This window comes from Talpa europaea (genome assembly GCF_964194135.1).
Source record: "Talpa europaea genome assembly, chromosome: 7".
NCBI classification, from domain to species: domain Eukaryota; kingdom Metazoa; phylum Chordata; class Mammalia; order Eulipotyphla; family Talpidae; genus Talpa; species Talpa europaea.
Genome location: NC_140074.1, coordinates 1,664,933 through 1,716,702, shown reverse-complemented (window position 1 = coordinate 1,716,702; position 51,770 = coordinate 1,664,933). Strand labels below are relative to the sequence as shown.

Below are 51,770 nucleotides of genomic sequence, written 5' to 3'. Positions count from 1 at the left end.
ACATGCACCCTGGGAAGGAGAAACACCTGCTGACTCTGCCCAGAGGCTGAAGACCCACTAAGTGCACGCTGGTGGGAGAGAGGAGCCCACTGTGTGGGGATGGAGGCAGAGGCCTGTCTGCCTGGCTGGCCTGGGGACACTGTCTCCCGCAGGGGGCCAGCCTGGGCTAGGGCAGGAGCACTCTGGGGGGCGAGGGGCAGCCCCTGGACCGGCAGGGAACCCCCACGGGTGAACTGCACAGGGTGAGCAGGACTGCCAAGGAAGAGCAAGTGGGGGTGGGGGGCAAAACTCCAAAGCCAGAATTCCCTGCACTGAGGGAGGGGACAGGCGTCCAGGAGAGGTAGGCAGGGCCTGGGATGGGGAAGGGTGGGTGGGGATAGCGACTGGAAAGGAGGGGGCCCGGGGCGTGCTCACCACAGAGCCCAGACGGCGGCGCCCACTAAGAGGCAGGAGCCCAGGCCCAGGGCCAGTCTGCGGGGACGCATGGCTGGGGCGGGGTCCCAGGGGTGGCGGCGGCCAGCGAGGGCGGCGGCGGGCCCCGGACGCTGCGGAGGAAAGCGCCTTCTCAGAGCGGTGGCCCTGCCCTGGGCGCCCGGGTCCCCGCGACCCGCCGAGCTGCGGCTGTGCCGGGGGCGCCGCTGGACCGGGCGGCCCGGCTCCTCTCTGGGGCGGGCAGCGGCCCGGGGGACGCCCGGCAGCCAGACGCGCGCAACAGGCAGAGCCGCGCCCGCGGCCCCCACAGTGCCCTCCCGAGCCCCGCCCCGGCGCCCCAAGGCGCGGGAAGGCCTCGGCCCTCTGGCCCGCCCCGCCCGCCACCGTCCCAGCCGGGCTGGGGATGGGCCGCGGAGGGCGGCACAGCCGCGGCGCCCCCGGGCGGGGTGTCCGGCGCGGGGCCGGCCGAGGGCAGAGGCAGCCGGGGCTGGGCGCGGCCGCTCCCCCGGGGCCTGGGCCGGCCGGTCCCGCGCCTCCCCGCCCGGGCCGCGCGCGCAGCGGCCTCAAGCCCCGCTTCGGCCGTCGGCTCCGCGGGAGCGGGGCTCGGGGCTGGGGGGGCTCGGGGGGCCCGGGGGGCCCGGGGCCCGGGGTCGCCGACGCGGAGCCGGGCCGCACCGGGGCCGCGCCGAGCCCCGCAGCCGGACTTGCGGGGGGACGCGGGGCGGGGGCGCGACGGACCCCAGAAGTGCAGACTCAACTCACCCCTGCGGCCTGGCCCAAGGTAGGTCGGACGGGAGCGCACCCCGCGGGGACACCGGGCCGCCCGCCGGGCCCGCTGGGCCAGGGGCCGAGGCGTCCTCCGGGCCTCCTGCGGGCCTGCGAGACCGCGGGTGTCCGGCAAGGGGCCCGCGCGCCCCGCCCACCCGCCCGCCCCGCCCCGCCCCGCCCCGCCCCGCCCGCCCGCCCCGCCCCGCCCGCCCGCCCCGCCCCGCCCGCCCGCCCCGCCCCGCCCGCCCGCCCCGCCCCGCCCGCCCGCCCCGCCCCGCCCGCCCGCCCGCCCCGCCCGCCCGCCCCGCCCCGCCCGCCCGCCCCGCCCCGCCCGCCCGCCCCGCCCCTCCCCGCCCACACGCGGCCCCGCCCACACGCGGCCCCGCCCACACGCGGCCCCGCCCACACGCGGCCCCGCCCACACGCGGCCCCGCCCACACGCGGCCCCGCCCACACGCCCCGGCGCCCGCCCGCTGCGCCCCGGGTCGGGGTCGGGGGTCCCCCCCCCCCCCCCCCCGCTGCGCCAGCGCCTGGAGGCGGCCTCGCGCTCGGCGGCCCTGCCCCGGGCGAGACGCGGGGTCCGGGGATTCAGGACGGCGGTGTGGGCCTGGGACGCGATTTGGGGGGCACCGTGAGCGTTTCTGGAAGGCGGCGGCGTAACCGCAGGGGAGCCCCCAGGACGCGCACCCGCAGCCTGCGCCGCCTCCCGCTGACCAGGCCCACAGCACAGGGGGCCGCGAAGTGGACCCCCACTTCTCAGCAGCTGGGCGGGGATGCTGTCCCTCTGCGAGGCTGCGACCCTGACCCTGAGGCGGGGTGGCCTGGGGCCCGGGTCCGCCCCGGCGGGGCGCGCGGGGAGGGGCAGGCGGAGCCCGCCCGCCTTCCGCTGAGGCCTCGTTTGCTTACACAGAACAGGCCCTGGACCACCGGGCCTGAGTGCCGACCCCCCGCCTGGGCGGTGACCCGCGGGCGCAGCAGGCCTGCCCTGCCCGCTGCCCCCCGCAGCAGCGGGTCCCGGTAGATCCGCGGGTGCTGCCCCCACTCCGCCTCCGGTGGATCCTCTCACCCCCATACCTCTGACCTGCACCCCGTGCTCTCTCTCTCCCCCGCTTTCAGCAGCACCTAGATAACATGAATGAAATGAGGAAAGATGTCGGCGGGCTCTGCGGAGGTGACCAAGGAGTCAGTGGCCAGAGGACATGTCTATGGAAATGACGTTGGAGCTGAGCAGACGGGGCACCACACCTGGGCGGGCCAAGGCCGGGGTGGGGCACACCTGTCACTCCCCCAGGCTCATGCCCCCGGCCGCTCTGCACACTCGCGCCCCGGGTCGGCCAGAGGACGGTGCGGTGGGGACGTGGTGGTCCTGGCAGACCCGCGGGGCGGCACTGACCTGGCAGGAGGCTGTGTCCTCTCAGCAGCCACTTGGTCTCCGTGCTGTGCTCGGGCAAAGGATCAAAATGATCTTATATTTTACAGCGAGCAAGCAAAGCAGTGCCAAGCTGATGTTAAGCTGTTTATTTAAAACATTCAGATTTGGGGCCTCCCCGGTGGCGCAGTGGTTGAGCACTGGGTTGCGAAGATGCCTGCGGCCTCTGCAGCCACGGTTCAATACCCAGCTGCTCCCCGGCCACTGGAGGAGGGTCCCGCATGGCGCGCAGACCTCTCCTGCCGCCCACTGCTCCCCTCAGCAGTGTGCTTCGGTCCTTCTGCCTGCTCTGCTCCCCACTCTGGCTCTGGTGAATTCTCTCGCCCTCCCGCGCTTCTGACTGTACCCAGTGCATGTATATAAACAAAACAAATAAATAAATAAAACAATAAAGTCAATCATTCAATCTACATTTATTTAAAAAAAAAAAAAACATTCAGATTTGCCTGGAAGCCACTAGCGCCCTCGGCTGGGAGTCGTGTTGAAGGGCATGTGGCCCGTGGGGGCGGGAGGGACCCGCCGCGGCTGTCCCGTCCCCTCCCGCCTGTGTCTTCACCTGCAAACTGCGCGCAGGTCCAGGCCGGGCGCTAAGTGGCTTCTGAGAGTTCTTGGCTCCGAGAGCCGATGGTCTTCGGCCACCGGCAACCTAAGCCGTGAGTTTCCCCTGAAGGCCCAGTGAGCCGGGCTTGTTCTGTTTTCAGCCTCACTGAGGTGGGATTAGCGAATGAAAATGCTCACATTCAACGGCTCCATCTGGACGGGTTTGGACATACCAGTTCACTGGATAGCAGCACCGCGGCCAAGGTGCCACACGCCCGCGCCCCCAGCCTCTCCTGTGCGCTCTCGGTGGGGGGCGGGGTGTGTGTGCACCCCAGGCCCAGCAGTTCATGGTGATTCGGACAAACGGACAAGGACTCTGGGAGGCCAGGCAGACCTGCCGGCCCTCAGAGCAGAAGCGCAGCGGGGCACAGGCGGGGCACAGGCAGGTGCGGGGCGGGTGGGAGGGGAGTCTGCTTAAGGAGCTCCGGATCCCCATAGCCCCTGCCATCTCCCGCTTCCCTGCCTTCTCTCCCGGGTGTCACAAGAGCCCCGCGCTCACGCTCCCGAGTTTGTTTTGTGCTAACAAAATGTCGCTGCGCTACCAAAATGTGCTGGTGAAACCTGGGCGGAAAATAAAGCCGCAGGCGGCAGCCACGGGGCGTGGCGGGAGGCGAAAGAGCCGGAGTTACTGCGTGTTCCTTGCAGTGGGGTGTGTGTGTGTGTGTGTGTGTGTGTGTGTGTGTGTGTGTGTGTGTGGTGAGGACGCCCGCAGGACGCCCACCCTCCGGCCCTGTCTTTAGTGCTGGCGCCGGATGGCCAGTGCCGCGCAGCTGATCCCTAGAACCTACGTAGCCAAAGTTAAATTGGCCTCAGACCCTGGAGCATAAAGAATCCCGATCTAAACTTTTCTCAGAGACTCGCAGACACAGCAGAGCCCCGAGGCTTCTCGGCTCACCTGGCGCAGCGCCCAAGGCCCCTGGAGCCCCGGCGGTGGCCCCGCACAGAGCGGAGCCCAGTCTGAGAAAGGCCTCGGCCCTCTTCACCCGGGCTCAGCTGCCCGTAACTGGCCGTGACCTTCAGCCACGTCCATGTTCCTTCGCCCCTCACCGGCTCTTCAGCCCATGCAACTCCTTTGTTCTCAACTCTGGTCCCCCAAACCTATATCACCTCATTCCCTTCCCTAATGGGGCAAAAGCAGAGTCACACCCGAGCTGGGCCCCAGGGTACTGCCGTCCACCCTCATGAGTCTGGGAGAGCCTGGTCCAGTGCCTGGACCCTCTGCTGTGCCCCCACTCCTGCCACTGCCCCCCAGTCAGGAACCAGGGGCCCAGATGACCCCACCTGGAGCCCATCCTGTGACCCCACGCCCCTCCCCCAGCGCCCGACCACCGTCCCGGGCTTGGTGGCATCAGACCCACAGGCCCCAACCTGACCCTCGTAGCCTTGGATGGGGACACTCACCAAGGACAGCCGGGACATTGCTGGGCTCCCCAGCCTCCCACTCCCCAGCCTCTGCCGCCCCCCAGTCCCAGCAGACCCCGAGGTGTCCACCCCGTCCCAGCAGACCCCGAGGTGTCCACCCCGGCCCACAGACAACAGAGTCGGGGCTGCGGAAGCTCTTTATGCGGAACAGGGAGGAGGTAGCTGGGGCAGGGGTGCCGGGGAGGCGGGCGAGAGGCCAGCGGGGGACAGGGCTCCTCCGGTCCTGTCCTGCACCTCAGATCCTGGGCTGCTGCCCTAGAAAGGAGGGGGAGGGGGTGAGGATGGGGCTGGGGAGGTGCAGGGCTCTTGGGGCTGCAGTGGGGGGCAGACGCTGATGTGGTCCCCGAGTCAGCAGGAGGGGAGAAGGCAGGCGTCCCAGTGCCACGCGGGGACAGGCTCCGGGAGCAGGGTCAGCCCAGGGGACAGCCCCGGGAGGCTCCGCCGATCCCCACTGAGCCAGGCTGCCGTCCGCCTCCGTCACCTACCTCACTCGCTCGCGGGCTGCAGTTTTCTGTAGGCGCCAAAGAAACCCAGAATGAGGGGAGGCCCGGGGAGGCCAACCCCGCAGTGCCCGCAGCTCAGGGGCCCCCAGAGCACCCAGAGGGGCCTGGGCCCGCCCCTACATCACCCCAGCCCTGATCCTCCCCCCAGGATGGGTGTGGCAGGGCGTCATGGGGACACGGGGGCCTGGGGGGTCCACCATGGGGGACACCAGGCCCGCACAGCCGCCTCTCACCCATCTGGGCAGGCATGAAGATGCCCTCCGCGGCCAGCCCCCGGCGCTGCACGGACTCCCTGAACGCTGCTAGGGCGTCCACGTTCTCGTCGGAATTTCGACCTGCGGGCCAGATGACTGGTGACCCATCTTGGGGCAGACCCCGGAGGGGACAGCATCTCCCAGCCCGGGGGCTGGCCAGAAGGGTCAGGGTCTAGTGGGAATGAGGACTTGGGGGGTTTGGAGACGGGACTCCCCCAGCTGGCAAGCCCAGGAAAAGGGGACAGTCTCGGGAACACCCCGAAACACTGAGGTCCCCTGGGGGGCCCGGGCTGCCGAGGCCCCAGCGGTCACCCCTGAGCTGGCAGGACCTCGTAGCCCCCAGGAACTGTTGCTCCTATGGCCAGAGGACTCTGGCACTGACCCCCAGGGCCAAACCACCCTCCCCCACACTGGAGGTCCCCCTGGGAGCATTGGGGTCACTGAGGGATCAGGGGCTGCCCTGCCCCAGGCAGCAACTGTGTCCACACCCGGAGACCCCCACAGGGGGTCCCAACCCCAGAACCAGTGAGGCTGCAGCCGCCTAGCAGCGCGGAGTCAGCAGACCAGGGCTGGGGGCCGGGTGGCCAGGGCGGCACCCCTTACCCAGGAGCTTCCCCATGCGGAACGGCCCCCGGCGGCTCCGGCCCTCCGCGTAGAGCAGGAAGTGGTCCTGGACGGGCAGCCTCTGCAGGGACACGCTCACCTTGCCCTCGTCTGCAGGCACAGGGAACGGGGGGCATTGGGGCCTTGAACCCCGGAGAAAATGCTCAGCCCACGTTCAGAGCAGCCTGGAACCTCTCAGCGGGCCCCCAGCCGGCCTGTGTCCACGACTCTTCCCCTCACCCAGGACCTCCTGGGGGTTCCTGGCCGAGCTGCAGGGTCACCAAGGTCGGGGGACATCTGCCAGAGGCGGGCACCGCCCTCGGGGCCCCCGGCACCCCCTGCCCTGCGCCTGGCTGCCCTCAGGGGAGCCCCTGGAGCCCCAAGGGAGCCCACCGCAGGCACACCCGAGCCAGCTGGAGTCTGATGTCAGGACGAGACCTGGGGTGGGGGCAGGTGCTCCTGGGCAGGGGAGGCGGGGGGTGGGGGGGGCTTGGCACCCCAACTCACAGGCGCTATATCTGCCGGGCTCCTGGGTTTGCCGCAGCATCACCCGTTGCCGGTGGCACTGGTCCTCCTTCCTGAAGTGGGGGACACACTGAGCCCCTGAGCCCACCTGGCCCAGAGCCACAAGCTCCACCATCACCCCCAGCCTAGGACCCTTCCCCTCAAGGCCGGGGACTTGCTTTTTCCCCACACCCCAAACTAGAACAGCTCCCCACCCACTCCATGCCCGGGGGGCGGGTCACCCACATGAAGGTGAATGAGGCCTCGAGGTCCCCGCCGTCCAGGGCCGTCACTGTCACCGGGGACACGGTCCACGACCTCTGCTCCCAGGGCGGGGCCTCGTCCGCCACGACGGCCTTCACGTGCCACGTACCGATCGCCTGAGCAGGGGGTGCGTGAGCCCACCCAGTGCGGCGCAGACCCTCCTACGCCAGCCACCCGCGCCAGCCCCCCGGCACGGGCCCCCGCACCCCCACCCCGTGCGCCATTAGAACGAGCCCTGCTGCTCTCGGGGCGCCTGGCCCAATGCAGGGGGAGCTGCAGCCCCACGACCCCATCACAGCAGGCCCGGCCCAGCCCCCTGAGACCCCCAGAGGGCCCTGCAGTGGGCCTGGGTGAGCCGAGGGGTCTGAGGACCGAAGGGAACCCCGCTGGCTCAGCCCCCTCCCTGGGGAGCGCAGCGTCCCTCGGCGCTAGGACACCTCCTCGGGCAGCCTGGGCCCTGCCCGCCCCTCCCGGCCTCACATCCTGCGGCTCGAATGCCAAGGGCAGCGGGTCCTGGGCCTGCAGGACGGCGGCCAGGCCGAGGGTGACAGCCAGGAGGAGAGCCTGCATCCCGGGGCTGCGCTCACTGCAGACGGGGCGGCGCGGGGCTGGAGGGGGATGTGCCTGGACTCCGGGTGGTGGTCCTTTATCCCCTCCTGGCCCCACCCTCACCCCCCCCCCCCCCGCGCCCCACCCGGCAGGGGGCCAGCTCCGCCTCCGCAAGGAGGGGTGTCAGGGCTGCTGGGACCAGCGAGAGGTGTGGCCATCATGTGCTGCCGGAGACGGTGGGTGGACGTGGCTCCCCACGCCTGCACCTCTGGGCCCCGGGCCAGCGTCTGCAGGGGCGCTGTCGGGGGTGGTGGGGACGTGCATGCTCCGTGCACCAGACGCCAGAGCTGGGTGCCAGGCACCCACCTCAGCACGTGCCCCTCCCGCGGGGGCTGCCCCGTCTGCTGGGGCCCTGGCGACTGTGTGTGGCCTCCTCCGGGCCTCCCTGCTTCGCCCCCTCCCCGGCCGCCTGTTCCCATCAGCACTTTTGCTCTGTCCACCGTCCGCTGCCCTGGGGCTCGGGTCCCCCCGGGGGGGACTGGTTCCTGGGCCTCCGCGCACCAGGCGGTCGGGAGGGGCTCCCGAACCTCCTCCCCAGGCCCCCTGCGGAGCCGGCCCCCGGGTGGTCTCTGGGGGGAGCCTGGACGGGTTGCCCCCTCTTCCCCTGATGACGCTGTGGGCAGGAACCAGCTGGGGCGGCCCCCAAGCTGCTGGCAGGGCCCTGCCCGGAAGGTGCCCGCCTGGGGGTGGGGGAGAAGGCGGGGCCCGTGCTCTTTAGGGCCGGAGATGAGGCACCTCCCTGGGGCGCACGGCAGTGGGGTCCTTTTCCTGTCCCCGCCTTCCTTGGCGGCCCGCCGACCCTGTGCTCCGCTCACCCTGCGTCACTGGCCCCAGGGGAGCGCACGGTGGGAGGGTCCCGGGAGCGCGGGCTGCCCTGCTGCCCCCACAACCCGATTCTCAGCACCCTGGGCCCTCGAGGGAGCCCCCCATCCAGCTGCTCCCCCAGCCGCCTCTGCAGCGCCCCCAGGTGGCGCCGGGTGTGTCTCCTGGAGGCAGACCCTGCTGGGGAGGGGGAGGGGGAGCAGCCCTGTCCTTTGCCCAGGGCCGGGGCATTCCTCCTCTGGCCGCGTCCACCCCCTGCCCGCCTCCCCCCAGACCCCCGCCCTGGGCCTGCCCCTGGCTCTAGGTCTCCACCTGTGCGGAGGGCGCTGGTCACCTCGCCCTTGAACCTCGCAGTGGTCACAGCAACCAGGCGTGGCCACGCCTGATGGGGAGAGTCCGGGCTTCCTGGGCATCTGGGTGGAGGCTTTGCTTCCACCAAGCACCACATCAGAGGGCTCGTGGCTGGGATGGGGGAGCCGCGAGGGGCAGGAGGGAGGGAGGGAGCACGGGTCAGCCGCAGGACCACCCGTCCAGGGGCGAGAGCTGCTGCGCCCGCCACCGACTCTAAGCGCTCAGCCCTGTGGCCAGCTGCTGCTCGAGCCTCAGCTCCAGAACTTTCCAGCACAGATCCATCTGGAGCTTGGGGCGTCTGGGCAGTGCAAGGCGGGGGTCTGTGGCCTTGGTGCTAAAGTTGAGCTCCTCCACCTGCCTGAGGCAAGTGGACAGTCCTGCAACAACAGGCCCCAGCCCTGCACCCGCGTCCTCTCCTCCTGGGCCTCCCTGGCACGTGGTGAAGCCAGAGTGCAGCTCAGAGGGGAGAGGGCGTCCTGTCGCCAGGCCTGACCTGCATGGCCCTGCCCGTCCACCTCTCCCTGACCCCAGACCGGCCCTGGCCCTGGGCCCAGCAAACCTGTCCACCCACAAGCCAGAATCCAGGCGAGCCGCCCCCTCCGAGGTGTGCTTCTTCCTTTGCTGCTGCAGCAGGGGCCACCCCGTGTCGGCTCCCTTTACACCCTGCAGCCAGTGGTTCATTGTCTGGCTGTCCCTGCTGGGTCACTGAGGTCTGTGTCCTGAGTGATCGCTGACTCACACACGGCATGTTATTTTGAAGGTGTCGAGTGCTAAGGGGGCGCGCCGAAGCGGCGGGCGAGCAGGGGGTGGGGACAGGCTTGTTTGTGTTTCGAGACAGCCCCATGGCAGTGACACTGGAACCCAGAATTAAGGCCGGGGAGGGAACGGCCGGTGGCTCCATGGGGGTGCTCCCAGTGCCAGGGCAGGGGGCCAGGGAGGGTGACTCCCCTTGGACCAACCTCCTGCTACCAGCTTCATGTCCATAGTCCGAGCTGGTCACAGGGATCACGGAAGGCCCCAGCAGCCTCCTGCCAGTTCACTGGGCAGCCAAGCGCTGAGCCCTCGCCCAGGGCCAGAGGGCTGAGGGGCCCCAGGGTGGAGCTGAGCCGGCCCAGGGATCGCTGCCCCCAGGAGCTCCCTTTCTGGAAGGAGATGGACAAAAGCAGAAAAGGAGAGCCGGGGAGGCCAGCAGCGGAGGCTAGAGGGAAGCAAAGCCCGTGCTGCTGGGGGAGGGCTGGGGTCTCGCTGAGAGGGAGGCCCCGTGGGCTCCCCTGGGGGAATATGCAGCAACCAGAGGGGCCAGAAAGGCCAGAGGGCCAGGCCTGCACAGCCGAGAGCAGGGTGCCTGGGAGAAGGCAGCCCAGGGCAGACCGGGAGGCCGAGGGAGGCAGCAGCGTGCCTGGCTCTGTGCCCCTTCTGTGCCCAGCACGCCCAGGGGTGAGGCCCCACAGCTTGGGCATGGGGCTCTGGAGCCTCAGGGAGGGGCCAGGCTCTGGAAGACGGGTGGCAGGCCGGGCCCCACCAGGGGGTGCTGGAGTGCAGCCTGATCTAGAACCAGGGCCTGCTGAGAGTGGCATAGGATTAGGGCCACCTGGGCCCCTTCCTGGTCTGAGGTCAGGGGCTGGGGGTCACGGGGGTGGGGACACGCCGACCTTGTCCTCAGCCATCCTGGAGATGAACCCCAAAGAGACCCAAGAGGCAGCGGGAGGAGAAGGGGAGTGTGAGGTGGGGAGGGGCTCAGAGTCAGGGGGAGGGGCCGTCCCGCAGGCGGCCTCCCCACACCCCTGCCTCGGACACTCCTCCCCAGCCGAGACCACAGCAAACATCTGGAGCCGAGGGCAGGATGGATCTGGCGGGAGAGCCAGGCTCATTACCTGTGACTTTCCAGCGGCCCCTGGGTGGTGACTAGGAGTTTGGTGTTTCTGGAGGCCGAGGGAGACTTGGGGATGCCCAGGGTCCTAGGCTGCTCCTGGTGGGAGCCTTGGGGTGAACTTTGGTGGTGCCCACAGAGGGAAGGTTGGAGACAGGACACCCAGTCCTGCCCTACCAGCCTGAGGCCTCATCTCCCTCTCTCCCGGCATTGAGGGTGGCTAGGAGGGACCCCCTACCCCCCTGGGTCCAAGCCTGTGTTCTAGGCAGATCCTGCCCCGGTGGGCTCTGGAGGGCGTGCAGCTTGCTTGGGAAGGGCGAGAGCTGTGCTGGGCTAGGGGGCTCTTTGTGACGGACCAGACTGTCTCACAGAAGAATCCAGGGCCTCCTGGGGGCGCAGGGGTTAAGTCTCAGCACAGTGAAGCTGTCCACGGCCAGGCCAGCCGCTGCAGCACGAGTTCCATCCCAGCCAGGAGCTACCCCCAGGGCGCAGCAGACCTCTCCTGTCTCCCCGCTGCTCCCCTCAGCAGTGTATTTCAGTCAGTCTGCCTGCTCTGCTCCCCACTCTGTCTCTGGTGGATCCTCTCACTCCCACATCTCTGGCCTGTACCCCAGTTCTCTTACATGGAAAAAAAAAACCCAAGTTTTTTTAAATAATAAAAATAAAAATAAAAGAGACAGCACCAGAGGCTTCCTCACCACTTCCCTGCAGGCCTCAGCCCCAAGAGGGCGCCTCTGCCCCTTTTCACCATGTTTTATTCCTGAGCTCTGGTTTTAATATTATTTCCCTGTAAAACAACAAAATTGTATCGTCACGTTTAGTTTTTTCCCTTTGCATTTCCCCCGAGATATGTTGAAATATGTCCACCCCTAATCCTTTCTCGGCCGCGGGACACTAACAAGCCCGTCTGCTGCTCCATGTGGGTCGCTCCCTGGCAGAGGATGGAACTGGCGCTGCAGTGGCTGTGGACAGCTTCACAGGTTGCGTCTTAACCCCTTGCGCCACCAGGGAGGCCCATAGCACCGTTTTTAGTTCATCTCCAAACAGATTTGCAGAGTACTGAGTCCCGGCCTTACAGTCAATCCGGAAAAAACTCATCAGTTCATCAGTTCGTAACACATGAGCGTTTGTCTCCTCATCAGGTGGCGTCAACCCCATAGAGGTGCGCCCGCCCCCACCCCTCGCCCCCAGGGCAGCAACACCGAGGTGCCTGTCCCCAGGTCTGCGTTGCTCCCATATGTCCCAATGCAGGTGGAGGAGAAGGGGTGGCCGTGGAGGGATGGAGATGGTGGAGAGGCAGGGAAGGGGCGCAGGGAGGGGTGTCCAGCTCAGCTGCAGCCCGTCCCTCTGCAGTAACCAGCAGACCCCACGACAAGGCACCCGGGACGTGGAACAAAGTCCCGGCTCCGCTGAGTCCAGCCAGAGGGGGAGCCACAGGGACGCAGACCCTGTTCACAGCTGGACCACGAGGTCCGTTCTCTGGAGACAGGCCCCCACCCTCTGTTCTCCACCCCACAGCGCACAGCAAGGCCCCATGAGGGCTCTGCAAACTCTTTCAACGCCCCGGCAGAGGTGGGGGTCCCAGAGCAGGCGGCAGGGACCAGGGACCCTTGGGGCCAGCCCTTGGGGAGCCATTGGGTCCCCACAGGTGCGGTATGTGGTGTCACATGCATGCACCCAATAGCCAGAGCCCCTGCTGCCTGCATCGGGCCACCAGCTTTTATGGTGGGGGGGGCAGACCCAGGTGCCCCCAGCCCAGCCCCCACACCCCTTACCCCGGGAGGAACCCCAGCAGATTCCACAATGAGGGGGTGTTATTGCCAGAAGATAGACAAAGGAGGGTCCCTAACAGACCTAGGCCCAGGAGCACTTGATACTGAGACACAAATACCATGGAGAGAACTTTCCAGTAAGATTTCAAATACCTTTTCAATTGGTGGTGCTCGGATGAGTATCAGAGAGAGAAAAATTCAATTGGACCCTCCTATAAAAACCACATTCAAGGGCCTCCCTGGTGGCACAGCGGGTTGAGCGCAGCGCTGTGAAGCTGTCCGCAGCCTCTGCAGCTCTGGTTTGATCCCCGGCAGGGAGCTGACCCACATGGCGCAGCAGACCTCTCCTGTATTCCCCGCTGCTCCCCTCAGCAGTGTGTTTTGGTTAATCTGCCTGTTCTGTTCCCCACTGTCTCTGGGGAGTCCTCTCATCCCCCGCATCTCTAGCCTGCACGCCAGCTCTTGTGTGCATAAATAAATAAATCTTTAAAACAAACAAACAAACAAAAAAAAAAACCACATTCAAGTCAATTCCTAGAGATGAAAGCCTAAGAGTGGGGCAAAAACCTAAAGCTTCAGGAAGGTAATACAGGAGACTGTTTCTGTGATTTCTCACATGCAATTACATTAAGAAGGTTGAGAAGACATTCTCCCAAGTGGAAGAGACACTTTAGCCTGCATCCGACTAAAGTGCCAGCGTCCAAGTCCTGGAGGCCCCGCCAGAGTCCCCCGCGGCCCTAGAGCGTGGAGGGTTTGGGGGTGTCCGAGCACAAGGTAGACACCGTTGCAGAGAAAGGCGAAGCGAGAGGAGCCTCCGCCCTCGGCTCACACTCTGAGGGGAGGTGGATGGGCAGACGCAGCCCACGGAGCCCAGATACCTTCGTGGACATTCAAAGGGAACTCGGTACAACGGCAGGAAGAAGAGGACGTCAAAGGACTTTCAGGGGACGGTCTAGCATGGAAGACAGGACGGGGGAGCGGAGCTAGGCCCATCCACCCTGGCTCCAGAAGGGCACGGGGGCTGTGCTCACCCGCTTCTCCCAGTCTTTGCTCAGCCCCTTGTCAAAATGGAGGAGCCACCCCTGTGGGCTGTGGCCTTTCATGGGGCAGGGGTCTCTCGGAGGCTGGACTCATTAGCTCCGAATCTCTTTGTGGTTCTTGGGCACGGCCAGGTAGCGCAATTTCCTGAGGAAAGGCCGCGTCCCCAGCAGCTGCTGGTCCCACAGGTACTCGGGGGATAGCACCTTGGCGGGCTTGTGGTAGAGCAGGTACCTGTTCAGGTAGCTCTCATCGTGCCACACGGCCTCAATGCCATTGGCTTTGTCCGCCATCGTGGCCTGGTGGCAGGCCGTGGTGAGCCGCTGCACCTCAGCCACTGACCCCCCAAAAAATCCCCCAGCATAGTAAAAGTCACCCTCATCTTTTGGGATGTAGGCCCGCGACTGCGGCCGGCGCTCGTAGGTGAAGGACCCGCGGGCCGCTCCGTAGAACCCGGGGTGCAGGGTGCCGAAGAGAGGGGCCAGGATCTCCGTGCCAACGCGTGCGCCGAAGCGCATGTCCACGTCCATGCACACCAGGTAGTCCACCTCATGCCCGAAGCGCTGCTCGCACGCGTGGCTGATCATCTCCATGCGCCGCATGGACACGTCCTGCCAGCGCTTTGAGGCGGGGACCTCCAGCACCTCCAGGCGCCGGCCGGGAGCGAGTGGCACGCTGGGCACGTCGGCCGGCCGGTCGGTGAACACGTAGTAGGTGACGCGGTGCCCCGCCATGAAGTGCTGCTCTGCTGTCTCCAGGAACAGCTTCAGGAAGACCACGTACCTGCCGGGACAGGGCCCGGGGAGCCATCAACAGCAGTGAGCAGCACGAGGGATAAGCTCAGGCCGGGCCTGTAAGGCTGTGCCTGGGGGCTTCCTGCTAAGTGATAAAGCCTGAATTCCACTCCGGGGAGGTGCCACAGTAGGCCCAGAGATGGAGATAGAAGGTGGGGCGGTGGGGCTGAGGGAGGGCACTGAGTCTCAGTTTTGCCAGAAGAAGAGCCTGGAGATGGAGGAGGGGGGCTGCACACGACACCCCGCTTAACGCTGCTGAGCTGTGCACAGTCAGAAATAGTCCAGATGGTCACTTTTGTTAGGTGTGTTTTACCATAATCAGAAAATAAAAACCAGGGCCTCCCTGGTGGCGCAAGGAGTGAAGCCTCAGCACTGTAAAGCTGTCCACAGCTTCTGCAGCACCAGTTCGCTCCCCAGCCAGGGAGCTACTCACAGGGCGCAGCAGACCTCTCCTGACTCCCCGCTGCTCCCCTCAGCAGTGGATTTCAGCAGAGCTGCCTGTTCTGCTCCCCACTCTGTCTCTGGTGAGTCCTCTCATCTTCCATATCTCTGGTTTACACCCCAGTTCTTGTGTGCATAAATAAATAAATCTTTGTGGGGAAAAAAAAAAGAAAAGAAATAAAAAATCATAGCCATTGGCTAAAGCTGAGGGCCCGAGACCAGACAGTAAAAGGAGGGAGAGACCTCATGATGTGTATCTTCCTGCCTCAACCCTAAGATGATCTCTTTCATCCATCCGGTTGGCAAAAATTCAACTAATGGATAATGTGGATGATAGCAAGGGAAGGATGTCTCCCAGATCAGAGCCTACCAATGGACTGTTGTCTTCAAAATAAAAGCGGGGCTGGGGACTCAAGATTCTGTAGTGGTCTCCCAGGCCCTGCAAGGTCTGCTGTGACCTCACCTCCTCTCGCTCGCTCCACCCCCTGTTCTGGGCAGGTCAGCCCCTGAATGTTCCCCACACGGGCTGCCCATGCTCCTCTGGGCTTTCCACTTCCAGCTCCTTCTGCCTGGAACTGCAACAGGGTGGTCCCCAGGAAAGGGGGAGGTTCCCTGCCCCACCCAAGGGAGGGTGGAGCTGAGCAGGAAGAGGAGAAGCTGCAGAAGAGACTGAGGAAGGAAGCAGGATGGAGCCAGGAGACCTGGAGGAGGCGCATGGAGCCTAGAGACACGTGAAGAAGCTGCGCTTGTCTTTTGGTGGTGGACGGGGTGACACAGATGTGGGTGAGACCCGTGGGGAGGTGACCATGGCAGCTTTTATCTTGATGTTGGTTTTGCTCTTTTCCTTCTGGGCTTGTCTGATTGTTTCTGACCCTTTGCTGTGGGTCCCCACTGGAAGGTGTTTTAGACTCATGGCAGGCTTTGGGGCCTTGCTCTGGGCCAATCCCATTTGGATGGACTTTTACCCACGAGGGGACGGGTCACTTTGGGTGCTTCACTTAGAAACTAGACTCTTTGCCTTACCTGTATTGTTTCCTAGTTTTATTAAAGTTCCTTCCCATTAAAGTCTCATGTGTTTTGTGTTGATGCGGCGGATGGCAGAACCCATTTAGAATAGGCAGGTTTGCGGGGTTTGGGCTGCCCCTCTCCCTGTCCTATAACAGAACCAGCGCCCCCTCAAGCTCGCCCCTGTGGTGGCTTTGCCGCATCTAATGCACATCCAGAGCTGGACATGCCCTATGGCTCCTCCTGCTGGTGCTGACCCGAGTAGAGGCCCTACATCACACCACAAAACACGCCTCAGCAAATTTAAGAAATCATACCAGGTACCTTTTCTGAGCACAATGGTATGAAACTAGGAATCAATAAAGGGGAGGAGGAGACTGGAAATTTCACAAATACATTGTAATTAATAACACACAAAACCTAAACAATCAATGGATCAAAGAAGAAAGCCAAGGGACATTTTAAAATATCTTGAGGCACATGGAAACAGAAAGGCAACATACAAAGACCTATGGGACGCAACCAAAGCAGTTCTACGAGGGCAACACACACGAATCAAGACATCTCAAGGGACCAGCGAAGAACAAAAACTAAGCCTAAAGTCAGCAAGAGTGAAAAATACAGATTTGATCACAAATAAATGAAAGAGAACAGGAAAACAACAAAAGACTAATGAAAGAACTGGTTCTTTGAAAAGATAAACAACTGACAAATCTTTAGCTAGAATGACCGTGAAAAAAGAGCCAACCTAGATAAAATTGTAAATGAAAGGGGAGATACTGCCACTGACACCACCGCTCCAAATCCCCTCCCGTGGGCCAGGCCTGGTCCTGAAGTGGAGCGTGCCCACTGCGGCCACTTCCTGGGTCTCCCAGCGCCCACACCCCGGCTTGGCCCAGGTGCCTGGCCAGTACTTACTTTTTGATGGCGAATATGGTCAGTCCAATGGTGGCGTTTCTGAACTGCATGTCCATGATGGCAGGGTCAAAGGTCCCTTCCCAGACAATGGGGGCAAGCCAGGGGGTCATGACCAGCACATCCACCCTCCTGGGGGAGAGAAAATGCCACGCTTCAAAAAACTTCAGAGCAGGGCCTCCCTGGTGGTGCAGGGGTTAAAGTCTCAGCGCTGTTAAGCTGTCCCCAGCCACTGCAGCTCACATGGCGCAGCAGACCTCTCCCATCTCCCCGCTGCTCCCCTTAGCTCCCCTTCGGTCAATCTGCTCCCCACTCTGTCTCTGGTGAGTCCTCTCACACATACATGCCATGCCTCCAGCCTGTACCCCAGTTCTTGTATGCATAAATAAATAAAAATAAATCTTAAAAACTAAAAAAACCTTCAGAGCAGAGATGTGTGTGGGGGGCAGGGAGCAGGGGTCCAGACTGGCCCAGTCCATGGCTGGCAGGCACCGGACCCCATACTCCCATTCCAGGGTCTGGGGCTTGGGGAGTTCTGGGCTGAACGCACAGAGGCTCACCCAGAGAGGGAGGGTGGCTACCTGCTCCTCCCCCAGCCCCTCCCTCTAATTTCACTACCCCTGGGTCACAGCCTTTATACCAAACCCAAACTGGCAAACAAAGCACGCTGGAGTTCCATGCGCTGTCCTAGCAAAGGATGGAGGCCCAGGGGGATCTGGTGGAAACCCCAACTTATTGCTGGCTGCTCAGCAGCCGGAGGACAGCCTGGACTTGCAGCTGTTTCCTGAGGTGCCTGGGGGTGGGACTGAGCCCCTCCCCTGCGGAAGTGTCAGAACTGAGGGTGGAAGCTAGTCATCTGGTGTGGCGCTGCTAAGAGCAAGAGAATTTTCTTTAGAGACAAGGCTGTATCTCAACGCCCCTCCCATCCCAGGGCTCTCACCTCTGCTACCCCCAGAGTCTCCTCTGTCCCCTTCTCTTCCCTGCTGCCTCCTTCCCTCCTTCTCCCTCCCTGATCACAAGGGAGATCCTGGTGACCTTCTGCCCCTAGGAAACTCATGCCAGCTCAGCCTCCAGCTCAGTGCTGCCCAGCAGAAACATCAGACCAGCCACGAGTGGGCTCTGCCGACTCTCTAACAGCGCCTGAAGGTGAAGAACCAGGTGGGATTGTGGTTCATCGGGTGTGATCATAGGCCAGACGGATCACATTTGTTTAACCAGCGTCTGTGTGATAGGATCAACAGGGAAAGTGAGACATGTCACCATTTTTGACATAGCTACAGCGTGGGTGCGGCATGGATGCTGGCCAGTAGCTCATGCTGACAGCACATCACGCGCCAGAGCCGCCACGTTCAGTGTTCATGGCCACAGTGGCTGGTGGCTCCACACTGGCCCGAACGGCACCAGAGGCAGGTGCAGTTTCAGACACTGACACTCCTGCAGGGAGGTGGCGTGACAGGACAGAAGGCACTGGGCCCCTGGGCAAGGCCCCCCAACTGCCCCTCACCAGCCGATGCCCTTGGGCTGCTCCCCTTCCCTCAGTGACCTGTCTTCCCGCCTTAGACACGGGCAGCCGAGGCGCTCAGCCTTAGGGCGGCCTGCGCACACAGAAGCCCTGGGCCTGATGCCAGAGTAACGGGTGCTTGAGCTCTCTCTCGGCCAGCGGGAGGGGGCGGCGTGGGCCCCAGCCAAGGGGCCTGGAGCAGGGCGAACGCTCCCAAGTGTAGAGAGGAGGGTAACCATGGTCTCTCAGATGTTTGCACCCATGGACGCCAGCCCAAGGTCCCTTGTCTTTCCCCTCCTGCTCAGAGCTCTGGGCGGGCTTGCCGGGCAGAACAACAGCACCGAGGCACCCCCGCCCACTTTCCATGAGGGGAAACGGACGTTTCCTGGGTGGGCCATGGTGTGTCAGGAGGCAGCTGGGTGGCAGCCCCTGTGCTCCAGGCGGCCTCTCCGCGCCTGGACGGCCAGCAGCCCTGGAAGACGGATGGCGAGGCGCCGCGGGCCGCATCCAGCGCACGGCCCATGGCAGCCGCTCCCCTGCACGCCCTCCACGCTCTTGGTTCCTCAAGCCCGTAAACGCGGCCTGAGCCCCACCCTCGGGACACTGACGCGAGAGCCTGGCTGCCAGCCTCCACCAGGGGCCCTTGCCATCCCAGAAGCTGGTGGCAGGGTCTTGGCTTCTGTGCCATGGCAGTGACATCGTGAGCAAACGGGGGGGGGGGGGGTACGCCTAGCAACCCAGAGTCGGCCAGCTCTGCTCTAATTCACCCCCTCCCTTGACACACCCACGAAACACTCAGGAGGATCCTGCAGTGGTGCGAGACAAGGAGGGAGGCAGGCGAGGAGGGGCCGGCGACAGGAGCGGGTGGGTGGCGGGAACCCGCCTACTTACGGGGGCTTGAAGAGCTGGGCCTGGGAGTAAAGCATCCTACGGGGAGAAAGGACAGGGGAGCCAGCGCCCACCTCTGAGACCCTCTGAGCACGGGACCCCCTCCCTGGCCTCGCGCTTTCTTCCAGGCGTGTCCCCACTGCACAAACAGCCCTTGGTGTGCCTCCGCCTGGGGTGCATTCCCGGGCCCCAGGGGCCGCCTGGCCTGTTCTGATTCAGTCCTGAGGTCTGGCTGTAATGACTGGGGCCTCCTGCTCTGCTTTTAATCTGGGGGTCAGAGCACAGGACCCCCCCAACCCATAACTTTGTCAGCTCCACCTCAGCCCCACCCCACTCCGGCTGAGTGGTGCCCTTTGTCCTCGAGGACCCCCCCGACCAGTGTCGAAACTGAGACCTCAGACTGAATCCCCCACAGGTCAGGCACCCGAGCTGGGCTGGGGGGTCTGTCGGTGCCTCCTCCCTCCCTGTCCCCCTCGCCCCCCCTCCAGGACATGGTCTCCCATACCTGGGCATCTCGGGTACTCGGCTGGTGTCCAAGGGACAGTCGCCTTCACTGAGGGAGGAGGACAGGAGTTCAGAGCCCAAGGGTCCTGCCCGTCACCCAGGAAACCTCCCCATGTGGCCACAGAGGTCGGTCTCTGGCCAAGGGAGGGGCCAGGTGGAGGCGGGCAGCCAAGAGGGCGCTCGGCCCGGGGGTGACCCAGCAGCCTGGGAGCAGCAGGACAGGCGGGAGGGGTCTCGCACCTCCTTGCCAGCCCTGGCACTGTCTCCCTTGTCCTCCCACCTGCTGCCCGCCAGGCGCCCGCGCCCTCCTCCTACCTGGTCCCCTGCTGCGGCTCCTGCAGGGTGCTCCGAGGCGCAGCGCTGCAGTTGTCCTGGCTGCTGAGGGAAAGGGATGGAAAGGGAGCTGCTCACAAGAAAGCGTCTCTCACCAGCCAAGCGCTGGTGAGAAGAGGGGCCTCACCCCATGCTGGCTTGGCCCTCCTCGAGGTGGGCTGGGGACTTCAGGGAAGGGGAGGGGGAAGCCCCTGGATGGAGCTGAGGTGGGGCTCCCCCATCCTGAGGGCCCAGCCAGAGCTCTCCAGCGCTGGGCCTGGCTCAGGAGCCAGGGGGTGGGCAGTCTCCACCTGGATAGCGGCGGCCCTGGGCCTGCGGGGAGGCCTCCCTGCTGCTGAGAGAGAGCAGTCCCGTCCGCTCAGCCCCTCACCCTCCCCTGGCCAGCTAGCACCTGTGGGGGCAAGCACCACCTGAAGCTGGCAGTAGGCTGGGACTTGGCCCCAGTGAGCTCTGCCTGCTGGGACCCCTACCTCGGCAGGATGCTGAGCCCCTGAGGACACAGAGCCTCTACCTGTGGGTCCCCATGGGGTCAGGGACCACCCCACCACCAGCTGGCCTTGCCACAGAGGCTGAAGGGAGGGACTTCAGGCACCGGGTCCTCCCCAGCTCTCGCTGCCAGTGCTGCCAACTGGCTGGCTGGTCTGCTCTGCTCCTTCTCCAGCAGAAACCCGGAGGCTGCCTGGGTTCTTCCACCGCAGCACCCCCACCGCGAGGGCGTGGGGAGGGGAGACTGTGTCTCCATTCAGTCCAAGCTCGCGCTCTGACTCCCACTTAGATGGTTCTGAAAGGAAACACCTTAATTCTAAAGACTCCTCCATTACCTGTGAGACTCTTCTCTCCACCCCCATCTGGGAATCTTGCTGAAACCATGGCTGGGGGGACAAAAAAGAGGGTGATCATGAGACCCCAGTTGACTGGGAGAACGACAGGCTGAGCTTTGGAGACTGAAATTCTGCTCCGTGTGTGACCCGCTGGCGTCAGGGGAGAGGCTGTCCTGAGCTGACTGCACACAGGCCTCGGGGACGCCACCCCCACCCCAGACCAAAGCCGTCAAGACACCGGGCAGGACGAGTCCCATCACCGCCAAAGGGAAGGTGGCGGGACCTGAGGGTGGGGCGACGCAGCCAGGGTTGGCATAAAAACCAGACACGTGGGCCTTGGGGTCTCGCCTCTTGGCTTCACGGCTCGCGGCCGGCGGCCAGCTCTCAGAGCGCCGCTGGGATTCCAGGGCAGCAGAAAGGGTAGGGCGCATTTGAGACTTTATCTCCCGCTTTTCTCCCTGAGCTGTGCATCTCCTCCTTTCCCCTTCCCTTGTCAATAAACCTTTCATCAACCTTCCGCGTGCGCCTGCAGTGGAGCATCGACAAGTCCTTTTAAGCGCGCGGGTGAGGACCCACAGCCAGGCACCCCGTTTTATATCGGGGCTGCCCAGGAACACTTGGTCTCTGGCTCCTGAGAAAATAGAGGTGGGGCCCCAGCAGGGCCAGAGGGAGGCAGGAGAGGGAGTGGGTGTGGGTCTGCTACTCCTGCTGCTCCTGGTCGGCCACCGTTTTGTTAAATCCTAAGCAAGGTCAAAATGACCCGTTCAGTTAGGTGCAGAGCCCAACCCGGCAAGGTGCCCTTCAGATCAAACAAGAGCACGAAGCTGGATCACGCTGGGAAGGCTATGATCCCGAGAATGCCCAGGGGGCTGAGGACAGATGTAGGACAAGGAACCCCAGAAGCTGATCGGTGGAACGCCCGGTTGATGAGATTGAAACAGTGGCTGGGGAACTAGAGTGTGATCTCCATGACATACCAGTCACCACGCAGATGAGAAGTGCCTGGGGGCAGACGCGGGACCCCTGATCTTCTCCTCCTTCCCTTTTTCTAGTCTCCTTCCCCTTCCTTTTGCTCCTTCCCCTTATGCTGTGTATCAATAAAAAGGCCAGGATCTTGCTCTTCGGGAGCATCCTGCATTATAGAGCCTGATCCATGACTCCCGTTTCTTTATGAGCGTGGTGTTGCTCGATGCAACAAGTGGGTGTGTGCTGCACCTCCCCCTGCAGGCAGATGCTCCCCCCACTGCCCGCCACTACAAACATGGGACTGTATTAGCAGGTTTGCATCTCCACTAGCAGCTGCCGAGCCACGGCCTTCCTCTGCGGGTGAGGATGAGGGGGACCCTGCACCACAATTGTCCCAGGAGCTGTTTTTAGGTGCACTCCAGAGCCCCTGATCCCTGTTACAGGGCAGGGTGAGCAGCACCTCATGACCCCCAGACTTGCACATTCTAAATAGGTTCTGCCATCCAAGGCTTAAAGACAAAACATACTCCAGTACATTAAGACTTACAATGAAAAAACTTTAATACCATTGGTGTGCAATAATTAGTGAGCACAGAAAGAATCTAGCTTCCAAGTCATTTAGCACACTCCCCTAGCGACCTGCACACACGCTGAAGCCCGTTGTATGACAGCCTGGCACAGAGATTTCCAGGAGCTGATGGACATGCAGGCTCAGTGGGTAGTTAGGGCACAGCAGGGAGCCAGGCCAGGAGCCCCAGCATGGGCCAGGCCTCTGGAGCCCACGGCCATCCTTGCTCTGTGTGGGGAGTCTGGTGCTCCTGCCCTCCGTGGAAACCTGTATCCCAGAGACGTGGCCTGTCCCTGCAAGTTGGACACTTGGGGGCTTTGGGTTACAGAGAGTGTGCACCTGACATGACCCCAACACAGACTGTCCCTCCGGATAATGTCTGGATCACTGGAGTCCCAGGAACCCAACAGGTGCGTACAGAGTGGACCTGTGAACCCAGCTGGGTTGATCGTGCCAGAGAGAAGGGAGGTCCCCATCTGGACCCACAGGGAGACCATGGGAGGCCACATCCCCAAGGCTACCCACCCCCACCAAGGCCTCCTGGTGATCCCTCGGCTCCCAGGCCATAGCAACCCCTTGTCGGGATGCCTCTTGTTCTTATTCTCCACCTGATGGCTCTCCCGCGAGTTTGCATCTGGGCCTCCTTGGTTCCCAAACTCACCTTGTCCAAACAAAATTCACTCCCCGGCCACAGTTCTCCTCCATCTGCTGTTCTTTTTGGCGATACCACAACGCAGCACACACAAGCGCCAGGGGTTCCAAACCACCTTCGCTCCCAGGCCATCACGGGGCAGCTGGGCTCAAAGGGGGACAGCCCAGAAAGGGAGGGGACTGCTCCCAAAGCCTCAGCACCCAAGCAACTCCTTGGGGGACCACCATAGGTAACTCAAGTCTGGGGTATCTGGGTGTGACTATTTCCTTGTGCCTTATTAGAAGGCAATTTTGTCCAGGAATCTCTCTGTGCTTTGTGTGAATTTTTTTTTTAAACCTCAAGAGACTTTCTTTTTTCACTGTTTGGAGAGTGAGATTTCACTAGACTGGCTTCATTTTCCTCAATCAGAATCCCTCAGGTGAGCCAGGAGCCAGAAGCTAATGAGAGTGGTTGTTCACTCACATCTCATAAGACGGTTTTCTCCCACACCGCTCTAGCCACACAGGGGGGAATCCATAACTAATCCACAGTGAATGTCTTAGGACAGGGACCTGCACACTCTTTAAAAGGCCAGAGAGTAGGGCCTCCCTGGTGGCGCAGGGGTTAAATCTCAGTGCTGTCAAGTTATCAGCAGCCACTGCAGCCTGATTTGATCCCTGACCAGGGAGCTACCCACATGGCACGGCAGACCTCTCCTGACTCTCCCACTGCTCCCCTCAGCAGTGTACTTCGGTCAGTCTGCCTGTTCTGCTCCCCACTCTGTCTCTGGTGAATCCTCTCACCCCCACACCTCTGGCCTACACCCCAGTTCTCCGTGCAAGAATAAATTTTTTAAAAAGTGAGATAAACCCATGTATTTAAAGAAATGAAACATAAACTGAGTAATGAAAAGACTTTAAAAGGTGTGCTCTGACTTGCAGACGTGTATGTCAAGTCTGAGAGGAGCTCCTGTGTCCTTGTAACTGGTGTCTTCAAAGGGCCATGCGGTGGAAGTTGAAGGAACCAGTCAGTCACACTCACCCTCGAGGTGACCCTGATATCTGCAAAGGCCTATGAATCATCAGGAAGCAACGTGCAGCCTGGCAAACCCCACCTCAGTTTCCTTACCTGCAGAATGGGAGTGTGGAGTCGGCCCCTCCTCCCCAGGATCATTGTTGTGGGTCAAAAAATAAAAACTGAACAGTCTCATAAGTAAAATCCCCAGCTGCCCCAGGCCCCAGGACTGTTCCACCCTCCTCACCTGTAGAAAGCCAGAGAAGCAGCGAAGATCAGGAGCAGCCACAGCAAGAACTTGGTGTTCCTTCCGCAGAAGTCTGCAGAGAGAAACTCTGGGTTACCTGCACCCCAAGTCACCTGGCTGAGATCAAAGTTGGACCCCGGCAGGTGACAGCCTCACGCGGGCTCCAGAGGAAACCCTTTCTGTCCTCTGTCCTCTGCTCTCAGGGAAGGCAGGCTGCCACTCTTCTGGCGCATGATCCCACCAGGAACCTGGAGGGCTCACCTGCGGCCCCGGGGTGCCCACATCAACTGACAAGTCAGGTTCTCTTGTGGGTACCAAAGGAGTAGGGTGCAGCGGCCTATTGCAGTAAATGGACGGGCAGTGCCTACAGGGTGAGCTGCAGCAGGATGGCAAAGACAGAAGGGTACAAGACCAGTTTGTTCCAGACCCACAGGTGCAACCCACAGGTACGTGCCAAAGCAGCTCACACCAGAGGAACCCATGACAAAGCACCAGGTCCCAAGAGGCCGCTGTAGGCAGGACACGTGCGCCTGCTAGGAAGGTGCACTGCTGGCTGGTCAAGGCTCCGCTGAGCACTGGGGTCCTGGAGGTATGAGTCCAATGTCTCCACAGCCAGAATCTCACTGATCATAACATGTGTTGGGGGCCTCAAGGGGTCTGAAAAAAATCATGCCCAGCTGGGTACAGTCCAGAAACTTCTACCAAAGAAAATTTCATTTGGCCTCACAACTCTGTTTCCTTTGAGTATGAAAATATGAAAACCAGGGTTGTGTGTCCAAACATAAACTCAAGAATGTCTCCCAACTGTAATGGGGGGTCCCCAGAAAAAGGGGAGGTTCCAGACAGAACCTCTGGAAGCTTCCCTGAAACCTCCCAAGGACAGCGGAGCTGAGCAGGGAGGAGGAGAAGCTGCAGGAGTCTGGGGAAGGGAGGGAGCAGGACGGGGGGCAGGAGGAGCAGGGATCGGAGACATGGAGAAGCTGCACATGCCTCCCAGTCCTGGACAGGGGTCGGGGCAGGCGTGGGGGCACCCGGGGGAGGGGATGGCGGGGTGGCAGCTTTCACCTCCACTTTGCTCCTTGCTTCCCAGACGTGCTGGGCCCCTCCCGCCCTGTCCTGTGGGTCCCCGCCGGGAGGGGCCTTCGGCAGCCTCTCGGGCCTCAGTGGCCCCGCTTTGGACCAACCCCGTCTGGCGGCCGGGCGGGGCGGGTGTTTACCCACGAGGGGAAACTTTATTTTCCCCTTTCCTTAAATGCGCACTCATTGTGTGAAAGTTCCTTCCCAGTAAAGTTCCTATATATTTTGTCTTGGTCCAGCAGATGGCAGAACCTACTTAGAGCAGGCAGGTTTGGGGGTTCTGGGGTGCCCCTTCCCTGCCCTGTAACAAACCAAGAGTAACTCTGTCAATTGCATTGCTATAAGTTTTTGATGAATTTGACATCACTGTGCTGCTTGTATGAACTTTCTTTTTAGGTATTTAAAATGTTTAGGGCTCTATGCTATGCCCAGTTTACATTTCATTTCATGATGGACAGGATGTTCAGGTGCGTGGGGAGATTTTATCACATCCGAGTCTTCTCTTTCCAAAGTCTGTCATGTCCAAGAGAATTTCATCGGTTAAGCTTAGCATTGTAGTTTAAAATGAATTATGCGGGGGCCTCCCTGGTGGTGCAAGGGCGGGGAGCTGCCCACATGGCGCAGCAGACCTCTCCTGTCTCCCCGCTGCTCCCCTCAGCAGTGGGTTTCAGTAGATCTGCCTGTTCTGCTCCCCACTCTGTCTCTGGTGAGTCCTCTCACCCCCGCACCTCTGGCCTGTGCCCCAGTTCTTGTATGCAGAAATAAATAAATCTTAAAAAAATAAAAAGAAAAAAAAAACACTATAGTTTGAGCAAGAAATTTTTAGACCATAGCAGGCTGGTACCATTTGGAAAACCTGGTATTCTGTGCTTCACAGAATATTCACCCATTATTTGGAGATGCTCTTAATTGCCTGAAACTGGACAGAACAGCATCAAACTTGTCTAGACTGCAACAGTATAACTCTGGGCCCCTAGCCAGTTAGTTTAGGGTTTACTCAAAATGAAACTAATAACCAGCTGTGTCAGCTGCATTGTAGAAACACTTCCAGGGATTAAAAATATCTTCACCTTTAACCTATGAATATCTTGGCAAAATCAAATATTTTTTATTTTATTTTATTTATTTATACAAGCACTGGATATAGTCAGAAGCGCAGGAGGGTGAGAGAATTCACCAGAGCCAGCAGCAGGGAACAGAGCAGGCAGAATGATGAAATACACTGCTGAGGGGAGCAGCGGGCAGCAGGAGAGGTCTGCGCGCCATGTGGGCCCCTCGCCGGTGGCCGGGGATCAAACCGGTGCTGCAGAGGTTGCAGGCAGCTTCACAACCCAGTGCTCAACCGCTGCACCACCAGGGGAGGCCCAAAATCAAATATTTAATTGTGAAAAAGAAATAGCAATGGAATTGGGCCTACCTGAGGGTGCAAGGGGTTAAGTCCCTCCATTATGAAGCTATTGGCAGCCACTGCAGCACAAGTTCGATGCCCGGCTAGGGAGTTGCTCACATAGCGCAGCAGACCTCTCCAGTCTCCCCGCTGCTCCCCTCAGCAGTGGATTTCAGTAGATCCACCTGTTCTGCTCCCCACTCTGTCTCCTCTCACCCGCCGGACCTCTGGCCTACACCCCAGCTCTCAGATGCATAAATAAAATAAATCTTTAAATTTTTTTATATAAATTTTTTATATAATTTTTTTTTATTTTTATATTCCCCATACAATTGCGACCCCCTTATTTTGACCCCAATCCCTCCTCTCCCCGCCCCCCACCCCCCCATAGAGTGTCTCTGGTTCATAATTGTTTGTTGATTTTGATTTTTACTTTCTTATAGTTATTCTTTTTCCTGGTCCCTTATTTAAGTTTTCTAGATTCCTGCTATGAGTGAGACCATCTGGTATTTTTCTTTTTCTTTCTGGCTTATTTCGCTGAGCATGATCCCTTCCAGCTCCATCCATGTTGCTGCAAACTGCATGCGTTTATCTTTTTTGAATGCTGAGTAATATTCCATGGTATATATGTACCACATCTTCTTGATCCAGTCATCTGTTTTTGGGCATTTGGGTTGTTTCCAAAGCTTAGCTATTGTAAACAGTGCTGCTATAAACATAGGGGTGCAGGTGTTCTTTGGAATGGATGTTTCTGAATCCTTTGGGTAAATACCTAGGAGTGGAATTGCTGGATCCTATGGAAGCTCTATGTTTAGTAGGTCCAGAAATCTCCACACAGCTCTCCACAGTGGTTGGACCAGTTTGCACTCCCACCAGCAGTGCAGAAGAGTTCCTTTTTCTCCACACCCTCGCCAGCATTTGTTGTTGCTAGTTTTTTTAATATGTGCCATTCTCACTGGTGTAAGATGGTATCTCATGGTAGTTTTGATTTGCATTTCCCTGATGACAAGTGATGTTGAACATTTTTTCATATGCCTGTTGGCCATTTGCATTTCCTCTTCAGAGAAGTTTCTTTTTAGCTCTTCTGCCCATTTTTTGACTGGGTTATTTTCTTTGTTGTTGTTGAGTCTCATCAGCTCTTTGCAGATTTTTGTGATCAGTCCTTTATCATTAGTGTTGGGAGCAAAAATGTTCTCCCAGTCGGTGGGGTTTCTCTTTGTTTTTGTTATTGTCTCTTTTGCTGTGCAGAAGCTCTTTAATTTGATGTAGTCCCAGCTGTTGATCTTTGCCTTCACTATCACTGCTTTGGGTGATGTGTCTGTAAAGATGTCTTTGATGTGCAAATCACGTAGTGTTTCGCCTATATTTCCTTCTATATATTTTATGGTTTCAGGTCTTATGTCTAGTTCTTTAACCCATTTTGAGTTGATTTTTGTGTATGGTGTGAGGTAGTGGTCAAGCTTCATTCTTTTGCATGTAGCGACCCAGTTTTCCCAGCACCATTTATTGAACAAACTTTCTTTGCTCCAGTGCATAGTCTTTGCTCCTTTGTCAAAGATTAGTTGACCATAAATCTGTGGGTTTATTTCTGGATTTTCTATTTGATTCCATTGGTCTGTGTGTCTGTTCTTGTTCCAATACCATGCAGTTTTGATGATTATGGCTTTGTAGTAGAGTTTGAAGTCTGGGAGTGTGATGCCTCCATTCCCTTCTTTTTTTTTTTTCAGGAGAGCTTTGGCTATTCAGGGTTTTTGGTGATTCCATATGAATTTCATCAATAATTGTTCTATTTCTTTGAAGAATGACATTGAAATTTTGATTGGAATAGCATTGAATCTGTATATTGCTTTTGGAAGGATGGCCATTTTAATAATGTTTATTCTTCCAATCCATGAGCAGGGGATGTCTTTCCATTTCGTTGTGTCTTCTTCTATTTCTTTTAACAGTGTTTTATAGTTTTCTTTGTATTGGTCCTTTACCTCTTTTGTTAGATTTATTCCCAAGTATTTGATTTTTTTTGTTTGTTTTGATAATAAAAGGGATTGTTTTTTTTGGTTTCTTCTTCTTTAGATTTATTGTTTGTGTATAGGAAGGCTACTGACTTTTGCGTGTTGATTTTGTATCCTGCCACTTTACTGAACTGATTGATGAGTTGAATTAGTTTTTCTGTAGAGTTTTTGGGGTTCTCTATGTATATTATCACATCATCTGCAAATAGTGATAGTTTGACTTCTTCTTTTCCTATTTGGATTCCTTGGATGTCTTTCTCTTGTCTTATTGCCCTGGCTAGGACTTCCAGTATTATATTGAAAAGCAGTGGTGAGAGTGGACATCCTTGTCTTGTTCCAGATCTTAATGGAATTGCTTTCAGCTTTTCACCATTGAGAATGATACTGGCTGTTGGCTTGTCATAGATGGCCTTTATGATGTTGAGGTATGTTCCTTCTATCCCAAGAATTTCAAGGGCTTTTATCATGAATGGGTGTTGCACTTTGTCGAAAGCTTTCTCAGCATCTATTGATATTATCATATGGTTTTTATATTTCTTTTTGTTGATGTGTTGGATAATGTTGATTGATTTTCGGATGTTAAACCATCCTTGTGTCCCTGGAATGAATCCTACTTGGTCGTGGTGAATTATCTTATGGATACATTGTTGGATTCTGATAGCTAAAATTTTATTGAGGATTTTTGCATCAGTGTTCATTAGGGAGATTGGCCTGTAGTTTTCTTTTTTTGTGTTGTCCTTGTTTGGTTTTGGTATTAGTGTAATGTTGGCTTCATAGAACGTGTTTGGTATTGTCCCTTCTCAATTTTTTGGAAGAGTTTGTGAAGGATAGGCACTAATTCGTCTCTGAACGTTTGGTAGAATTCATTTGTAAATCCATCAGGTCCTGGGCTTTTGTTTTTGGGGAGGTTTTTGATTACCATTTCAATTTCGCTGCTTGTAATTGGTCTGTTTAGGTGTTCTATTTCTTCTTTATCTAGCTTTGGGTGATTGTAGAGTTGTAGGAATTTGTCCATCTCCTCTAGATTGTTGAACTTGTTTCCATATAACTGTTCATAGTAGTTACTGATTATTCTTTTGATTTCTGCTGTGTCTGTTATGATTTCTCCTCTTTCATTTATGATCCTGTTTATTTGTGCTTTCTCCCTTTTTTCCTTTGTGAGCCTGGCTAGGGGTTTGTCTATTTTATTTATTTTTTCGAAGAACCAGTTCTTGGTTTCATTGATCTAGACCCATACAGTGAAGACAGAGCATTCACCCCAGACCCTGGCTGCCGAGCAGCATCTCCAGGCCGCACCTTTCAGGCTCTCAGGGCCTGGAAGCCCAGCCACGCCCCACTGATGACCCACCAAATGTTTTCAAGGCCAAGCAGGACCCTAGATCCCCGCTACCCACCCCCACAGCCAGGGCACCCTATGAGGGGCCGCAGGACAGGGCACCAATAGGCCCAGACAGCTCAGAGGCATCTTTTACTTCCTTCCTCTCCCGCCCTGAAACCAAGTCAGCCACACACCCTGTGAGTGCCACCCTCGGTGCTGGGGTGCAGCTGTGTGGACACAGGGTGGTAACTGCTCGGAAACTTCAACAGGATTATCACAAGGCTCAGCAATTTCACTTTGGTTCACCCAAAAGAGGTGAAAGCAGAGAGAGCCGTGTTCACACCCACCACATTTTAGAGCACCAATTGTTAGGGGGAAAGGATGTTCTGAGCTAATTCCATGCAGGCTTTGTGGACCCCACCCCCACTCCAGACCAAAGTCATCAAGACATTGGGAAAGACGAATCCCATCACCACCAAAGGGAAGGTGGCTGGGACCTGAGGGTGGGGTTAAGCAGCCAGGCTGGGTATAAAAACCAAACACGTGGGCCTTGGGGGGCTCACTATTGCTCGCCTCCTGGCTTCACGGCTCCCGGCTCGCAGCCAGCTCTCAGAGCGCCATTTGGGATTCCTGATGGGCGGATCGGGTAGGACTCATTTAAAACTTTGTCTCCCATTTTTCTCCCTGAGCTGTACATTTTTTCTTTCCCCTTCCCTTGTAAATAAACCTTTTATGAACCTTTCGCGTGTGCCTGCAGTAGAGCATGGATAAGTCCTTTTAAGTGCGCGGCTGAGGACCCACAGTCAGGCACCCCGCTTTGTATTGGGGTTGCTCTACAACACAAGCTAAGGTTTCTTTCCAGCCTTTCTTCTTGGGACAGACCCAGCACACCCCTGGGGACCTCACCAAATGACCATGTGGGAGCCCCGCCACCACCTCCCAGGGGACCAGTCACAGGTGCACATTTGGGGTACTGCTCCCTCCCAGCACCTCCCAGGACACTTCATACTGGGTCTTGGGCCTTGTGGGCCTTGGAATTCTGTGGGCTCCGGGGCGGGCAGCTTCCCAGCACCTTCCCACGTCGCCTCTCTTCTTCAGCCACCTGGACACAGGGATCCAGGAGCCAGGACAGGGCCAGTGCCCCTCCGGTCTTCTTGGGGGGCATTTCCCTGGGGAGCCCTGCCCTGGCCGCCAGAGCTGGGGTCCAATGTCTGCCTCCAGCACCGGAAAAGAAGGTGGAATAAGTGTACCAAGTCACCATCAGAAAACCCTGCCCTTCCCAACCAGGAAGTCCTGGGCACTCCCAGAGATGGAGGTCAAGAATAGAAAGACTGGAAAGGAGGTGCCCCAACACCGGAACTTGACTCACAAGGAGGTGGGGGTTGAGGGGAATAACATGACCATTAACCCAGCCATAGAGGTCGTGACCCTCAGGCACCAGGGCCTTATCACAGGCATGTGATAACCAGGGTCAGACCTAAGCAGGAACAGACTGCTCTAGGGAGTGGAGCACAGGCTGAGGGTACAGATTTGGAGATTGGGCCCACCCTGGAATCTCTGGTCCCCTCCTGGTTTTGCCTAGTTATCCCAAATCAGCAACAAGCAGCCACTCCACGGAGGAGTGACCCTCCCAAACAGAAGGGGACTCTATCAGGGCAGTCTCGGCACAGGCTCGGGGCAGCACTCGGTCTGCCCACCTGTGACTATGCAGGTGCCTCTTGTAGCAAAACCTGTCCCTTTCCCTTTCCCAAATAAACCTGCTCTTTCAATATGACTAATGTCTCTGTCTCACAGAGAACTCGCTTGGGAAACTCGCCGCTGAAACGGGAGCTCTGGTGACACCTTTCCCAGAGTGAACCCAAGGGCCCCACAACTCTACAAAACCCCATCACCAGGGCAGGCAGCAGTGTCTCCCCAAGTACCAGTAGTCAGTGGATTGTGGGTCCTGAGGGACCGCAGCCCCCAGCACCCCCTCTACCTCCTGGAGGACTTGCCCAGGAATGAGTGCAGAGGGGCTGTGGTGTCCTTCCCAACTCCCTCCACCCACATCCCCTGTCTCCTGGCTCCTTCCCAGGGCCACTTCCTCCTACTCCCAGGGAAGTGAGGGTCCAGAGCCTTCCAGAACTCCCTAGAAGCCCTCTTTTCTCCTAGGGTCAGGAAGGCAAGACCCCAGGGACTTGGTCCTGGGAAGAACCCATTAAGCACCCATTCAGCTGTACCCTCACTTCGACCTGACATTCTAGAAGTTTCCCTGAGGCGATGCCCTGTGCCAGGGCCTTGCAAAGGGCCACAGACCAAAGGGAGGATAAACAGTTCCTAGGCCTGCCCCAGAAGGGTCAGGTGCAACCATGAGGAACACTCAGGAGGGACAACTGGGTAAGGAGTGGAGCAGGAAGGAACCCCTGTCTCGTGGTGCCAGGAAGGGGAGTCTCACCCTCCTCTGTTAGGGCTGCCTGACATCCCTGTGTGGGGTCCTGAGGAGCCCTGTGCCTGGCCCTCTGCCCTCCCCGCCCAGTCTCCCCACCTGCAGCCACAGGTGGCTGCTGCCAGAGTTGGAGGGGCCTTCATAGCTGCTCCTGTTCCCTCTCCCGCCCTCTGCCCCCCACCCAACCACGAAGTGTGGCTGGGGAGTGTATGGTCCAGGCCGGGGCAGTGATGAGGCAGAGGGAGGAACTTGAAACTACGGCCACCTGCATCCCAGCCACCTGCATCCTGGGAGCTGGCTCTACCTGGTTTGCACCGCGCCTGATAAGCGGCCATGAAAGAAGAAGCTCCAAGAGAGAACAACTTCTTTGAAAAGCAACTTCACTCCACCTCCCAGCAAGGCCAGACCCCGTCCTATAAAAGATTCCCCTCACCCCTGAGAGGCGTGACTTCTCCAACCCCCGCAGGGGTCGGTGAACTTCGCTGGGGCACAATAACCTTTTTGCCTGTGAGAAATTTAGCCTGGTTCCCTTTTCTTTACCGCGCCAAACCTTGCAGGGACCACCTCAGGTAGGATGAATGACAACCCGCCCGGCCTGCACTGCAGGCACCTCCTCTCCCTTGGGCCTGTTTCCTCCTTCTCTCCCTGAACTCGGTCCTCTGGGGCCCAGAGAAGAGAGGAGAGACCCCAGGGGAGGGACAGGCAGAGGCCCTGACACCAGCCAGGGAGGAGCCGCTTTGCGTGTAAAATCAGGACATGTCCCCCAAGGGCCTGCCCTCTGTGGACACCATCCAGCACACCTTGTCTGTGCCCCGTGGTCACCATTGCCCGTTCCCAAGATCCCCGCCCCCGACACAGACCAGCTCCCACCCCGCCTGCCTGTCCCTCCCGCTGTCCTTGCTGGGGCTACCACGGCTGGGGTTCTAGTGAGGACCTGGCCAGTGGCCAGTGGAGGCACCCACAGCCCATTCCTGAAGCCTCGTCCCTCCCCACTCACCTGTGGGGCCCATGACACACGCGGACCTGCAGACCAGTGCCTGGTGGCAGAGATGGGAGACAAGTCAGGCAGAAGCCTGGCACTGAGCTGGGCCGCGAGAACAAAGTCCCTCCCATCTGGTCCTGGAGGAGCCAGCGCGGTTCTGGTTGGCTCGGGAGGGGCAGCAGCCATGTCTGTGAGTGCATGCGGGGGCAGCTTCGATCTCCCGGCAGGATCCGGGACCCAGCCCAGTCACCAGGTCTGCCAAGCCCGGGGCTGGCCCTGCTCTCCTCTCTGGGTTGGGCTGGTCCCATGCCATCTCCCTGCCCTCCTCACCTGCCTCTACAACTAGGGCGCTGCTGTTCTGAAATGCCTGCCCCATTGCCTGCCCTCCCCCTTGGGACACTTCCAGGTGTTATCGCTGTCTGCAGAGAAATGTCCCGCACGCGAGGGTCCCTGGCAGCCTGCAGTGCAGATGAACTGAAAGCCCCACTGGAGGCCCCAGGGCTGTCCTCAGGGAAGGCCATTCTGGGGTACAGGGTTCCAGGCAGGAATAAAACACTGGAGAGGCAGAGGCAGCCCTCCCTGTGCAGGCTCCCTGCAGGGCCGCCCTGGGTCTGTTCCCTTCCCTCTCCCCTTCTGCGACCTGCTGGCCTGGCTCAGTGCCAGCCACAGGAGTCCCAGCCAGGTCGTTGCTGGTCAGAGCTGCTGCCGCAGAAGCCCCTGGATGGGGTGCTAACGCAGCAGGAAAAGCCGAGTAAAGAATTGCATAATTTAATATACAAAAACTAATCCAAAACCCATCTGTGACCTCGATATAAGAGCTTAAACCACAAAACTCTCAGAGGAAAACTTAGGGGCTTTCTGGCCTTGGATTTAGTAGTGAGGTCTCAGATAAGCTTTCCAAAACACAAGCAACATGAGATAAACAAAGTAGATTGGGCTTCTAAACTTTAACGGTGTGGTTCAAAGACACGATCTAAGGCCTTCCTGGTGGTGCAAGGGGTTAAGCACAGCACTCTGAAGCAATCTGCAGCCTCTGCAGCACGAGTTCGATCCCTGGCCAGGGAGTTACCCACATGGCACAGCAGACCTCTCCTGTCTCCCCGCTGCTCCCCTCAGCAGTGTACTTCGTCAGTCTGCTTGTTCTGCTCCCCACTCTGTCTCTGGTGAGTCCTCTCATCCCCCACACCTCTGGCCTGTACCCCAGCTCTTGTATGCATAAATAAATCTTACAAAAAAAAAATCATGTTACTCACTGAAAGACCCATACGCAGAGGCTAACAGTGTGCACGAAATGTCCAGGATCGGCCAATGGGCAGAGATGGACTCAGACTGGTGGCTGCCAGGTGCGGGGTGAGAGGGGTGATGGCTGAATAGGTACTGGATCTTTCGGGGGTGATGAGGGTATTCTGGAGTAAGATAAATTTGCCACCTGCACCCACTGTGAATGTGCCAGATGCCACAGAATTGCATGCTTTGAAATGACTAACATTCTGTGACTTTCACTTGAAATGTTTTAGGTCAACTGTGCTGTATTTGCTGCTCCTGGCTCATGATGAACAATCAAAAGATATTTTCTTTTTCCACCACCCAGTCACCAAGTCACCTCCTTCTAAGGGTGGGTAAGGAGAATCTGGGACTTTAATGGACCTGGGTGAGGCAGAGGGCAGGTCCCCACTTTCTCACTGAGCCCGGGATGGCTGGGTGCCCAGTGGGAACACTTGCTTGGGTGCCTGTAGGAGCCAGAAACTGAGACTGGGGCCTGGCAAGGGTTAGGATCTAGGCCCACCCCCAAGGGGACTAGCAGCTGGGAGAGGAAGCTGCAGAGCCCACTAATGTGATGACCCCGGTTGGGCCAGGTGGGGCAGAGCCAGATCCCACAGGACCCAGGGACAGACATGTACCCGGGCTGTGCCAGCTGGTACAAAGCCCTTCGGGGTGTTTATAACCTTCTCATAGCTCTCCTGGCTTCAAACTTCCCCACCCCCCTGCTTTTCTTTTATGATTTATTTGTTTATGCATACAAGAGCTGGGGTACAGGCCAGAGATGTGGGGGGTGAGAGGACTCACCGGAGACAGAGTGGGGAGCAGAACAGGCAGATGGACCGAAATCCACTGCTGAGGGGAGCAGCGGGGAGACAGGAGAGTCTGCTGCGCCCTGGGGGTAGCTCCCTGGCTGGGGGTCGAACTCGTGCTGCAGTGGCTGTGGACAGCTTCATAACATGAGACTTAACTTTTGCGCCACCAGGGAGGCCCATTTGTTTTGTTTTCTGTGCATTAACCACTAATTCATCCCAAAACGCAAGTTTAAATGTCCTCTCAATCATACCAATCAGTAACCATTGTTTCCTTGGAGATATCCTCCTGTCCTCCAGCTCCACTCTGGGATTCTCCTCTCACCACCATCCGGGCAACCACAGCTGCCTTCTCCCGTGTGAGATCTTATCTCTCCAATTCCAGATAGAGGAGACTTTTATCATTCCTCTGGCTGCCCAACAGCAAAACTCCCTTCTTATGTTTAGAGACGTCCTCACCTAATGTGATAGATTCTGCCTTTGATTATAAAAGCTACAGATGTCAGAGGCTGCCTCCTCCTTCTCCAGTTCTCAGGCTCTCTCAGCCTGACACATCAGTCCCGGATTCCGCATGAATAGGCATCTCTAGAACAAAGGGCATAACAGGTGAGAGCAAAGAGTCCTTGCTTCTCTTATCGGTAGGGAGATTCTAGTGCTTCTCCTTTAAACAAGATGCTTGCTTGGAAACAGAGGGGAAGGGCGTCTTCATAGTAGCCAAAACAAGATGAAAGTTTGCTTCTTCCTCCATAAAATAAACCCAGGGGTAGGCAGTGATACATCCACAATCCACAGAGACTCCATCTCTGGCATGTGGCTCCTTCCTCAAAGGCTGTGATGGCTGCTTGGCTCCATTCACCACCACCACATTCCAGCTGGCAGGAAGGCCTGGAAGAGAAGGCTCCTCCCCGGCCTAAGAACACTTCCCAGAACAAAGAGCTTTGCTTCTAGTCTGTTCACCAAATCATGCTCACATGATCACACCTCATTGCAAAGGAGGCTAAGAAATGCCATCTATGTCTGAGCTGACCACATGCCCGTCTAAAAATTGAGTTTTATTACCAAGGAAGAAGGAAAGAATGAATTGAGTGTTAACGAGCAACCTCTACCCCCCATCTAGTCTTTTCTTTTTTTAACCAGGAACGCAATTTAAAATTAGTCAGGGTTTTTCAGCATCTAGGGTCATATTGGGGTTTTCTTTTATCAACAGATTTACTAATATAATGAATTCCATGATACATTTCCTAGTAGAGCCATCCTGGCAATAAATCCCAGGTGGCTTGCATTTTCTTTTAATGGGTTTCCTTTCATTCACATGGAGAAAGCTTTTTGAGTTTGGAATAACCGAAAATTGTCTCCAGTCTTTTATGATTTCACCGCTCTCTTTCTAGAATCAGGTTGCTGGATTATAGTTCCTAGGAAATGGTCGATTTTGTTCATATTTTCTAATAGATTTTGCATAGAATTGAGCAAAGTTGTTACATATTGTTTTAAAACCCCTCTTCTATATATTCTTGGCTGGCTCCCCAGTATTGTTTCTTATTTTGCATTTTTCACTCTTTCTTTTTCCTTCTTCCTTTGCTAATATAAATTTATTTTTTTATTTCACTTTTCCTTTTACCATTATGAAGTCCTTTTTCCACTTTCACTTACTTCATTGTAATTTTCCCAACATCTTGAATTTAATATTTAATTTACTTATTTTTCTTGTTTGTTAATATAAGTAATTACATCAATTAGTTTTTCTCTGGGTGCTGCTTTAACTGCACCCCATGGCTTTTGGCATCTCTGTCCTCTTGCTTCCTTTTGACTCAAAAGTTGTTGGGAGAGGGCCTCCCCGGTGGCGCAGCGGTTGAGTGCTGGATTGCGAAGCTGCCCGCAGCCTTTGCAGCGCCGGTTCGATCCCCGGCTGCTCCCCGGGGTTGCTCTATAACAGCATCACTGCCTACCCCTGGGTTTATTTTATGGAGGAAGAAGCAAACTTTCATCTTGTTTTGGCTACTATGAAGACGCCCTTCCCCTCTGTTTCCAAGCAAGCATCTTGTTTAAAGGAGAAGCACTAGAATCTCCCTACTGGAGGAGGGTCCCATATGGCGCGCAGACCCCTCCTGCCGCCCGCTGCTCCCCTCAGCAGTGTACTATGTCAGTGTGCCTGTTCTGTTGCCCGCTCTGGCTCTGGTGAATTCTCTCACCCTCCCGCGCTTCTGACTGTACCCAGTGCTTATATGAATAAATAAATATTTAATAAATAAATAAATCTTTAAAAAAAAGTTGTTGAGAGAGTTTTTTAATAATAGGCGGTAGTAACTTTTTATTATATTGCTATTATGATTTTCTATCATGGGAGGACTTCACCATGCTTTATTTTTTTTTAAGATTTATCTATTCATGCACACAAGAGCTGGGGTACAGGACAGAGATGCGGGGGAGGGGGGGTTGAGCGGATTCACCAGAGACAAAGTGGGGAACAGAACAAGAAGACTGACCGAAGTACACTGCTGAGGGGAGAAGCAGGCGAGTCAGGAGAGGTCTGCTGCGCCATGTGGATTGTTCCCTGGCTGGCCGGGGATCGAACTCATGCTGCAGAGGCTGAGGATTGCTTCATAGTGCGGTGCTTAACCCCTTGCGCCACCAGGGAGGTCCACCATGCTTTATTTTAATTTATTAAACTTTCTTCTTAGTATAATAATGTCCCCTATTTGAAAAGTTGTGTCTTCTATTTCATGACATACATCAGACCTTGAATGCGCAATTCTGTTGTCATTCAGTCCTGACTGAACTCCACCCACTAATGTTTTATGGGCTCCATCCCACCTCCAAGCAAAGAGCTCCCAGGCGCAGAGGATTACAGATCCCATTATGCCATGGATCGGCCATGATTCTTGATTTCCTGTAGGGGGTGCTGCTGGGGACTAAGAGTGGAGTTGAATAATAGGCTTGGTAGAAACCCAACACCTGTGGGCCTGCACTCTTCTTGTTTTGCTGGCCTCAGTGTGCCCTCGGGGTCCCAGCTCGGACAGGGTTAGGACACATTCACCAATCAATCTCTTTTTCCCTGAGTTCCCCCTGTTTTGATTTCCTCTTTGTAACGAAAACTTTTAGTAACCTTTCAATGTGTGCCTGCAGTTGTTTCTTGTTCTAAGTTTATTATTATTTTAGTGTGCAGGTGAGGACTCACACCCAGGCCACCCCATTTCCTTTTGGGGTTGCGTAACAATTCTACTTTAGTAACCTGTTTCCTTGTGCTTGGCTGATCTGACATGAATAGGAGCAAATCAAAACCTACACTGCCGATTCCTCCGTGCACTGTATGTCCACGCCACACCATTTGGTGGACAGATGGTCATCTACCATATATCCATGGAAACTTTCACATCTTGTGACGAGTTGCCCTTCTTGATCTCATTTAATGTCTTTTCCATGAAATCAGCATGGTGAAGATCATGACCTGTGCTCTTTCTGTTTTCATTCACCCAGTTTCTTTGAGAAACTTCTGTTGATCTGCAGCACATTTTTAAAAAACTTTTTTGGGGCAGTTGTCACATAAAATGTCCTAAAGTAAACACAATTTTTTTTGGCATCATAGCTTTTTTTTTTTTAAAGATTTATTTATGCATACACGAATTGGGATATAGGCCAGAGATATGGAGGGGAGAGAGGATTCACCAGAGACAGAGTGGGGAGCAGAACAGGCAGATCTACTGAAACACACTGCTGAGGGGAACAGCAGGTGAGGCAGGAGAGGTCTGCTGTGCCATGTGGGCTGCTCCCTGGCCGGGGATCAAATTCAGGCCACAGCCAGCAGTGACAGCACTGAGACTTAACCCCTACACCACCAGGGAGGCCCAGTAATTTGAAGTTTAATCTCATGGAAAATTTTCTAATCATACTGCAGTAACTTTCACCCTCTCTGTACTTCAAGTGCACTGCCTGCCGGTGCTATTGTTCCTCAGTGTGGCGCCTAGTTTCCTTCTTCCTTCTCCCCCTCCTCCCCTCAGCTGAATGACTTGTTATGCTTCTAATATTTACTTGTTATGCTTCTAAATATTTACACTGGTCGATGGACTGCCGCCTTCCTTAGCGGGATTTTCAGGTTTACGTGGTATTTATATAAGATGAAGAAACCACTCACTTTAATGCTGCGCATTCTCTCTCCTTCCCTGTCAGCTTCTGTGACGGAGAGTTGGGGTGCAATCCAGTGTCATCAGAAGCCCACCCCCGAGAACGCAGAGGGCAGGAGAGCTGGAAGGCAGAGGCAGAGTCAAGGGCAGTTTTAAGGGGCAAGTGGAGCTACTTTGGGGCCTTGTCTTGGGCAGCCCCCCAGAACCCCGCCCACTCCACAGCTCCATAGAGGCTGTGTTCAGGCACAGGCACGCAGGTGGCTCAGCCACGCACCCCGTCTCCAGGATGTGACCTTGGACAGCTTCCTAGTCACACCTTCCTCAGACTGGCAGAGGGTCGAGGCTGAGTCACCCTGCCCGGAAAGGGGGGAGACGCCTCCCGTCCTCAGCTGCAGGGGCCAGCTCCCCACCAGACAGGTGGACTGCCCTGCGGATGCCATCTGGGGGAGACGGCCGGCCAAGAATGGCCTGTGAAGCTCTGTGTTTGCTGACGCCTCTTTAAGTAAGCCCAGTTGTTGCTGTTCCTGAGCCAGGGGTCCTGCAGCCCCAGCACCAGGGTGAGGACCCACAGACAGTGCCTGTCCCCACCTGGCCATGGTCCTCTGGCCCTGTTTTATTTTTATTTTATTTAAAGATTTGTTTATTTTTTAATTTTTAATTTTTAAATTTTAAGATTTATTTATTTTTTTAAAAGATTTATTTATTTGTTTGTTTGTTTGTTTGTTTATTTGTACAAGCACTGGGTACAGTCAGAAGCATGGGAAGGTGAGAGAATTCACCAGAGCCAGAGCAGGGAGCAGAACAGGCAGACTGACGAAGTACACTGCTGAGGGGAGCAGCACCCTGCAGGAGAGGTCTGCGGCCATGTGGGACCCTCGCCAGTGGCCAGGGATTGAACTGGTGCTGCAGAAGCTGCGGGCAGCTTCGCAGTGCAGCACTCAACCTCTGTGCCACCAGGGAGGCCCTAAGATTTATTTATTTATACAAGAACCAGGGTACAGGCCAGATTCACGGGAGGGTGAGAGAATTCACCAGAGACAGAGCGGGGAACAGAACAGGCAGACTTACGAGATACACTGCTGAGGGGAGCAGCGGGCACAACAGGAGAGGTCTGCTGCGCCATGTGGGACCCTCGCCAGCTGGCGGGGATTGAACCAGCGCTGCAGAGGCTGCAGACAGCTTCGCAGTGCTGTGCTCAACCACCTGCGCCACCAGGGGAGGCCCTGTTTAATTTATTTATGCATATAAGAGCTGGAGTGTAGGCCAGAGGTGTGGGGGTGAGTGTGAGTGTGACAGGACTTCCCAGAGACAGAATGAGGAATAGAACAGGCAGAGCTACTGAAATGCACTGCCGAGGGGAGCAGCAGGGAGTCAGGAGAGGTCTGCTGTGCCTGTGGGTAGCTCCCTGGCTGGGGATGGAACTCATGCTGCAGTGGCTGCCTATAGCTTCATAGTGCTGAGATTTAACCCCTTGCACCACCAGGGAGCCCCATCTCTGTTTCTGTTTTAGCTCTGTTTACTGATCTCAGTGTGGAACATTTAGGATCAATGTGGGACTTGGTGGATGTTCAGTCTGGAAGGTCAAGTGTTCTAATCCTACAAAGGCTTCTTGGAGTCTATGTTAAAAGCTTTTTTTTTTTGTTCCATATTCATTGTCTTCTTTGGAGAACTCTGTTTAGTTTAGTGTTTTTCTAAAAAAGATTTATTCATTTATTTATTTATACAAGCACTGGGTACAGTCAGAAGTGCGGGAGGGTGAGAGAATTCACCAGAGTCAGAGCGGGGAGCAGAGCAGGCAGACTGACGAAGAAATACACTGCTGAGGGGAGCAGCGGGGAGACAGGAGAGGTCTGCTGCGCCATGTGGGTCAGCTCCCTGGCTGGGGATCGAACTTATGCCACAGTGGCTGGCGATACCTTTGTTACAGGGCAGCCCCAATAAAAACGGGGTGCCTGACTGTGGGTCCTCACCCGCGCGCTTAAAAGGACTTATCCATGCTCTACTGCAGGCGCACGCGGAAGGTTGATGAAAGGTTTATTGACAAGGGAAGGGGAAATGAGGAGATGGACAGCTCAGGGAGAAAAGTGGGAGACAAAGTTTTAAATGAGTCCTACCCGATCCGCCGATCAGGAATCCCAAAATGGCACTCTGAGAGCTGCCGCGAGCCAGGAGCCGGGAAGCCAGGAGGACAGCGAGCCCCCCAAGGCCCACGTGTTTGGTTTTTATATCCAACCTGGCTGCCCAACTCCACCCTCAGGTCCCAGCCTCCCTCCCTTTGGTGGTGACGGGATGTGTCTTTCCCAGTGTCCTGACGGCTTTGGTCTGGAGTGGGGGTGGCGTCCACAAAGCCTGTGTGGGATTCGCGCAGGACATCCTTTCCCCCTGACACCTTGATAGCACTGACTTAACCCCTGCGCCACCAGGGAGGCCCCATTTAATTCTTTAATTCATGGAAAGTAGTTGAATCAATCCCACTGCTCCCTGGCAGCACCTTCCGGCTCAGGCGCTAGCCATTTGCCCTGCCCGCCTGTTCCTGCCTTGCCCCGTAACTCCTGTGTTGAAACTCTTTTTGAGTGAGGCGTTTCCTGGGCTGCTACCTGCACAGGCATCGCTGAGGGAGGCACAGGTTGCATCTCAGGGCACAGGGCTGTCCTTACAACCCAGACAACTGGGTCCGAGGACTCAGGTTTGCCTCCGGTCGGAGAGGGAAGGAAGCTCAGGGGATGTTAGATGCCCCAGCAGCAGTGCTGCCGGCAGAGCTCATCTGCGGGAGAGGAGCCGTCCAACCTCCCCCCACCCACAGCACCCGCTGCTTCTCAGAACCAAACCCCCAGGCTCAGGCTGCGGCGGTCCCCTCCTCACTGCTGGGGCAGGATTTGGGATTTGCACTTGGGGAGGCACTCATGGATCCTTCCAGAGACCCCTGACCACGGCGTCCCCTTCCACCTCACTTGCAGTTGCCCTCCAGCCAGCACTGGCACCTTGGCCAATGCCGCCACGCAGCACTCCCATTCCTGCCTTCCCTGGACCTCGCCACCCGCAGCCCCCACTGGCCTGTGGAAGTGGACGCTTGTCAGGTAAACGAAGATTGGCCAGGCTTTTCAGCCGCTGGCCTCTGGCTATTCCTGCGGCCTTGAACGCAGAAGGCACTGGGGACCGTGGCTGATGTGGACCCCTGGAGCGCGGTGTGGGCGTCTGTGCGAACACCTGGGCCTGGAGGCCGAGGCTACAAGGGCGGCATCACTCAGGCAAAAAGATGGTAGAGCGACGGCAACGAGAGGACAAGACCATCCCAGAGAGCCCAGAGAATGTGGAAGATTCGCCTGCCAGCCCCCCGGCCCCAGCCTTGCCCCACAAATGGTGCAGAAAGACCCTTAAAACCTGAAAATGCCACGGAGGGCTCTGGACGCGCCTCACCTGTCAGCCCAAGCTGATGGAACCGTCTACGCAGCCTCTGCTCAGGAGACCGCCCTGTGGTGCCCCCCGGTACTGCAGCCTCCACCGCGGCCTGCAGCAGCGCCGGTGCCCCAGGGGGTCCCAACCACCACCAGCCCCTCTGCACTTCACTGAGGCTGACCACCCCTGGAGGACCCTGGGCTCTCCCCCGCCCACACAATATGCCCGCCCAGGCCCTCCACCTGCCCCATTCAGGAATCCCCGGATGGCGCAAGGGGTTAAGACGCAACCTGCAGCTGCAGCCACTGCAGCACGAGTTCAATCCCCGGCCAGGGAGCTGACCCACATGGCGCGGCAGACCTCTCCCGTCTCCACGCTGCTCCCCTCAGCAGTGGATTTCAGTCCATCTGCCTGTCCTGCTCCCCGCTCTGTCTCTGGTGAATCCTCTCATCGCCCCCCACACCTCAAGCCTGTACCCCAGCTCTTGTGTGCATAAACAAATCTTCAAAAAAAAAAATGGGCCTTGGGCTTTTTCTCTTGAGGTGGCGACACGGCTTCTGCTCCTTATTTAAGCTCACAGTCTGCGGTGCAACCACCTCGCAGCTCCGGGTGTCGCGGCAGGAAGGGCACGGAGCAGGATCTCTAGCTATGCTCCTACGCAGACGGGTAAAGGAGTCCTGGAGCCCTCAGTGGCCTTTCCAGGCTTTTGTTGAGCTTACCAGGTACACGGCAGGCAGGGGTTCCAGGGGGCCGGGAGGCTGACAGGCCTCCCAGTCCCCAGCAAATCTTCACTCTTCCTGGGCCCTCCGGGCTTCCCTCATGGCCTCTGCTGGTTCTTCCGGTGACTCGCTTGGCCTCCTTCCGGTCTCTTTCACTCTGCTGGCGTCCCTGTGACGCCGCCCTCTTAAGCCCAGTCTCAGCCGAGGTGCGCCCACCTACATATGCCCACACCCCACTCCAGGTGCCGCCATCAGGCACGCGTTCAGGACTGCAGGGCCCATCATCCATCCTCAGGCAAAGCCTGACACTTTACCGTACATGGGCTAAACCCAGCTGCAGGGTGAAAAGCGATGATCAGGCTTTTCACGCCCTCCCGCCATGAGCACCTACGACTGGCACGTGGTCTTGCACACGCACCTGTCATGATGGGCACCTGGATCAGAGGGGGGTGCGTGTATGTAAAGGTGGGACGAGGGGGGTCAAAGGGCACTGTCACCCTGAGCTGGGGCTGCTACAACAGGAGACAGCCAGGGAGATGCCGAGAAGGTGGTGTGTCCCAAGCCAGGAGCAAAGGCCTGGAACAATCTACTGAAGGCTCCAAACTACCTTTCTGCCCATGAGACACTGAAGCTGCCTGGCCGGGGGTGGCTGCAAGACACCAACTTAGTTTTTTGTGACACTTTGTTTACCACTTTACACCTACACTCACGTGTGCATTTCCTCTTACCTAGCTTTTCTTTTTTCTTTTTTAATTTATTTACACAAGCACTGGGTACAGTCAGAAGCGCGGGAGGGTGAGAGGATTCACCAGAGCCAGAGTGGGGAGCAGAACTGGCAGACTGACAGTACACTGCTGAGGGGAGCAGCGGGTGCGGCAGGAGAGGTCTGTCACACATGCGGGACCCTCGCCGGCGGGGCGGCCGGGGATCGAACCGGCCCTGCAGAGGCTGCGGGCAGTTTCGCCACCCAGCGCTCAACTGCTGCGCCACCAGGGGAGGCGTGAAACTAGGTGTGACCTAGTTTTTCTACTTTTGGTATCGTCAAAGCTCACAACCAAGCATCCCCCTGCCCATCCCGTGGAGTCTGAGTCCGGGACTGTGGTCTACAAGGCAGGCTGCTGCACAGCCAGCTGGGCGCCCTCGGGGGAAATTTACCGCTCGCTTGATCGCACTGAAATTCTACCTATTTCTACTAAACAGAGTTTCAGCCATTTTTTAATGTCAGCATGTTCCAGGCGCCTTAGCATCCTCATCACACCTACCCCGCTCTCAGCCAGTCTCCCCCCCTCCGGAGACCGGGCTCTGCCGGCGCCCAGCAGCCAGCCCGCGGCTTCTGTCTTGGCTCCGCGCCCCTCCACGACCTTCTGCAGGACGCACTCCGCCCCTGCGTACATCGTGTCTTCAAGGCCGCCGCTCTCTCTGCACCGCCTCAGCCGCGTCCCCGCGGACCCCGGCCCGCCTTCCCAGCCTCCACTAGGAATTCTGGCCCCGGTAATTCATGTCTTCGGGCTTCAGAGCCAACACGAAACATGAACAATTACCTCTCCCGTTTCTAGGCTGTGTCACGACCAGGCGAGCACTTGGTGTTGCACTGACTCACTTTCCAGCCCCGCAGAGGCTGACGCCGTGTCCCGGCCTCCCCTTGCCCCACGCGAGCTCCTGCCTGCCGCCACCTAACCACCTCCTCCTGCGCGAACAACTCCTCGCGGGTGACATTCTACCAGGTCTTGGCTGTTGGCCCAACAGCCCCACCTTCCGGGGAGAGTCCTCGGCACCGCACAACCCTGGCCCCTCGCTGGAGCGCGGCCAAGGGTCTCACGGTGAGCACTTCAGAGGTAGGATTCCCCAGCACGAGACCCAGAGCTGCAGGGACCTGTTGACCGCCCGCAGGGCTGGGGGACCCCGCCATCTCACCACCTCCACTTCAGCCCACCCCCGGCTCTAGGCTTGACCCGCTCCTGGATCGGTCTCGTCCCACTTTCCAGCTAGCACACCCCAGTCCTCAGGTCAGTTTAGAGTTTTGCACATGGGTACTCAGACACACCCCACCCCCTCCACAACTAACACCCCATGAACATCCTGGTTGAAGCCTCCAAATTACAAGCCGTGCCTCCTGCCCCATGCCAATGCCCACCAGCAGCGCTCCCGGCGCTGACCTTCCCCGCTGGATCCGTCAGCACAGGGCCCACCCCCGGCCGGCGCGAGCGCCTGGTGCTTCCCAGAACACGGCCTCCAGCCCACACTCCCCTCTCTCTAGCAGCACCCCTTCTCCGGAGCCGAGGTGAAGAGGCACCACTTGGCAAGCAAGACAGCTGTTGGCGGGTGTGAGCTTTCTGAGGTGCAAGTGTCAGGCTGGCTGCTTCAGGGCAGTGTCCAGCTGTTCTCCCTCTGGACACCTCGCACACCTGGGGTTTCATCCCACCAGGAGGCAGGCTGAGGAGCTGAGGGAGCAAGTGGTCTACTGGGGTGACAGCTGCGAAGGGGGGCGGGAGCCTGGAATTCCACACTAGTGGCCGAGGGAGTCGAGCCGCCTGCCTGAGCGTGGCCTTGGCTCCTGAGGGAGAGCCCAGGGGGCCCCTCGTGGCCGCCTCAGACGGCCCAAACCTCCAGATGGGCCTCTCACAGGCCTGGGACATTCTCAACCCACTCAGAATGAGAAGCCTACCACGTGCTCCCCTCACGGTGCCTGAGCCTCCAGGCCGCGTGGGCAGAAAGCAGGCTGTTCACTCGCACCTTCAGAGCTGTGGCCGGGGAACACCACCTGCTTTATTGAGGTGGTCTGGGGGGTGGAGGTGGGGGAGGGAGACTCATTTCCAAATAGCTGCTCAGGTGCTCCTCTGTGACAACCAGGAAACATCCCGCATTTGCCTGCCCCCCACCGAGCACGTGCTGGGAGACCTGATAAGCTGAGGGCACAAGGCTCCTGCCCCCTCCCCAGGTCACAGCAGGCTCCTCGCCATTGCTCAGGGGTGGTGCCCAAACCACGGCCCGGGGCACGAGGCCAAGTCCAGTCCCCAGGCTCTGGGAAGGTCCCCCACAAGAGTACTAAAGAACAGAAATGAAGAGTCACCGGCGGAGGCGGGAGGGGGGCGGGTGGGTGCTGGCTCCAGAGGCCAGCAGGCTGGGGTCAGCCCACCCCGCCCGCAGGCCAGAGCCCCTCCGCTCAGGATGCGGCAGGCGTCACAAAGGCTCTCCCTGCTGACACCCCACGGCCCCAGTGAACACCAGACAGAAGAGACACCCCACTCCGAGACGGGAGTCCAGAGGTGGGCTGACGAACCATCTTCTCAACAGGAAGGTGAGCACGTCCACGGGACACCCCTGGAGCCGAGTCTGCGCAGGCTGGGGTGGGGGTGGGGGTCCAGCCTCAGCCCCTTGGAGGTGCCCTCGAGCTTCCGTGGCAGCTGCAGGCAGGGCCAGGGGGCCGGGCCTGTGCCCCAGCCCTCACACCAGGCCGGCCCGCTCGAGGTCCTGGGGCAGGACCCGGCCCTTCTTGCGGGCCTTCTCCAGGCGCCGTTCGGCCTTGGCCGCCTTCTTCCGGCGCAGGTTCTGCCGCCGCCGGTCCTGCCGCTGCTGCATCTTCTCCACCACCTGGGCCGTGCGCTTCTCCCAGCGCCGCTGCCGCTGCGCCCGCCGCTTCTCCTTGCGCCTCAGGGCGTCCTGCAGCCGCTGCTCGTCGTCGCGGATCTTCACGCCCTCCGCCTTGTACAGCAGGTTGGTCCACTGCATCTTGGCCTCCAGGGCCCGCGCCTGGCCCGCGTCCCGCTCCCGCAGCTCCTCCAGCCGCTCGCGCCGGGCCTGCAGCCGCTCCAGCAGCTGCCGGTAGTTGCGCCCGCTCAGCGGCGTCAGGTTCCCCTTCACCTTCTGCCTCTTCTCCTTCCTCCGCTGGGCCTGGCTGGCCGGCCCGTCGTCGCCCACCTCCACCTGGGGGGAGAGGCCTGCGGGTCGGCAGCGCTCCCCACCTTGCCCCCCGCCCAGCGGGCAAGGCCCCCGCGCCCTCACCTTGTTGAAGAGCAGCCCGGGCGGCCCCTGCGCCTGGTCACTGGGCGCCTCTGGAGGAGCCTGGGGGGCCTCCGGGGCCGCGGTTGCCTTCTCCTTGGCTCGCAGCTCCTTTCGCTTCCTCTTCTTCCGCTCCCGCTCCTGCTTCCTCCGCCGGCGCTTCTCCAAAACGGCTGGAGACAGCGCCTCGGTGGCGCCCTGCGGGACAGGGACAGCGGGGTGCTCAGGAGCCGGCCCGGCTCGGGAGCAAGACCTCGGGCAACACAGGCGTCCCACTGAGACGGCTTGTCCCCCCAAAAGGGACACGGGAGCTTGAGTCCACCAAATCTCCCCCCGGCCCTACAAGGGAGACGCCGTCCTCCAGCATTTCATGGGCTGGCTCAGCCAGGTCACCAGCCTAGCCACGCCAATGGCACTGCTTGCTGCCAACATGGCCAGCAGCCTGGCCCCTCTTCCCTCCCGGCAGCAAAAGAGCTCCAGAGCAGATGCACCCAGGCCTGCGCCGTGCCTCGGCCAGTTCTGTGGAACCAGGCACTGGGCCTGCCCAGGAGGGCACGGGGAGAAGCTGGGAGATACCCCCCCACCCGCCGCCCAGGAGGCCCAGGGTCTGTGCCCAGGGAAAGGGCAGGTGGGGGCCGGAGCGGAGGGCTTGGGTGATCCCGGCCAGTAGAAGGAGCCGAAGCTGGTCCCAGTCTCAGCACTTCCAGGGCTGTCACCTTGTCTCAGCCCTTGCCAGCCTCCTGGTGACCGTTTAAACAGACAGACCTAGTGGGGGGCTCGGGGGAAGAGGCTGAGGCTCATGCCAAGGCTGCTGGAGAGGAGCCAGCAGTTTGGAGGGTGGGTGACCCTGGAGTGGGATCTCCCCCAAACAAGACTACGCCTGCCAGGGCCCAGCAGGATGCAGGCAGGGGTGGGGACAGTGACTGGGCCCTCTAGCCAGCCCTGCCATTTCATTGAAGTGCTGGGTGTGGAGGCGTCCCCTTCTCTAGGCAGGGTGGGGACACTGCCCAGGCCCCCAGGAAGCTCCCCACCAACCTGGCCTCGGGCCTCCTGTATTTTCTCGTGTAGACGCTGCCGCAGAACATCCAGGGCGAAGAGGGAGTCCGGCTCTGTGGCGAGACCACCTGTAAGGAAAGACCCAGGGTACCGAAGGGGACTCCTCCCCAGAGCCCAGCTGCCAAGCATGCCTGCTCGCGCTGCGCCCCCTGGTGGATCCGCAGGGCAGTTCCAGCACATTGAATCAATGCTCCAAACGAGACGGTCCTCCAGAACAAGACTCCTGTGCTTTAAGTTGGAAGTCAAACCTGCCTCCCATTTCTCCCCAGTTCTGCAGCCTGGGAGCCCCAAGAACAAGCTGGCTCTCATGGTGGCCTAGAGACTTGAGGGCAGGGAAAATCCTCCACAGAAGCTGTCCATGGCCCTCAGCAGGATGTGGCCTTGCCCCTGCCATCCTAGAACCACCACAAATTCCCTGGGGTCAACCCACCCACCCACAGAGCTCCTGAGGTCTGTCCTCTGAGAGCTTGCCCTTTGGGAAGCCTGGAGCTGTCCCAATGTGCTCGACGGAGTCTCTTCCTATGCCCAGAAAGGACCTTTGTGGCATCCCATCAGGGCTGCCTACCCACTTCCCCTCACCTGCAGGGGTCCCCCTGGGCTGGGATGCCTCGTCCTTGGCTGCTGCTGGCTTCCTGGCCCCAGAATCTACTGGAGACTTCTCTGGCAGGGACTGGGCCTTGGGCTCCACAGCCTTCTCCTTCCGCTCCCTGACTTTCTTCTGTGCTTTCCTCCTCTTCTTACTTGGGGGCCCAGTGGCTTCTGTGCCCCGAGTCTTGCCACCTGAAATACAAAATGAGAGAGCTACATCCCGCTCTCCTCGACCCATTCAACAGCAGGGGCGTCGCCAACGGCTTCCACCCCAGAAGGATGCTGAGATGCCAAGATGGCCATGGACTCTCGGTACTACGAACTTCAGAGAAAATTCATGAACGCCCACATCGAAGCCCTGGGAAGCAGTCTCATAGCTGGCCTAGCTGTCTGCGAGTGAGGACGCCTCCTGGGCTGGCACAGAGACGTGCTCCCAGGATGCTCATCACGGTGCTGTTTGGGTGGAAAACTTGAAAATCCATCCACAAGGAAAGACTGGTGCTGGCACGAAACAGACCCAAAGGCTTCCATTTCTGCTTCCAACATGCGGAGTAGTCACTATCTTACACTTTAAGTAGAAAAAACAGGGTATGTAAGGAAGAAACTGAACTGTTTCAAGAAAATATAAAAAGAGGGGTGGGGGGGGGCCTTCCTGGTGGCACAAGGAGTTAAGTCTAAGCGCTATGAAGCTATCCACAGCCACTGCAGCACGAGTTCAATCCGCCACCAGGGAGCTACCCACAGGGTGCTCTCCTGTCTCCCCGCTGCTCCCCTCAGCAGTGGATTTCAGTAGATCCACCTGTTCTGCTCCCCACTCTGTCTCTAGTGAATTCTCTCTTCCACCTCTGGCCTGTACCCCAGTTCTTGTCTGCGTAAATAAGTACAAATCTTTTTAAAAATTACAAAAAGTACTAGAGCGACAGGCCTACGTTGCAACCTCGATAAAAGCCTCTTTTAGTTTTCCCGACTTTCCCTTACCTACACCTTCCTACTAAAAAGGAAAAAGCATTTTCCTCCAGTAGCTCCACGCAGACCCTGCTGCTCTCCCCTCCTCCGGGGCTGGCAGCACCTACCAGTGCCAGCTCCCGGCCTCCCGGGCTCGTGGGTCCACTTTCGGGGGCCGCGTAGACGCCCAGGGGTGGGGGGCCCCCTCCCTCCCTCTCCTGTCCCCCCACGGCGCCAGGCCCGAAGAGGCTGGTCCCGACGCACCTCCGCTCCCAGCCGCCTTCCCACCGGTGTGCAGCGCTGGCCGGCCCGCCCCCGGCTCGCCTCCAGCCCCGGCGGAGCCGAGCCCCCGGCCCCCCGAGGAGCGCCTCCCGCATCACCCCGCTTCCTTCCCTCCCGACCCCCCACGTGCCCCGCGCCGCCGGCTCTCCGGCGCGGCTGCCCCTCGTCCCGAGCCCCCGGGCCGCCCGCTCTATTACCGGACTTGCGGCCCCGCGGCTCCGGGCTGGGCCGGGCGCAGATCCTCCGGGCCAGGCCCTGCAGGTAGGCGTCCTTGGCGCGCAGGGACGCCATGCCGGGCGGGCGTGCGGGGCCCCGGCGCGGCGCGCCGCCCGCCGGAAGTGCGCGGTGCGCAGGCGCAGGGCCGAGCGCCGAGCCGCGGCGCGCTCGATTAGCCAGGCCTGGCCCCGCCCCGGGAGGGCGCGCGTGCGGGGGCGGGGCGGGGCGTGCGGGGCGGGGCGTGCCCGGGAGCCCTGCGACCTCTGGCTCGGGGGCCTCCCCCCACCTCTGGTCTGAGGGGCGCCCGCAGTGCCTGCCCCAGGCGAGCCGTCTCTGACACCCCCCAGGGGCACCTGGCCCGGGGCGCCCCCCGCCCCCCCAGCCTTGCCCTCGGGCGCCCCGGCCCCCCCGCCCGGTCGCCCGTCTCCCCCGCGCCCGGCGCCGGCCCGGGACAGGCTCCTGGAGGGGGACCGGGCTGGGGGGGCCGCCGCGGTCAGGACGGACAGCGCAGGTGTCGGAACCCGCTGGGGGGCGAGCCGGGATGAGCAGGATGCCCGGGAGGATGGGGTGCGCGGAGGAGACGCGGGGCCAAGGGCTGCGGGTGCGGAGGGCGGTGAGGCCGCCTGGGGAGGGGACTTGCCTGGAAGCAGGAGGACAGACAAGCAGGCCTGGCTCTGTGAGCGCCCGCGGGGGCGCGGGGCGCGGGGCGCAGTCACGGGCCTGAGGCTGGGGCCCTCGCACCCCTGGAAAGGCCAGGCAGATGGGGGGGCAGCTGCAGAGGGCGTGGGGCGCGCACTGGAAACCGGGGAGCTTCCCAGACTTGCTGGGCCTTCCGTTCCACCCATCAAAGTGACACAAGGGACGAGGCGGAGGCTCAGGGTGACGACTCCTCCCCAGCGGCCCCCGCAGTCCACCAGGCTGGCCAGGGCGGCCCCGTCCTGCTGCTCCATCCCCAGGAAGGGCCGGCCAGCCGAGGCTCCCTGGGGGTGGGAGGTTGGAGAGCAGCCGCCACTAGCAGGGACCAAAAGCAGCTGAGTTGGGAGCGGCTCCTGCTCCTCCCCCTCCCCCTCCCCAGGTTCCTTTGTGTGGGGGATGTCTATTGGGAAACAGTATTGGGGTGCCAGGAACATCATGGGGGAGACGTTCTCTTAAGGACATTGCAGAGGACAAAGGACAGAGCTGGGACAACTGTATTTAATTTCTTTAAATGTTAAGGTAGAAGTTGATGTCCATATCTCCAACTCTAATTTTTTTCTTTCCTCTTACACTGAGCATCCTAGTTCCTAAGGAACCACAGTCCGCTACTTCCGTT

General features: G+C 58.7%; 3 protein-coding genes across 3 annotated transcripts in view; all 3 read right to left on the bottom strand.

Moving 5' to 3' along the window:
* The window catches only part of GBGT1 (globoside alpha-1,3-N-acetylgalactosaminyltransferase 1 (FORS blood group)), a gene marked incomplete at both ends in the record, with an annotated part of 6,259 nt that extends 5,774 nt beyond the window's left edge, over positions 1 to 485 (bottom strand). Inside the window, 2 exons of the mRNA XM_084236291.1 lie at positions 1 to 9; positions 415 to 485. The exon at positions 1 to 9 is cut by the window's left edge and continues 57 nt beyond it. Coding sequence (XP_084092417.1) covers positions 1 to 9; positions 415 to 485 — 80 coding nt within the window. The remainder of the gene's footprint in view (positions 10 to 414) is intronic.
* A 12,851-nt stretch (positions 486 to 13,336) lies between these two features.
* ABO (ABO, alpha 1-3-N-acetylgalactosaminyltransferase and alpha 1-3-galactosyltransferase) lies at positions 13,337 to 44,766 on the bottom strand (the record flags this gene model as incomplete). Its single annotated transcript, XM_084236290.1, has 8 exons — positions 13,337 to 14,024; positions 16,400 to 16,528; positions 18,789 to 18,824; positions 19,291 to 19,338; positions 19,605 to 19,667; positions 33,083 to 33,122; positions 43,791 to 43,884; positions 44,635 to 44,766. 8 exons carry the CDS (start codon positions 44,764 to 44,766, stop codon positions 13,337 to 13,339), a joined length of 1,230 nt encoding a protein of 409 aa, XP_084092416.1.
* A 1,971-nt stretch (positions 44,767 to 46,737) lies between these two features.
* Positions 46,738 to 50,578, bottom strand: SURF6 (surfeit 6). The gene is made up of 5 exons (XM_084238957.1): positions 50,440 to 50,578; positions 49,007 to 49,207; positions 48,407 to 48,495; positions 47,375 to 47,569; positions 46,738 to 47,296 (listed from the first exon to the last, which is right to left on the bottom strand). The coding sequence occupies exons 1-5, from the start codon at positions 50,531 to 50,533 to the stop codon at positions 46,817 to 46,819; spliced, it is 1,059 nt and encodes a 352-aa protein (XP_084095083.1). The 5' UTR covers positions 50,534 to 50,578; the 3' UTR covers positions 46,738 to 46,816.
* Positions 50,579 to 51,770: the final 1,192 nt, after the last annotated feature.

Coding starts and splice junctions, on each gene's coding strand:
- SURF6 (XM_084238957.1), bottom strand. CDS start 50,533: ATGGCGTCCCTGCGCGCCAAGGACGCCTACCTGCAGGGCCTGGCCCGG. Junction 49,208..50,439: donor GCCGCGGGGCCGCAAGTCCG/GTAATAGAGCGG, acceptor TTTGTATTTCAG/GTGGCAAGACTCGGGGCACA. Junction 47,297..47,374: donor CCGGGCTGCTCTTCAACAAG/GTGAGGGCGCGG, acceptor CTCTCCCCCCAG/GTGGAGGTGGGCGACGACGG.